The sequence below is a fragment of the Peromyscus eremicus genome, chromosome 1 (genome assembly GCF_949786415.1).
Source record: "Peromyscus eremicus chromosome 1, PerEre_H2_v1, whole genome shotgun sequence".
Classification (NCBI taxonomy): Eukaryota; Metazoa; Chordata; class Mammalia; order Rodentia; family Cricetidae; genus Peromyscus; species Peromyscus eremicus.
Window position 1 is genome coordinate 169,479,546 of NC_081416.1, and position 69,399 is coordinate 169,548,944.

At 47.5% G+C, this 69,399-nt stretch overlaps 3 protein-coding genes across 4 annotated transcripts; 1 reads left to right on the forward strand and 2 right to left on the reverse strand.

The window, feature by feature from the left end:
- Positions 1–4,440: 4,440 nt before the first annotated feature.
- Positions 4,441–20,254, forward strand: LOC131925218 (cytochrome P450 2B1). The gene is made up of 9 exons (XM_059280509.1): positions 4,441–4,611; positions 9,764–9,926; positions 10,075–10,224; positions 12,607–12,767; positions 13,467–13,643; positions 14,091–14,232; positions 16,010–16,197; positions 16,364–16,505; positions 19,733–20,254. The coding sequence occupies exons 1-9, from the start codon at positions 4,441–4,443 to the stop codon at positions 19,912–19,914; spliced, it is 1,476 nt and encodes a 491-aa protein (XP_059136492.1). The 3' UTR covers positions 19,915–20,254.
- Positions 20,255–27,899: 7,645 nt separating this feature from the next.
- Positions 27,900–36,970, reverse strand: LOC131925106 (zinc finger protein 235-like). Its single transcript, XM_059280372.1, has 4 exons — positions 36,746–36,970; positions 35,960–36,019; positions 33,556–33,682; positions 27,900–30,530 (listed from the first exon to the last, which is right to left on the reverse strand). Exons 2-4 carry the CDS (start codon positions 35,972–35,974, stop codon positions 28,561–28,563), a joined length of 2,112 nt encoding a protein of 703 aa, XP_059136355.1. The 5' UTR covers positions 35,975–36,019; positions 36,746–36,970; the 3' UTR covers positions 27,900–28,560.
- A 12,211-nt stretch (positions 36,971–49,181) lies between these two features.
- Znf112 (zinc finger protein 112) lies at positions 49,182–57,187 on the reverse strand. 2 transcript variants are annotated; one of them, XM_059280363.1, is made up of 4 exons: positions 57,143–57,187; positions 53,710–53,836; positions 52,520–52,597; positions 49,182–51,698 (listed from the first exon to the last, which is right to left on the reverse strand). In XM_059280363.1, the coding sequence occupies exons 1-4, from the start codon at positions 57,155–57,157 to the stop codon at positions 49,246–49,248; spliced, it is 2,673 nt and encodes an 890-aa protein (XP_059136346.1). In that variant the 5' UTR covers positions 57,158–57,187; the 3' UTR covers positions 49,182–49,245. The 2 variants fall into 2 exon arrangements, with proteins under 2 accessions (XP_059136346.1, XP_059136337.1); XM_059280354.1 differs by lacking the exon at positions 57,143–57,187 and having other exon boundaries at positions 53,710–54,140.
- Positions 57,188–69,399: the final 12,212 nt, after the last annotated feature.

Here is a 69,399-nt window from a genome sequence, read left to right on the forward strand (position 1 = left end):
AAAAATTAAAATATGTACACCACATCATTGACACCTATTCAATATTTCAATGAACAACTGTTCTGAGTTCCAAAAAGGCTGATTTGGTAATTACGCATTTGCTAGAAGTTATGGCCATCATAGGTATACCTGTACAAATTAAGACTGACAATACTCCAGCATATGTCTCTGGTAAAATGAAACAGTTTTTTGCTTATTATAATATAAAGCATATTATAGATGTACCACACAATCCTACAGGCCAAGCAGTCATAGAAAGATCAAATCCAGCTCTAAAGGATATACTAAATAAACAGAAGATATACTAAATAAACAAAGATCCCAGAAATAGATTACATAATGTTTTATTAACTTTGAATTTTCTCAATGCTAATGAGAAAAGAACAACAGCTGTGGAGAGACATTGGATAATAGAAAAAACTACAGAATTAAATCAGCCTATATACTTTAAAGATGTGTTGACCTCAGAATGGAAACCAGGAAATGTGTTGCACTGGGGATAAGGTTTTGCTTTTGTTTCCACAGAAGAAGAAAAGCTATAGATACCATCAAAATTAATAAAGATTAGATTTGAACAAGAGAGACCTCTTAATTAGAAGAGGTGATAGTTCTTCAACCAGCATAGCCAATCAATTTAAATTAACTTATAGGACTAACAAAAGCTTTTCATTTGATCAGATATAACTTGCCTAAAGAGAACCTCCCCAAAGTTAGGGTTGGGGAAGGGTTTTGTTTTTGTCTTTTAGGAGAATGAAGGCTAAGGAATCTGAAGAACACTGGACAAATGAGACATCTGAAGGAAAAGGACAAATCATCCAGAAGAAATGTCCCACAAAGATTTTCTGCAGTGAACCATGACCACACCTAACAGCAACTTTGAAGTCTCCAAAAAGATGAGGGGACCCCACAATGACAATTCCATCAGGACAATGATAACACCATTAAGCTGATAAACACCACCCAAAGATTGACTTTGGACGACAAACTGTTCAGGACAATATCTAGATGGCTAGCTGAGATGATACAGCCTCACAGACTACTCTAATCAGCACATGACCGTAATCCTAAATTTTTCTTTGTGTCCCCATAAGACTACCAGCACCCCAATCAGCAGGAAGTAGCCTAGAAAACTATGCCCACATTCCCAAAAAATGGATTACAGATATTTGTCTTTGTTGGTTAAAAATTTTATCATTGGTCATAGCCAATCTCTTTCTGTTTTTTTTGGGGGGGGGCATTTTTGGTTTTTTGAGACAAGGTTTCTCTGTGTAGCTTTGCACCTTCTCCTGGAACGCACTCCAGGCTGGCCCCGAACTCACAGAGATCCACCTGGCTCTGCCTCCTGAGTGCTGGGATTAAAGGCATGCACCACCACCACCCAGTGCCAATCTCTTTCTAAAAGAGGAAAGAAGGATATGGTATAGAAATGTATTATATAGAAATGATAAGATAAAAGATAGATTATTGAATCTACTCTAAAAATATGGATATGGGCCGGGCGGTGGTGGCGCACGCCTTTAATCCCAGCACTCGGGAGGCAGAGCCAGGCGGATCTCTGTGAGTTCGAGGCCAGCCTGGGCTACCAAGTGAGTCCCAGGAAAGGCGCAAAGCTACACAGAGAAACCCTGTCTCGAAAAACCAAAAAAAAAAATAAAAAATAAAAATATGGATATGATAAGATAAAAGGGTATTGAAAGAAAAAAACAGGAATACAAATATGAGATAAAAAGGTAGATTATTGAATCTACTTTTGAAAAGCAAGTACAACCAGGTGGCAGTGGCGCATACCTTTAATCCCAGCACTAGGGAGGCTGAGCCAGGCAGATCTCTGTGAGTTTGAGACCAGCCTGGTCTACAGAGTGAGATCCAGGACAGGCACCAAAACTACGCAGAGAAACCCTGTCTCAAAAAAACAAAAAAATTAAAAATAAAAAATAAAAAGCAAGTATTAGTTTTATATATTTACATTGGATTGAATTTTTGTATATTGTATATAAATTGTGTATATTGATACAAATTTGAGATTAATTTTTTTAGAATATATTGCACATACATTTCTACTCTTGTTCAAGGTATTGTACCTATACAGCTCATTTAACAATGTAATGCAAATTGCTAGTCCTTGAAAGTTATTATTACCAACTAATTAGAATATAAAGAAATGCAAGTTAGCAGTTACTCATTACAATCAAACTTGTAGTCAGGTTAGGTATGTTTTCAAGGTCAAACAGATATGTTTTAGATAGACAGGTGGTCTTCAAACACTTCAGAGATCTACAGAATATGGCATTTAAGATGTTTTAATAACATAGGTTCTTTTTTTTATGGCAATGAGTCATGTTTGTTCCTGGCAGCACCAATCTACTTCAGAGAAGATGATGAGCACTGAAGAAACTCCTTATGGAGTTTACTTTCTTTGTGGCAAAAGTTAGCCACTGGGCAAGAAAGTGCCCTTGCCTCTATTGCTGACAGTATGCTGTCCAAAGTAGACAAGCAGGACACAAAAGAAAGGACTGCCAGATTTTACCAAGACAAGGTAGGAAGGCCCTTCAGAAAATCCTGCTTCACAAAAAAGTCTGTCAGTTTTGCTAGGCTGAAGATGGATGCCCCAACATTGCAGAGGAACCTTGTGTGACTGTCCAGGCAGCCAGCTGTTTCTGTTATTTCTCACATTGTTTTTGGAAGTCACTTGTTTGCACTTCCTCTTTTACTAGGTAATATTATTTCCTTCTCAGGTCTCTGAAGGAGTCAAAGAATAGATAGTTATAGTTTTCCTTGTTAACAAATTCAGAAAAGAAACTCACTAAAGAGGTGTAAAGTGTATAAGTTTGAAAGACATCAAAAGATAGTTTTTGGTTGGTAATACAAGTTAGGATAGAAAGTGAATTAGGCACAGCATTTTGGACTCACTAAAATAGGATAAAGAGTAGAGTGTTTTCTCTGAATCTGTCAATTGTTAATGGATTGGACATTGTTAATGTATTTCTTGACTCTATATATTGTATATACTTATTGTACTTATCATATATAGTTTTTCTTATATTAGTTATAACCTTCTTTTATTACTTTAGACAAAAAAGGAGAAATGTGGTGATATATTGTGTACCCTAATAAAAATTTGCCTGAAGATCAGAGAACAGAACAAGCCACTAGATTAAACACAGAAACCAAGCGGTGGTGGCACATACCTTTATTCCTAGTACTAGGGAGGGATGGATCTCTGTGAGTTCAAAGCCACCCTGGACTACATGAGATTGACTCAGTCTAAGAGAGAAACAGAGCCAGGCAGTGGTGGCACACACCTTTAATTCCAGCACTTGAGATCTCACGCCTTTGCTTGGGAAGCACACATGCCTTTAATCTCAGCACTAAGAAGGAAGTGATATGGCTGGGCAGAGAAAGGTACATAAGACATGAGGAGACAGGAACTAAAGCTTTTTCAGGCTGAGGGGTCCTAGAGGTAAGAGGTGGCTGTGGCTTCTTCCTTTGTCTCTCTGATCTTTCAGCATTTACTCCAATATCTGGCTCTGGGTTTGTTTTTTGCTTTTTGTTTTTTTAATTAAAAGACCTATTAGAATTTGTGTAACACGTTTTCTCAACTGAAGTTCCTTCCTCTCAAATGATCCTAGCTTGTATCAAGTTGACATAAAATCTAGCCAGCCCAGTCACCCAGAGGCCCCAACTGCTCCTCTGCCAGGTTTCAGCCTCTCTCTCCTCCTAGCTCCCGAGCCTTCCCATTCCTGAATCTCTTGCCTCTCCTTTCTTCTCCTTCTTTTTCTCCCATCTGTGGCTGTCATGGGCCAGAGAGTGCAATAGGGACTCTGGAGAAATTACATCTACAGCCCCTCAAGAACTCGGGCTGGGGAATGCATAGACCCACAGAGATGCGCACAGTCCATGCAACACTGTTCTTGTCACTTAAATGTATCCACATTCATATACGAAGCTAAGAACATAGAGAAAGGCCTCCACAATTTAAGATTATACATGCAAACACACCCCAGACGTGCAAGAGTAGATTAGCAAGCACGTCTAGACGCAAACACAGAAACACACATCTGCACATTCATATTAGAATGACCTTTCACATATAAAAAGCATACAGCGCACACTCATAAGGTTAATGCCTGAATAAATAAGCAGACAAAACTGAGCTGGCATGTGTATACTCACTCCCAGAAATCGAGACGCATTACTCCCAATGCCCTTTTGTCCTGTTTATCTGTTTCGTGGTGTCCTTGACCAACATCTAGGGTGGGGGCAAGAGGAGAGGGAATGAGCAGGTCACCAGCAGCCCAAGCAGGAAGCATGGCTGCTCACACTCCTGGACCGATAGGAGGCGGGAACAGCTCAAGTTGCATAACTAGGTGGAGAGGCAGGCTCAGCATAAAAGGTCCTGCTGGAGTGCGCAGTGAGGTCGCCAGTGGCCAGACCAGGACCATGGAGCCCAGTGTCCTGCTCCTCCTCGCTCTCCTCGTGGGCTTTGTACTGCTCCTGGTCAGGGGCCACCCAAAAGCCCGTGGCCACCTCCCACCAGGACCACGTCCCCTGCCCCTCCTGGGAAACCTCCTGCAGATGGACAGAGGAGGCCTCCTCAACTCCTTCGTGAAGGTGAGACTTATATGGGGCCTTTGTGTGGGCTTGTCCTTGCTTTTGTCCGTGGAGATCACTCAGAGGGATGAGCAAGCGACTCCTTCCGGGCCATAGGTTCAGGTGGGAAGGTTGCTGTGTGGAAGGTGAGATGCTGATTGGTGATGATGGGCAGGCATGTCCTCACTATGGTGGAATTCTGCGGGGGCAATGTGCTTGGAGTGTGGCAGGTGTAGAGCCATTGAGGCGTAAGCGTGTAGAATTTCACTCCGTGGGGCTTGTCTGTTCCAGAAGAGAAAGAAAAACATCAGAGGCAGTTGGCAGGTTTGGCTCCTGCCAACAAAAGAGAGAGCAGAGATTAGCTTGAGGTGTTCAGGGACAAAGGGGAAGAGAGGCAGGGCAGGAGGAGGGGTGGAAGGGAGTGTTCATCAGTTTATCGCAGCAGCTAGCATTGTATTTACCAGTCTCTGCACAGATGCTTCACACTGGGAATTTCATGTTTAATTACCACTTGCTTGCTAATAATTCATCAGCATCCACGCTCGCTCCTACTTTCCATGAGAGAGCTGAAGCAGTGATTGTAAGTCCCACTCCTCTGTCCCTCCCCATGGCTGTAGAGTTCTCCCTCTTGACCTTGTGTTTGTTACCCCCTGGTTTTTAAAAGACCCCCCTCCACTCAATGGCAAATTTAGCTATTTTACTTTATATTTTGAGACAGGGTCTCCCCATGCTTTTAAGGTTGGCTTCCAACTCATGATTCTCTTGCCTTAGCCTCCTGAATGAAATGAGAATCGTGTATCACCACACCCTGACACAAGTGTTTTAAACAAGTACTTCCCACATGTTAGAAAACTCAAGTCAACATCCCATTTATTTTAGTTTTAAAAAATCCTTAGACACTTTCTCATCTGCAGATACCAGATCTCAGTCATTTATGACCCCCCCTTTCCCTCTCTCTCCTCCCTCTTTCTCCCACAGAACCCCTTCTTTTTGCCAACAAGACTCTCCCTGCTTTAAAATCCTCCTGTTCCTCCCACCAAGTTTAATTAGGGTCATTCAGAGTGGGCTTATGTGGGACTTGTTGCTTGGAGATCACTTTGCACAAAGAGAAAGGATGCCTTCTAGGCTCTAGGTTCAGGTGGGAAGGTTGGTGAGGAAAATTTGAGATGCTGACTCCTGCTCGGGCGTGGGTGGGGCCCATTTCCTGGACCATGAGCATCTCATGAGTGACTACACCACTACAGAAATCGGCACCTTCCCCCGGCAGCATTAACTGCCCACAGACCCACAGTGAGGGGTGGTAGCATTCTGTCACAGTGTGAAATGCTGCATCTTTCCCCTGCAGGGACAGTGATGTTAATGATATGAACACACAGGGTCTAGGAAATGTGCAGTCAGCAGGAAATTCCAGCATATACCAGCTCTGATGTGATGGTCTGCTTCCTTTTGAACAATAAAGACACACACACACACACACACACACACACACACACACAGACTCTCTCTCTCTCTCTCTCTCTCTCTCTCTCTCTCTCTCTCTCTCTCTCTCTCAAAGGAAAATTAAAAGCCAGGCAGTTTATCTAGCTTATAATCATGGACAGACAGTCCAAGATCAAGCATTTGCTTTCTCCAGCTTCTGGTGGGGACCCCTGTCATGTGTCACAACATGGTGGAGAGGAGAAGAGAGAACCGGTCACGTGATGAAGAGGCTAACCACATGGAGTGGCCTTGTTTTATAAGAACCCACTCTCTGAGAATCCAGCCCTCTCTGTGAGACCAGCATTAACCTATTCTGTGGATCTTCCCCAAAGACCCAACACCTCTCGCTAGGCTCCAGCTCCCGAGGGCTCTGCCACCTCTCAACACAACCGCACTGGGGACCAAGCTTTCAACACCCGAACCCACAGAGGACACTTACACCATGTTTAAGGCATAGCACACAGGACAGGCAGGAAGAAAAGGGCAGTTCAGAGCTACGGCTCTGGATTCCAAGTGGTAGTGATGTCCTGGGGAGAACTCCAGGAGCAACCAGCTTGGCTCTCTCAAGCGCGTTGTGGATGAGCTCAGAGCCTGACTCAAACTCAGCTGCTAAAGGCCGTGTCAGCTCAGGGAGTTCCAGCTCAATTCCAAACTGCTTGTTTTCCTTGGGTTTGCTGGCACGTAATCTGGAATGTTCTCTGGAAGCGTGTGGCTCAAGAAACAGGTCTACTCTCCCAGGCAGCTGTGTTATTGGAAGTGAGTGTGGGCTTTTATCACATGTATTATTCAGATTGATGTCTTAAGTATGATGAAATCCTGTTGGCCAGGAGTAGAGAAACAAATCCAAGCTCTGGAAACGGCCAGCGTTTGGACTAAAAATATTCAACTGCCTTTCTAAGTCTTTAATTTTTTTTTTTTTTTGAAGCTCAAGGACATTTTTATTAGCACTTGAGAGAGAAACACCAAGGCAGGCAAGCTGTGAATCATGGCGATTGTCAGAGGAGGAAGAGGAAGGAAGAGGAAGAGTGAAATCCATGCTGTTCATAGGCTGCCACATGGTGAAAGCGGGTTGGGGGGTAGTATAGCATCAGAAAAAGAGAGAGGAAGAACAGAGCACCCGGGAAAGCTCACCCAGCCTTTGGTAGGGATCCAGAAGAAAAAGAGATTAAAAAGAAAAGAAAAGTGTGGTTCTCCTTCTTCCTCGGGGATCTTTAGCTGCCGGTCGGGGGGTTGGGGTACAGAAGTGAGCGAGCACCAGCTTGAGAGGTCTCCGGGAGACAGTGTAAGTGTTATAGCTCCACATCATTCCAGAAAGAGAGGGGGATATAAAGGCTGGGGACAGAGGCTGGGGCATCACCTAATTTGTATTAAACAGCACGCTCCTATCATAAGGCTCCTAGCTCAATGACTAATCACCATATGGGCAGCAGGGGGAGAGCTTCTGCAGGGGACTGTGTAAAGGGTCACACTAGGGATAAGTCAGGCATCCAGGCCTAGAGACCTCCTCCAAATATAAGGGCAGGTAGAGAGCAGGAAGTCTTGTTGGGGAGGGAGTCGTTCATGTTGCTGAGCTTGGAGAGAGCTGCCAGGCTATGATAGACCACAACCTCTGACCAGCAAGGCCTCCCACAGAAGAGGAATGATTTTCTGGGTAAGGACTAGAAAAGCTGCTGATGGAAGTTCTGCAAGTGGCTGTACCAAGGTCAGGGAAGGAGAAGCACACTAGCCCAATAAGGGGATGATTATTCCTCCCTAGCACAGTAAGGGGATGATTATTCGGTGACTATCCCTTTCCCTTCCCATGTAACCCAGTGGGTGTGTCAGGACCATTCTCTCAAATGTTGTTGGAAGGCATTGAACAGGTCGAAGCTAGTTCACAAGAAACACCATTTTGATTGAGATTCCAGAGCTGTCCAGACTGAAGGGTATAGGCAAGGATCTATACCTGTATTTATAGCCATATCAATATATACCCACATTCATATCCTATCCATATCAGTATCTATATCCATATCTGTATCTGAAGTAGCAGGTTAAGCCCCCTCCCCTCACCAGTGCAAATTTACTCCAAACACTTGAGAAATAAGAATAAAGCTCTTTAATAATGCACATCTGGTTCTGGCCAACATCCCAGAGGAAGTAGCCTCAAAGAGACATTTTTAACAGCTTGTGTAGATTTGGGCACTATGTGTTGTCCTCTGTAAATATCTTGTAGGTTCCATCAGACTTTCAGCAGTTAACCATATTTCACAGAGATAGGATCTGCAAGCCTGGCTATTTCAGATAAGTGGAGATTTATAGCAAATATATCCTCACCATTACTTTTAAAGTAGACCAGTGTTGTTCCTTTTGAATCACATTGCTTGTGTCTCAGTCATTGTTCTGTTGTCTGAAGAGACCCCATGACCAAGGCAGCTCTAATAAGAAAGCATTTAGTTCCTTATCACCATGGCAGGAACATGACAGCAGGTATGGCAGGTGCTGGAGCAGTAGCTGAGAGCCACATCCTGATCTGTAGGCAGAGAGAGAAACTCTGGGCTTAGCATGGGCTTTGGAAACCTCAAAGCCCATCCCCCTAGTGACACACTTCCTCCAACAAGGCCGCACTTTCCAATCCCTTTAATCTTTTCTTTTTTTTAATTTATTTATTATGTACACAGTGTTCTGCCTACATGCCAGAAGAGGACACCAGATCTCATTACAGATGGTTGTGAGCCACCATGTGGGTGCTGGGAATTGAACTCAACCTCTGGAAGAGCAGCCAGTGCTCTTAACCTCTCAGCCATCTCTCCAGCCCCTTCTAATCTTTTCAACTTGGTGACCAAGCACTCAAATACATGGACTTATAGAGGGCCGTTCGTATTCAAACCAGCACACCCAGGGCCATCCTGCCCACCTGGCAGAATTACACTCTTCCTGATAAGAGAAACAGGACTTAATGATCATTGTTAGCCGGTGCTATCCCCTTTGAACTGCCCAGTAGAGCCATGTTCTTTGATATGGGAATGGAGCCTAATTTGCATCTATCTTAATAAACAAATATTAATAGAACTATATTCTCAGAAGCCTAAACTACTACTATGTTCAGGGTACAACTATTTTCCTACGGTTTCTAACAAGTCTGGCTGTCTTACTACTTATCACCGAGTCATATGAGAGGCAGCACTGCCTTAGCTAAACCCTACCTTGTGCAGCTTAGTATTTCCTAAGAAGTTTACCGCTGAATCCTCTGTAGTGTCAATTCATTACTCTCAGTTTTCCTACAACATATATATGTGTGTGTGTGTGTGTATATATATATATATATATATATATATATATATATATATATATATATATGTATCTTGTTAATTCTTTTCAGACAAGGTCTCATGTAGCCCCAGGCTGGACTCCACCTCAACAGCAGCAAGAGATGATCTTGAACTCCTGATCCACCTCATTTACTTCCCCAGTGCTGAGCTGATAAAGAGCCCCCCACCCACAGCCATACTATAATGCAGTACTGCTCCGATCATCCAGCATCCATGCAGACTTCCATGGTGGTGGATTGACCCTGAAATTGCTAGGTCCTCAGAAGGGGAAGGGTGGCCAGAAGAGGTCTTTCTCTGTCTCACTCTGTGTCTAAGTGTTTTCACAGGGTAGCAACAACGTCTGCACTGACTAACAACAACCCTGGTGCCCTTATGCTTGGCAGCTTCAAAAAAAATATGGAGATGTGTTCACAGTGCACCTGGGACCCAGGCCTGTGGTCATGCTGTATGGGACAGAGGCCATAAGGGAGGCTCTGGTGGACCAAGCTGAGGCTTTCTCTGGCCGGGGAACAATTGCTGTGATTAGACCAATCTTCAAGGACTACGGTAGGAGTCTCAAAGTTTAGGATGAGGTGGGCTGGAGAATGGGCCCAGAAAGAGGAGAATCTGATGGAATGAGGGCAAGGGGTGGGGAAGGACCAAGGTTTCTTTGAATTTCCTCTATAACTCCCCCATGCTCCCCCTACTTTCTTAGGTGTGGTCTTTGCCAATGGGGAACGCTGGAAGACCCTTCGGCGATTTTCTCTGGCTACCATGAGAGACTTTGGAATGGGAAAGCGGAGTGTGGAGGAGCGGATTCAGGAGGAGGCCCGATGTCTGGTTGAGGAGCTCCGGAAATCCCAGGGTGAGTCTCTGAGAATGGGCATAAAGGAAGATGGTGATACAGAAACCTGAGTGCACAGCCAAAGAAAGAGAAGAGACATCCATGGGCAGAGAAAGAAACACACATACAGACACACACACACACAGATATACACAAACACACACAGAGACCCACATACATAGACACATACACAGAGACACACGCACACAGAGACATACACAAACACACAGACACACATACAAAGACACACACACACACACACACACACTGGGGAGAGGATGGAGGATGAGGTAGGGGGAGAGAGAAATACAGAAAGACAGGGAAAAAGATGTGAAGTTCACAGTGTCCAAGAATGGCTCAGAGACATAGATTGAGAGAATTGCATGCAAGCTACTTATGTTCAAGGAAATCGATGCCTGGGTTAAGAATATGTGTCATCTGGGGTGATGGCACAAGCCTGTCATCCCAATACTCAGGGGGCTGAGACAGGAGGGTCATAAATTCAAAGCCAGTTTGCCTACATCATGATATCTTGTCTCAAAGAGAAACCGTGGTCGACACGGTGGGTGCAGCTCCAGCATGCTGGGCTTGCCTGGCACACACACAGTTCCCAGCCTGGTGCCTAACACCACAACATTGGCATGGTGCCGCCTGCTGGTCACCATGGTACACCTGAGGTGGAGGCAGGAGCATAGAGGTTGGAGATCATCCTTGACTTTATACTGTGTTCAAGGGCGTCTTTATCACGTTAACCAGTCTGAAAACACAGTCTATGTCCAAGGCAGGTGTTAGAAGCAGGGAACTGTGTTCTTTCCTTGAGGATGTCCTGATGAGTGGGGCGGTGAGCAAAGATGGGGTGTTTTACTTTGTGGCAGTCATAGGCACTTCTGGGTACTTATAGAAACTTCACATCAGGGGCATCCTGGTGACCCAGTCTGTTTTTACCATCTCATTCCTTTGTATCGGTGTTTGTCATCTCTTTTAAGATTTCTCAGGAGACTCTGAGAGGTCCCTGCAGAGACTGGAAGGGAACAGAAGGAAATCAAGAAACTAGGAAGGAGAAAGGTAGAGACTGGGAAGCTGAGGTTGAGCTTGAAGGACCAAACAGAAGAGAAAATCCTGGGGAGCAGGAGTGAGGGGAATAGAGCGGGAAGGAAAAAAGGTAGGGGCAGGGAAAAGAGAAAGACAGAAATGCTGAGAGACATTTAGACAGGAAATCAGAGAGACAGATAAAGGCTGACAAGCACCAGGGAACGATCTGCAGAAGAATCATGTAGATGTAATTCTGAACAGTTTTATTAAATAAGAAACACAGAGCCAAATCCAGAGTTAAAAGCCCAGAGATCAGAGAGCAGTAGCTGAGAGCTGAGACCAAGACCACCTTCTTACCACCCGCTGCCGCTGCCGTCCTTCCCCTGAGAAAGAGACCTACTTCCTGTGTGTCTGTCTTTTTATTGACTTTCTGTTCTGCCTTCTCATTGGTTGTAAACCCAACCACAAGACCTCCTTGTCACTGCCTGTCTATACAGACCTCCAGGTCTCTATGGTTGGTATTGAGATTAAAGGCGTGTGTCTTCAAGCTGGCTGTATCCTTGAACACACAGAGATCTGCCTGTCATGTGATCGGGATTAAGGGCGTGTGCTACCACTGCCAGACTTCTGCTATGGCTTGCTGTTAGCTCTGACCCCCCAGGCAACTTTATTTATTAACATACAAATAAAATCACATTTCAGCACAAATAAAATATCACCATAGAATCAGAGACAACAGACAGGCCAGACCCAGAGTGTGGGGTAACAACGGCCCAATATTGCTGGACTGACAACATCCCTCCCACCATGAGGGCCCATGAAGGAACCCAGAACTAAAGGCAGCAGGCACTGGGTGTTGATGGTTCTTGGAACACCACAGAGCCTAGAATCAGAAGGAATGGAGGAAGACTCAAAGATGAGACTTCTAAATCCACACAAGCAACCCCCACATCGTTCTCTGTACCATTCCTGCCAGTGAGAGTCAGCTATGGGCTCAGAGTCAGAATGTTTTCCTGGGAGGAGGTGCACAGTGGACACTATGTTACAGACGCTCTGCTTCTCAGCTCTCCCTGTCTGATCCTGGCCCCAGTCATGAGGAGCTGTGTTACCTTGGTGAAGTCAGTGCCCATCTCTGTGTATATTAATAGCATTGCATCTTATGTATAATTTTGAGAGGAAATTTAATAAAATGGTGTATGCAATACTGAGTGCAGGGCCTGGTGCATCTTATGTGCAAATGGGGTAGCAGCTGCTGGTATTCTTTGAGTAGTGAGTGGTGGGGACAGGTTTACAGAGATGGGGCCAAAGCCCAATGTTCCCCTGATACCATGTCTTGATGCTATGTCTCTGAAATGCATCCTCATTCTCCAGGAGCCCCCCTGGACCCCACCTTCCTCTTCCAGTGCATCACAGCTAACATCATCTGCTCCATTGTCTTTGGAGAGCGCTTTGACTACAAAGACCGCCAGTTCCTGCGCCTGCTGGACCTGTTCTATAGGTCCTTCTCTCTCATCAGCTCATTCTCCAGCCAGGTCAGTGGATGGGAAGAGAGGCGCATCCAGGGCAGAGGAAAGAAGAGGCTTCTCTGTGGGTGAAGAAGGGAGTGTCCTAGGGCTGGAAGAAAGGCAGAGACAACATGGAGAGACAAGGAGCTTGAAGCCTGAAGGGCGAGGATGGGGATCAGATGTTAAATAGGGTGGAGAAACCCTAATGCAGAAATACCGACTCATCCAGACATGAGAAAATGATGACATGGGGGCTGTGGCTGTAGCTAAGAGGGTAGAGAACTTGTCTATCATGTGTGAATCCTGGGGTTCATCCCTAGCACCAAATAAGCCAGGTATGGCTGTACATATGTGCAGTCCCAGTACATTGGAGATCAGAGTTCAAGGCCGTCTTTGGACAAATATTGAGTTTGAGAAGAGTCTGAAAGACATGAGACCCTGATTGATAAAAACAAAAACAAAATGATGGCTTAGAAAAGAGTGAGAGAGAATACAATACAAGTGCCTGAGAAAGGACTCAGAGAAACAGGCTGAGAGCATGCTGTGTGTGTATGTGCATGAGAGGGAAATTGAAGGAAAGAGAAGATCAGCAAAGGAGTAGGGGATGGGAGGGCAGAGGATGGAAGGAGAGAGGGCAGATCCTTGTGAAATATGGGGACCTAGGAACACAGCCTGCTCATTGAGTCCTGATAGCTCCAGGTGACCTCCTGCCCTTCTTTCCTGCAGGTGTTTGAGCTCTTCTCTGGCTTCCTGAAGTATTTTCCCGGTACCCACAGACAAATCTCCAAAAACCTGCAGGAAATCCTTGACTTCATTGGCCAGAGTGTGGAGAAGCACAGGGCAACCTTGGACCCCAGCAATCCAAGGGACTTCATCGATACCTACCTTCTACGCATGGAGAAGGTAAGTCCTGCATGAATGAGAGAAGTGATGGGTGAGAGTGAAGGCTGAGGATGTGAGCAGAGGAAAAGGGGGACCAGAGGATGGGGAGGAGAGATAGGAAATGGAGTGGAGGAAATGCAGAAGAATCTAGAAATATAGAAGACTAGAGAAAGGGAGGAGAAAATGAAACAGAGAGAAAGAAGGCTGTGGAAGAAACACAGGGCAAGGGACAAAAAGCAGAAAAGAGCTCAGAGTAAGAGAGAGCCTGGGAGACAAAACGTGATAAATACCAGAGAGCAAAGTCGAGAGATAAGAAGATAGAACAAAGAGCCAGTGACATTGTCAGGACTGAGAACTGTTATGTGATCCATATAGTGTGAGACAGGACAGTTCCCAGGATGTGTGAGCATTTCCCTGTGAGGACCCAGTCACCCCTGACCCTCCCTTCTCTCTCCCATCTGGAACCAGGAGAAGTCCAACCAACACACGGAGTTCCATCATGAGAACCTCATGCTCTCTGTTCTGTCTCTCTTCTTTGCTGGCACCGAGACCAGCAGCACCACGCTCCGCTATGGCTTCCTGTTCATGCTCAAATACCCCCATGTTGCAGGTGGGACAGAGGCGGCTAATTGGGGGATCTCCTAGGTTGCTTTTGTCTGTGGAGGTTGGTGTGGATGAGAGAGACATGGGCCTCTTACAACTGGAGCTCTGAAGGCTTTGGTCTTCTAAACTAGGGCAGTGCTGTGGGTGTTGAGCAAATGAACACTTAGCTAGCCCATTTTCCCTAGATTTCTCCTATCACTTTAAGGTTGATCCATCCATCCACCCATCTATCCTTCCACCCATCCATCCACCCATCCATCCATCCATCCACCCACCCATCCATCCATTCACCCACCCACCCATCCATCCATCCATCCATCCATCCACCCACCCACCCACTCATCCATTCATCCATCCATCCATCCATCCAACCTTCTTTCCTTCCATCTTTTTATCTTTACATCCATCTATTCATTCATCTTTCTATCCATGCACCTCTTCATCCATCTACTCATTCTGTTTGCCCACCCACCAACTCATCTGTTATCCATCTATCCCTTCATTCATTTTCCCATTCATTTAAGCATCTACCTATCTAAACACCTATTTACTCAACCATCCTTCTATCTACCCACCTATAAACACTTATTCACACACACACACACACACACACACACACACACACACACACAGTACCCACCCACTCAACCATATATCAATTTACTGTCTATTTTTTAGTGTGTACTCACTGATTTTTTTACTCACCCAACCAGCCATTTCATTCATTTATTTCAATTTATCAACTTAGTTTCCCTTTGTTCAGTAGAAATGAATAAATTATTTGTCATTGATTATGCATAAACTCATCTATCCTTTTATCAAAAGTTTCATTCCTTAATCCTTTCATTAACTGACCTTTGAACTCATCTTTCTTTTTTTTTTTTTAAAGATTTATTTATTTATTATGTATACAGTGTTCTGTCTGCACATATCCCTGAAAGCCAGAAGAGGGCACCAGATCTCATTACAGATGGTTGTGAGCCACCATGTGGTTGCTGGGAATTGAACTCAGGACCTTTGGAAGAGCAAGCAGTGCTCTTAACCTCTGAGCCATCTCTCCAGCCCTGAACTCATCTTTCATCTGTCTATCCATTCTTCCCTTTATCCTCTAATTGAGTCATCTGTTGACTTATAAGTTGAATACATAATCCAATGTTCAGTCTGTTCATTCCATTAACTCACAAATCTGTTCATTTATTAATTGATTTATCCATTAATTTTATTATGTATCCATTTTTATATGCATCCATTGATAGATTCATCTGCTAATCTATCTCCTTCTCTGTTATATTCCCGAGGATACAGCCTCGAGTTCTTAATACAAAATTCCATGTAAAATTATGGTATGTGTGTGAGTGCAAGCATGTGTTTGTTAGTGCACGTGTATCTGTGTGTATTATGTGTGTGTGTGTGTGTGTGTGTGTGTGTGTGTAGAAACAGACAATTCATTCCCTTGCGAAGGTGAGAATTTTTGCTACTTTTCCCCCTCACACTCTTACACCAAGATGATTGCTCTGAAGTCTTCCTACACAATAGCCCTTTGCTGTGTTTTTCTCTTTTTGTAAATCCCTGCTGAAATGAGGTTGAGGAGAGCTGTGATATAGTTTTAAGCATGGGCACAGAGAGAATCGCTTAAGAACAGGGCAGTTGTTTGTACCCACAAGTGCACTGCGTTTCTCAGAGGCTCCATGATGCACTCTTTCCTGGGGTGTTGGCTCATAGAATGAAATATCATTGCTACAAACCATCAAAGCAGATCTACACTGTTCCTCTTTTCTGTGCAGAGAAAGTCCAAAAGGAGATTGATCAGGTGATCGGCTCACACCGACTCCCAAACCTTGATGACCGCACCAAAATGCCTTACACTGAGGCTGTCATCTACGAGATTCAGAGATTTTCAGATCTCATCCCCATTGGTGTGCCACACAGGGTTACCAAAGACACTTTGTTCCGAGGGTACCTGCTCCCCAAGGTGAGACCAGCTGTGATTCCACATCTCTACTCCATAATCATCCTCCACTCTCCTCCTCACCAACCTCAGCCTGTTTGTGGTTTCCTACATTCTGTGTTTCTCAGGGACTGTCTGAAGATGGGAGTCAGGGTATGCTAATATCTTTGTGTCTCATAATGTCTCCTAGAACACCGAAGTGTACCCCATCCTGAGTTCAGCTCTCCATGACCGACGGTACTTCAAACAACCAGACACCTTCAATCCTGACCACTTCCTGGATGCCAATGGGGCTCTGAAGAAAAATGAAGCTTTCATGCCTTTCTCTATAGGTGAGACCCACTTGTGCTTCCTTTCCCAGACACTAGAGGGCAGCCTCATCCTCCAGACACAGACAGGACTAGGTCCATGTTTACTGAGATTGTTCCAGTTGCTTTGCATGAACCATGTCTTTGAACCATGTCTTTTACCCTGGCTACAGTCCTACGAGGGGAATCTTGGACTAAAGGAGCCCTGAACAGAGGACAGTGAGCACGGCTGTGAACTGTGTAGGGTCTTTTTTTTTTTTTTTTTTTTTTTTTTTTTTGGTTTTTCGAGACAGGGTTTCTCTGTGTAGCTTTGCGCCTTTCCTGGGACTCACTTGGTAGCCCAGGCTGGCCTCGAACTCACAGAGATCCGCCTGGCTCTGCCTCCCGAGTGCTGGGATTAAAGGCGTGCGCCACCACCGCCCGGCCTGTGTAGGGTCTTGATGGCCGGGGAGGCATTGAGTTTAGCTGTGAGCACTGGGGAGGTGGGGCATGTCTTGACATGCTTGTCTCTGCTTGAAGTAAATACTCTTGCTTGGCAAATTGTAAGAGAAATCAAAATTACTACCATTTATTTCAGAAAAAAAATCCATGATGGATGATATCCTGAACCAGAGAAAGTTCAGGGTTACAGCACCCATCAGTGCCAGCTCTCGGAGTCTACAGACAATGGGGAGCTGGGCATGGACACACAGCTTGATTGGTGCCAGCTCTGCTTTTGCCTTACTTGGCCATGCTGGAATAGTTGGCAGCCTGGGGTGGGTCAACTGCTATGAGAGACTGAGACTTGTTCTTCATTGGAAGATATAATCTCAAGTTGTCATTAGTTCAGTTGCCTATTGTGTTTGGTTAGTTTGTTACATACAGAAGCTGCCTCCAGCCAAGTTTAATTCACTTTTTTTGACTCTACAGGATGTAAACATGGAAACTTTGAGTTCAGGTTTTTATCTTTTGGAGAAAGGGGCATTCTAGAAACAATTCCTTAGCTTTTAGTTGTGTCTCCCACCATGTCCTCATGCTAGGGATCGGACCTAGTGCTGAGTGTGTGTTAAGCAAGTTCTCTATGAAATAGCCCATACCTCCAACCTCTCCTTGGTGCATTCTAGAAGATGCTTTCCTCTGGAGCCTCTCTGTTCTCATCCCCTCGCTGAATAATTTTAGGCAAGTTCTCTCCTGCTGAGCCATTTGTCAACTAAGAAATGTCAAGTCTTGAGTGTTCAAGTGACTTCAGTGACCCTGGTCTCAGCCCAGCTCCTGAATTGTCCATATAACAGTCCCAAGTCTAGAAAGGCAGGGATGTGGAGAAAAGGGACAGAGACAAATACATAATAGAATGATAAGGACATTGTAACAGATCCCAATAAAGAGAGGCACACAGAGGACACAAGGAAGCTGCAATAGGAGGAGATATGTGGAAGGATTCAGAGTGTGGACATGAGACAGTGAAGAAGCATGAGGAACCAGAGGTGAAGGGGTAAGACAGGAAGAGAGGAGGGGAGAGAGAAGGAAGGGTGAGGAACCAGAGATGAGGGGATAAGACAGGAAGAGAGGAAGGGGGAGAGAGAAGGAAGGGCAGGAGACACAACTTAATAGACAAAGGAACACGAGGGAAGACACAGAAGGAACACATGACAAGGTGTCCTTAGACAGAAAGGGGAGGGGTTAAGATGGTATCTAGGGAATTTAGAAAGACACAGTAGGTGGAATAGATAAAAGACAAATAGAAGAGAGAGAGAGACAGAGAGACAGAGAGACAGAGAGAGACAGAGAGAGAGACAGAGAGAGAGACAGAGAGAAAGACAGAGAGAGACAGAGAGAGAGAGAGAGAGAGAGAGAGAGAGAGAGAGAGAGAGAGAGAGAGAGAGAGAGGAGAGAGAGAGAGAGAGGTGAACAGTGTTCAAATCACCAACTCCAGGCATGGGAACATTGCGTTGAGAGTGAGATCAGCCATGAAAAGCTGCTCTGGAAAAATCTGGGTCATAAAATCAGTTCTAGGATAACTGTCTCAGAGAGATACTCCATGAATTTCTAAGCTCATGTTACTTAAGTTCAGGAAATGGAACACTCAAGGGGATAGAGTGCTTTCCCTAGACACCCCTACACAGGCACGATTTCCCAACAACTGGAGGGCACAAGGGTTGCTGGGAAATCCCTCTTTTATCTGGAGGCCTGTGGTGGTCAGTTGCAGATTAAGAATCTCTGAGGTCCAGGGCAGGAGGTGGAGCCTCTGCCTGGTCTTTCAGGCTCCCATTGCTCTGTGGTGCTCCATGACCATGTGACAAATCAACAAGGCTCCTTATGTCTCTGAGAATCCTGTGGGTGCCATAGGCCCTTTTCATGTGCCCGTGACCATTCTCAGTGGGGTGAACAATTGTCTTCAGGAACTTGTTGAAGTTCCATTGATCACAAGCTGAAGAAGCAAAAGAGACAGAGAGAAAGAGAGAAAGGTGGAGGAGAGAATGAGTGACAGAGGGGACAGAGAAAGGGGAGAGGAGACAGAGAGGCCATGCTCTGTAGTCCATCAACTTCCTGTCTCAGTCTCCCAAGTACTGCACTTGCACACATGTGCCTCCATGTCTGGATCATACAAGACCCTTAACACCATCCAGTTGTTAATCTAAGAGTCCTTGTAAACAGTACCTTCACCCTCAGGGCAGTCCTATGCAATGAGTACCAATCCCTCACATGAGAAAGAAGGGAACACTAAAGATGTTGCATTAAACATGTGTACACATACACACTTGGTTCCTATTCTAGTACCTTCTTACAGTTCTGGAACAAAGGACTCTGGTAATCCCACAAATGCTAGAAATCTGTTGGAAGTGACCACGAGACATCCACCAACAAATTGGCATACATGTTACGATTTATTTATTCATTGTGTATGTGGTTGTATGCATATACATGTGTGCTATGGTGTGTGTGTGTGTGTGTGTGTGTGTGTGTGTGTGTGTGTGTGTTTATATCAAAGGACACACTGTGGGCGTTGGTTCTCTCCTTCCAGCATGTGGGTCCAGGGCATGAACTCATGTCCTCTGGGTTGATGGCAGGCTCCTTTCCATGCTAAGAAGTCTCACTGGCCCTTGCACCAATTCTTTAAGGTTTGGGAACCTCTTAATATTTTGAAATTGCAGGTTGAAGGTCAAACTCACTCTCTCTTTGCAATGGGCTGAGTTGTCTGGGCTTAGGGATGGGAGAGTCCAGAGGTTTTATACTGCCCTGGGGCTCACATGGCTCATCCTCTGTGCCCACAGGAAAGCGCATTTGTCTTGGCGAAGGCGTTGCCCGCAACGAATTGTTCCTTTTCTTCACCACCATCCTCCAGAACTTCTCTGTGTCCAGTTCCATGGCTCCTGAGGACATTGACCTCAGTCCCAAGGAGATTGGCTTCGGCAAAGTGCCCCCAGCATACCAGATCTGCTTCTTAGCCCGCTGACTGGGCTGAGGTGGCCAGGTCTCCCCGCTCCTGTTGAGTATGGCCCCATCTTTCTGCCTCTGAGAGACCTGCTGGAAACCAGGCCCTCAGTCACTGCTCACTTCATAAGACCTCACTGCAGCTTCTGCAAAGCTGGAGGTGTGTTCTTCTGCCCTGTGAATGACACTGGAGAAATCAATCAAATGGCTTTCTTGATGTGTGAACAGAGAGATTTCTGGAAGACACATCTCATGCTGAATCATTTTCCTATTGCTCCCAATAGCCACAGTCCCCATGTGTCAGCTCCTGATGATCCATGATCTATGCTGATTGACTCTGTTCATGGTCTGAATTCTGTGTCTGTAAATTGCCTAATATGCATGGTTCACATAAAGAGAATCACATAGTGTGTGATCTTTTGCGTCTGGTGTCTTTTACTTCACACAGTCTAGGTCCCTATGCTGCTTTGCAGGCCACAGTCACAAACCTTCATGGGCTTCTCTCATGATCTTTCTCAGCCAAAAGCATAATTACCTTCTTTCCTGTGTTCTGCCAGCAGAAGGTGTGGTCCTGATTTAGCGTGGGTCTTCCTGATTCTAAGAATCTGATAAGAAATGCCAGATGCAGTCAAGTCAACACTCAAGAGTAGCCATCACAAGGTCCAGTCCCCTGACCTCCTGGCTACTTTTACATGCGACCTTTTGGTTGTCTGGTAACTAAGGTTCTTCTCAGAAAGGCTTCTGGGTGCACACTCCATCACATCCAGGCCAGGTTTGTGAAGGGACAACCTGTTGCCTTGTTCCCTGCCACGTTGTTAGAACCTGGAACAGCAGGTGGCTGATGCCAGGTGTTAAATATGGTGGAAAAATAATCAATAGGTAAATAAACAACTCAACACTGTGACAAAATGAGTCACACATTATACTTGCCCAATATGCAGCCAGACCTAGTCTCTCTAATCTCTGTCACTCCCTTCAGATGACCAGAGTAAATCCTCGTCCCCAAACTCTCTGGACTGACCCAGTTCTTTGAGTCATCTGCCCTTGATGTCTTGTCACCTTCTGACAGAAGTGTCTGGGAGCCACCCTTTGAGCAGTGTCCCCTGAAACTCAGCCTCTGCACACCGCACTGCTGGGACAAGCAGGTGCTTGTGGGAAGTGTCATTTATTTAACATCATCACCTAGGAAGGTGTCTCTAGGCAGCCTTTGGCCAATCAGCAGGCAGCTCTCAACACACTCCTGAGATACTAAATTTCCTCCTTAGTTACCACCTTAGCTCCCTGCAGCCTAGGGTGAATTACCAGGAGGTTTGCCAAGGTAGATTCCTGGCTCACTCTCTTCCACCAACCACAGAAAAAGGACAACAAACAGAACAGTCTGTCTTCAAGAAAAATGGGAGGGGCTGGGGATTTAGCTCAGTGGTAGAGCGCTTGCCTAGCAAGCACAAGGCCCTGGGTTCGGTTCTCAGCTCCGGAAAAAAAAAAAGAGAGAGAGAGGGAGGGAGGGAGGGAGAGAGAGAGAGAGAGAGAGAGAGAGAGAGAGAGAGAGAGAGAGAGAGAGAGAGAAATGGAGCTGTGCTGCATGCCAAGGTAGGACCATGGCACTCTGTCTTCTCCTGAATCTTGCTAGTCTGGATCTCGGGTGGCTCCAGCTCAAGGACTGTCTCTCTCGTGGACAATGGCTTCTGCCTTTGCTGGAGGCCATTTTGCAAACAGACCCATGAGCTTACTGAAATACTTCCAAGGGGTGAGATGTGGAGGAGGTCAGGGTGAGGAGGCAGGAGGTGGGAGGAAGGAAGTGATGCTCACAGGCAGCTAAGAGTTGCAAGTCCATGGTTCAACAGACATCTCCAGATCAGGCTGGCTGGGAATTCTCTTCTTCCAGCTGTGCTGTGGCACTAGAGAAGCTTCTAGAACTTATATGAGGAGGAACAGCGGGAAGGGAGGGAGATAGGCTGTGGTAGACAGTGTGGTCTCTATCCTGGAGAGTAACATTTGCTTGTGTGAAGACCGTGAATCTCATAAAGCCCGAAGCTGGGAAGGTTCTCAGAAAAGCTGGGACCGGGGCCCTCAGGGAAGGAGAGATGAGAGATGGTCACGTGAAACCACAGAGCTCAAGTTTGGGTTCTTCCCTGATGAGACCCAGACAACACTGGGGAGTGTGATCCATGAGAGGAAGAAACCATCACTATAGTCAGCTTGTGAGGTCTGGGCCCTGCCTTGTAGCCAGGAGGGGAATATGGAGATACTGTCACAGCCTACATGGGCCTTAGTGTCTTCTACTCCTTTGTGGACATGAGGCAATATGGGAGGCCCTAGTGGATCAGGCTGAGGGGTTCTCTGGCCAAGGGCTCATGGCTATCATTGACCCATCTTCCAGGAAGTTGTGAGTGGGGGATGGTCCTGAGGGTAGTGGGAGGGAAGATCCCACTCACCCTACTCTTAGGGATGATGATGATGATGATGATGATGATGATGATGATGATGATTATATTTTTTTGGCCAAAGAAAGACTTAGAGCTTCCTCAAGGGGTTCTGTTTGACCACCATGATGGACTTTGTACCAGAAAATGGGAGCATGGAGGCTGGAATCAAGGTAGAGGTTTGGGGTCTGCTGGTGGAGCTTTGGAAAACCTGAGCTGAGTCCCAGGTGTGTGTGTGTAGGAGGTCAACATGTTGGAGACACAGAGATGGAGAGTGTGATTGCTAAAGATCCAGAAGAGTGATGTAGAGACAGGTTCTTGGGGGTGGGGATGGAGGATGACAAGTTAAAGATCCAAGGATACATTTTGAAATAGAAGTTTCACAGAAAAAAATAGAACTAAGATATGTGATCCTAGAAATAGTTAACGGAGACACTAAGTGTCTGGGTGGGAAGGACAGATGGATGTGAGACAAACCAGGATATGGTAGTTTGAGTGAGAATAACTCCCATTGGCTCATATTATTGAGTATTTGGTCCCCAGTTGGTGGAAATGTATTATGAGGATTACAAGGTGTGGCCTTGATGGAGGAGGTGTGTCACTGGGGATGGGCTTTGAGGTTTCCAAAGCTCAAGCCTTTCCCAGTTAGTGCTCTGTCTGCCTCCTGACATGGATGAGATGTAAGCTCTCAGGTACTGCTTCAGCACCGTGACATCCACTTGCTTTCATGTTCCTGACATGATGGTCATGGACTCAACCCTGAAACTGTCAGCCCCAGTAAATTCTTTTTCCCCCCTCTAAGCTGAGCTGGTCATGGTGTCTTAGCAGAGCAATAGAAGAGTAATCAAGACAAAGGGCATAAAAGGAGAACAGACTCTCAGAGAGTCAGAGATGAGACCAGAGAGACACAGATGCACAAGGAGTCGCACCATGACTACAGAATAACAGACACAGCAAGGTTTCAGAAGTACAGGCAAACCTGGAGATGGCACCAGCCATGGGAGAGTCAGCCAGAGGGACAACGTAGGGGACACCTAGACCTCTGTGATGTACCTCTTGTTGCCAGGGGCCCATATGAACAGAGCCCTCTCTTTCCTCTGCCATGGCCACCATCTTCTGCTCCATGATTTTGGGGGAGTGCTTTAATTTCTAGGATCCCAAATTGGTACATTCACTTAATTCACTGAATGAAAGATTCACTATCATCAGATCTTTCTATAATTAGCTAAGGTCAGAGATTCACAATGGGCCAGGAATCAGTGTGGATGGATTCTGGGAAGTGACCAGGTGTCTTCTGTCTAGAACACAGAAGCAATAAAGCCCCCAGTGGTCAGATTTTCAGAGGAGTGGAGATTTTTTTCTGTCTCTCCATGCTTCTGGGTAATGACCAGCCTCCATAGAGACTGAACAAAAGGAGATGTTCTGAGGCATGCTGAGATCACAGAATGTGTGCCCAGCATGCACAGAGCCTAGGTCTGAGCCTTGGAATCACATAAAAAGATTGTGCTGGGACAAGCCTGTTATCCTAGTCTTTCTAAGGTTGAGGCAGGGGCTCGGGAGTTCAAGGTTATCCTTAGTTCCTTACAAAGAGGCTAGCCTGGAGTACATGAAACTCTATCTGAAAAACCACATATACAAAATTCACCTCTTTCTCAAGGAAATACATTGTGAACTTGTTTACAAAAGTCTGAGATATCATTTCTGGTTCTGGTTTGTTCATTCCCACATCCCTAGGTTCCCATGAATGCACCTTACCTTCCAACTTTCTTGGCAGTCCTGAGAGTGTCAGAATGCCTCATAACATTCTGGAAGCCTGCTACTGGTGGCACAGGAGGGCATTTCTCCCTTAAGACCCTGGGTGGGCACGACTGTTTTTACAGCACCCAGGCTGGCATTGCATACGGGGACATTTCAAAATCCACAGCGGGACCATGGGTGGCTGCCTGTTGGTGACTGCCGATGGGTGTGTCCCCCAGGAGACCTCTGGGCAGTCAGCCATTCTCTGAGCTCCTGGGCTGCCCCTAGATCCAGTCCTGCCTTAGCCTCCCAGGTGCTGGGATTACAGGTGGGATCCCTCACCATCTGATGTGCGTGTGTGCTGGGGCAGGGGCGCGCTTATGGGGTCAGAGAACAGCTTTGCGGCATGGACTCTTGGGCCTGAACTCAGGCCCCCTCACCAGCTCCCTCAATCTTTTATTAATTCTTCTTCTTCTTCTTCTTCTTCTTCTTCTTCTTCTTCTTCTTCTTCTCCTCCTCCTCCTCCTCCTCCTCCTCCTCCTCTTCCTCCTCCTCCTCCTCTTCCTTCTTCCTCTTTTTTTCTTTTTGGTTTTTGGAGACAGGGTTTCTCTGTGTGGCCCTGGCTGTCCTGGAACTTGCTCTGTAGACCAAGCTGTCCTCGAACTCACAGAGATCCATCTGCCTCTGCCTCTCAAGTGCTGGGATTAAAGGTGTGCACCCCCACATCTGTGGTTTGGATTGTGTCGTTTCTATCATCCTGTCTGCTAGTTCATTCATTTCTCTTTCATCAACAATATATTGTTGAGCCTAATCATTTAGTATTTAATGTTTTTGGATACTGTCATGTTTAGCTCTGCATTATAAAATACTAACCTCCCATTCATTGCAAATCTGCCTAACACCCGCAGAAGTCAAGAAAAAAAAATTGTTTTTCTTTAAAAATTCACTTTTCATGCAGTGCCTTCAGAGGCCAGATGAGGGCATAAGATCCTGGAACTGGATTTACCATGCAGTTGTGAGCCACCATGTAAGTGCTGGGAACACAACCTGTGTCCTCTGCAAGAGCAGCCAGAGTTCTTAACACTAAGCCATCTCTCCAGTCCCAAGAATTTTCTTTTTGGGATGTTGGCATTGAACCCAGGACCTTTAAAATGTTAGACATGTGCTCTGCTCCTGAGCCACGCCCCAGCCCCTCACTGGGGATTCTAGGCTGGGGCTTTACCACTGAGCCACACCCCAGCCCCTCACTGGGGGATTCTAGACAGGGGCTCTACCACTGAGCCACACCCCAGCCCCTCACTGGGGGATTCTAGGCAGGGGCTCTACCACTGAGCCATACCCCCAGCCCCTCACTGAGGGATTCTAAGCAGGGGCTCTACCACTGAGCCACACCTCCAACCCCTCACCAGGGGATTCTAGGCAGGGGCTCTACCTACCGCTGAGCCCTGTCTCCTGCTCAAGAATACATTTCTAAACTCAAGAGCTCCGTCTATAAAATAGAACCAAACCCAATGGAGTGGCCATGGTGGATCACGCTTTTGATCCCAGCATTCAGAGGCAAGTGGGTCTGTGACTTGAAGTCAGCCTCGTCTACATAGCAAGTTCCAGGACAGAAGGCTGCAGTGAGACCTGGTCCCACAAACACAACAAAAAGAGCCCCTGTGAGATCAGGGATGGAAAGACCTTCTCCAGAAACCACTTCTGCAGTAAGATGAGTTCTCACACCTCTGCCATGAGGCAGACATCCGAAACCAGAATGAGCTTTGAAAATACATAGGCAAACAAATAAGTAAATAATAAAACAAAAGTGTGTAGACGACAGAAGAGCCCTGGGAAGAACTCGGGGGGCCCCTGGGTGAGCCACCGAGTACACTGAGCTTCTCCCCACTTGTGCCTGCAGATGCTCACAAATACGGACAAGGATCCAGAAGAATCCAGAAAGTAAAGCTGTTGTCCTCTGAGTCCTTAGCCCCAGGAATCTGAGGCAGGGGAAAATACCTTGTGCAGGCCATGGATTTGAACCTAACACCTTCCCCAGGGCCCTACAGGCTCGGAGCAGGAGCCATGGTCCTCGCTAGTAAAGTCTGCTGTAAACTAGTTACCCAGCAACCGTTGGCTCCTTAATGAGGGTGTAGCAAATCAAGTCACATTCTCCCTTTGTTTTCTGAGACAGTCTTTACTCTGGCCTGTGGTTCTACATCCTCCTGCCTCACCCTCCCTAATGCTGGGGTTTCAGGTATGGGCCCCCACACCTGGCCCTTTTTTCTTTTTCCTTCATTTTTATTTTTTTGATAGGGCTTTATGTAGCCCAGGCTGGCCTCAAACACCACTTCTTAGCTGAGGATGACCTTCAACTTCTGATCCTCCTGCCTCTCCTTCCCAAGTTACAATAGGAGTTAGGGGGGAAAAAATGCAGGCTCCTGCCATCTGCTTGCCACGGTTGAGTGTGTATGTGTACTAATCAGTTTGTCAACTTGGCACAAACTGTGGTCATGTGGTGAGAGGAAACATTAAGAAAACGCCTCCATCAGATCAACCTGTAGGCAAGTCTGTGGGATACTTTCTTGATTAAAGAAGGTGTGAGAGGCCCTGTTCACTTTGGCTGTGCCTTCCCTGGGCAGGTGGTCCTGGGCTGTATAAGAAAGTGGGCTGGGCCAGGTGGAGGTGGTGCACGGCCTTTAATCCCAGCACTTGGGAGGCAGAGACTGTCAGGTCTCTGAGTTCAAGGCCAGCCTGGTCTACAGAGTGAGTTCCAGGACAGCCAGAGCTACACAGTGAGACCCTGCCTCAAAACAACAACAAAAAGAAAAAGAAAAAAGAAAAGAAAAAGAAAGAAAGAAAAGAAAGTAGGCTGATTGAGCCATGAGGAGGAGACCAGTAAGCAATGTTCCTCCATGGCCTCTGCTTTGGTTCCTGCCTCCAGGTTCCTGCCTTGACTTCCCTCAGGGATGGACTGTATAAGCCCTTCCTCCCCAAAGCACTTTGCTGAGATGACATTTATCACAGCCATTGGAAGCAAATTCAGTCAGCACTGAGATTTAAGAGGCAGGACATGGAGCAGTGACTGTCAGGAGGGCCCTGCCTCATGACAGAGCTCAGGCTGTCACCGAGGGATCCTGCATTCTCCATGGATCTTCAAGGCTTGTTTTAGATTTACTTATGTGAATGAATGCTTGTATGTATATGCACCGTGTGTGTGTGTGTGTGTGTGTGTGTGTGTGTGTGTGTGTTGCTCTCAGAGGTCACAAGAGGACATCAGATCCCCTGGAACTGTTGTTACAGATGTCATGAACCACTATGTGGGTGCCACAAACTCCAGCCCTCCCTAGATCATTCCTGTGCACCTCCTGCTGACAGATGACCCAGTCAGACCCTGCTTGATCCTTGACTTTCACAGCTCCTGGAGCTGTAAGAAATAACTCTCCTTTATACCTGATACAGCCTTGGAAAATAGAGCACTGTGGGAGCAGTGCAAAAGAGTCTAAAACACGGGGCAGAAGCTGCTCACACAGGGCAGAAGCTGCTCACACGGGACAGAAGCTGCTCACACGGGGCAGAAGCTGCTCACATGGGGCAGCAGCTGGCTCCTACGAGAAGCTCAGAGAGAGCAAGCAGGGAAGACAATCTGACCTGAGACTAGAGGGAAAGGGGAGAAGCAACTAATTAACCATTCAAGTTTACTAAGAACTTTTGTCAACAGTAAATACTTTGTAACAAACATCTGCAGTGTTCCTTACAGTAAAAACCCTGTCCCAATGAACTCAGGGCCCAAAATTCCAATGGAATACGTTTCAGTTCATGTTTCTAGTCTGATAAATACAGGACTTTTTTTTTTTTTAAAGCACCGTTTTAGTCTTATAAAGTACAAATACTAAAAATCACACAGTACAAAGTTGCTATGCTGTACAAAGCACCATGGCTAGATGGGGCAGCCCACACACTACAGATGTGAGTGGGAAGCCTCTGCCTTCCAGAAGCTACTTTAAGGCTTTCTATGGGATTACTGATGAATATGAATCAATATGAATGCAGGGTTGGAGACTGGCTAGCGTTTTCAAATATGAGTCTTGCTTAGAGGGCCCTTCTCCACTTGCTTCAGGAATTGTGGGGCCCTGGGCCACACACAGCTCTGCATAGCAGAAATCAGAGGAGCACTTCCTATGAGGAAGTGACAGGTCAGTCAACACCTGCCAATCTCCCACTTAGGTTAAAGCCTTTCCTGTGGCCTCTCTGCGGAGACCTGGATGGATGCTGAGATTTTCCTGCTGTGTCATATCCCGAGGGTGGCAGTTCTCATACCTGGTGACTGTACATTTATAGAACAATTTTCCTCTCATCTGTAATTTCCGACATTTGTCAAGAATCCACCTCCCAAACAGAAGCGCACCATCCCTTTGAAGTCCCCAAAGGCTCCTGGTTCTGAGGAACTTCTAACAATCAGGAGCACGGATTTCCAGGGAGAGCAGATGCCTGACAGGGCCCCCCGACCTGTCAGCAATACAAAGCTCCTACAGATTGCCCGCACTATGGACCCGCTGGTGGTAGACCAGATGTGATCTCTGACTGAAGCCCTTACAGCAGATGCTGCAGATGTAGGGCCTCTCCCCGGTGTGGACCCTCTGGTGCGTGTGGAAGTGTGAGGCCTGACTGAAACCTTTCCCACACTGCTGGCACGTGTAGGGTTTCTCACCCGTGTGGACCCTCTGGTGAGCGCTAAGCCCTGCGCTCCAACTGAATTCCTTTCCACATTCCTCACACTTGAATGGCTTCTCCCCGGTGTGGATGATCTGGTGGACTTGGAGATTGGACCTCTGGCTGAAGGCTTTCCCACAGGTGTCACACTTGTAGGGCTTCTCGCCCGTGTGCACTCTCTGGTGGGCCTGGAGGTGTGAGGCCTGACTGAACCGCTTCGGGCACGCGTTGCATTTGAACGGCTTCTCCCCAGTGTGGACGCTCTGATGGGCCTGCAGATTCGAGGCCTGACTGAAGCCTTTGCCACATACCTCACATTTATAGGGTTTCTCTCCCGTGTGGACTCTCTGGTGATTGTGAAGGTTCAAGCTCCAGTTGAAGCGCTTCCCACACACATCGCACTTGTATGGCTTTTCCCCGGTGTGAACTCTCTGGTGGGCTTGAAAATAAGAGCTCTGACTGAAACCCTTTCCACACACACTGCAGCGAAACGGCTTCTCTCCCGTGTGCACCCGCTGGTGGCTCTGGAAGCTCGAGGCTGAGCTGAACCCCTTCCCGCACTCTTGGCATTTATACGGCTTCTCTCCCGTGTGCACCCGCTGGTGGCTGTGAAGGTTGAAGCTCAGGCTGAAGCGCTTCCCGCACGCGTCACACTTGTAGGGCTTTTCCTCAGTGTGGACCCGCTGGTGGGTGTGGAGGTTCGAGCTACAGCTGAAGCGTTTGCCACAGTCTCCACATTTATACGGCTTCTCTCCGGTGTGGATTCTCTCGTGGGCCTGGAGGTGCGACCTCTGCGTGAAGCCCCTCCCGCAGGCCTCGCATTTGTAAGGCTTCTCTCCGGTGTGGACTCGGCAGTGGATGTTGAGGTCTGTGCTGCGGCTGAAGCCTTTCCCACAGCGGTCGCACCGGTAGGGCTTCTCGCCCGTGTGGATGGGCAGATGCGCGTACAGATGTGAGCTCTGGTTAAAACTCTTCCCGCACTCGGGGCAGGTGTAGGGCTTCTCCCCCGTGTGCACTCTCTGGTGAGTCTGCAGATTGGAGCTCTGACTGAAACCCTTGCCACACTCGCGACACCAGTAGCGCCTTCCTCCCGGGTGCACACTTGGTTGAATGGGGACGCTGGAGCTATGCCCGGTGTCCCCGTGTGTACTGTCTACAGGGGACTGGTTGCCTAGGGGGACCTGTTGATGGAGTCCCAGACTGGGGCTGTCGCTGAAGGCTTCTTCACCCTTGCCGCACCGACAGGCTTTCCCTTCTGTGTAAACCCGATGTGGGGTGCGGGGTGACACAGCAAAGCTGACTTTGCCCCAGTCACCGCTGCTGGGGGCTCTGTCGCCTTTGTGCAGCGCATGGTTATCGTGGTGGGAAATGCAACTCAGAATGTCAACACCCGGGGCAGACAGCCGCGGCTTGGTTCTCACCGGAGGCTGCTGACAGTGTCTCCCATGGTTCCGCCTCTCGCTAAGATGTGTTTTACTCCAAGAACTCTGGACACCCCCAGAGGGACATTCTTGGTTGTCAGTAATGCTGGAATGGTCTCCTGTGAGACTCTCAAGGCGGCCGTCATCCCTGGGGGCCCAGGGTGGCTCTTCCGCTCCTCTGTGGCAGGAGTGACACTTCTCCAGGAAGTGAGAACCCTTTCCGTGAGTGTTCACCAGGGCACCTGGAGTTCTGGCCAGTGTGTCGACATCACGGCTCATCAATTGCCAGCATGGAAGGCGCCCCAGTGAGAGGCACCTTAATCCCATTGCATGAAGAACCTCCATCTTGTTTGGACCCTGGCCTCCTGAAAGGATAGAGAATAGAAAGTGACATCAGCAAGGATGGGGACATCGAAGGGCTGACTCCTCGTTTCTCTCTGGAAACCCTGAAGAGACCATTGTTGAAGATAAACTTGCAGGAGCTCTGGGAACCAGGGTCTACAATGAAGAGAACATGCACTCAAGAGTTTGACGTGGTGGGAAATTCGGGGTGAGCCCAGGAGTGAAGGCTCAAGGTCACCGACAGCCCCTGTCTCACCGACAGCCCCTGTCTCGAACCTGCTTCACACAGCCTGTGTGCAGCCGTACAGACTGATAATGGGATGGGGGGCACTTTTCAGCATCAGGGTGTTTACACTTGAGGGATGGTGTGGGCTGAAGTTCCCATGTGTCGACTCCTCCCTGAGACTGCAGGGAGCAGAGAGGACCAGACCTGCCCGGTCCGAACCCGTCTGTGGGCGACGTGAAGACCGATCTGGTTCACCTGACTGAGAGCCAGGGTGAGAGTGTAAATGGGGAGGCACCAGGAACTTCGAGGGCACACGTGTGTAGGACGGTACTGGAATGACTTCATCACAGGCACTCACTTGGAAACTACTAGAAGGCAGCTAAAGTGTTCAGAGAGCAAGGCTCCAAACACGCCTGCTGAGTAGGGAAGGCCTTCTCTGGGGAAGGAGTGGAAAAGATCGGAGGGACAGGAGCGAGTGGGTTTCCTGCAGACGCCTGCTCTACAATCTGAGACGTCCAGGGTCGCAGAGGGTTGCGGGCAGGGGCTCAGAAACCAAAGTAGATCTCAGACGCCAACCAAACGCAGCAGCTGTCCCACCATAGGAACAAAGGTTACCACACGGCCCGACAGGTCCCCCAGGAAACCAGACAGTGACATGTGAGCAAGCTATCAGGACGGGAAATAAGAAAAGTGAAGCAAACAAATACTGAAGCTGCAAAAGGAAGCAGCAGCCCCGGAGACGCTGGGATGCAGCTCCATGGCAGCGGCTTGTATGAAGCACTGGGAACAAAGTCGGCGGGGGGAGGAGGAGGAGGAGGAGGGAGAGGAACGGGGTTGGGGGTCAGGAGAGGGACGTTCCTGTGAGGAACACGGAAGGTCTTCTCGGGATGGACGACACCAAAGGCTTCCTGGAGCCGCTGCTAGGTGTCCACTTGGGGTTTTGGGGTACATCACCATAACTCAAACTAAGTCCATGGTAACAAGTCTGGCGATGCCCAGACACCAGCAGAGACAAGTGCAGAATGTGGAGAGTGAGCAGGACACACGGTTTAAGCTGCTCGGAGTAGGGCCTTGGGGACTTCTGAGCAGACCAATGCAGAGTCTCTGAGAGAGAGAGGGCACTTCCCAGGGAAGAACATTCTGGCCAGAAAGAATTGAGCAATGGCAGCAGAGAAAGAAGCAGGGAAAAAAAAATGGAGATTGGCGGAGCACTAGGAAGATGGCGTCCTAGCCAGGCACAGTCAACCAAGCCTGTCATCCTAGTGCCTGAGAAGCTGAGGCAGGAGGATCACTAATTTCTGGGCAAGCCTGAGCCAAAAAAAACTCAAAACAACTTGATTTTACTGAGTGAAATGTGAAGCCTAGGATCTAAGGCAAGGAATGGCACAATGGGACTCTTCGGTTGGGGTTGGGGGTGGAGGGCCGAGGGGAAGCACCCCACACAAGAGGAGAAGCAGCTCTGGGGCTCTGTTAGCTGCACTTACTTCTCTGGGTCAAAGATACAAGAAAGGGGTTGTGGAATCTCCCTCCACAGCTAAGGAAAGCTGCTGAGGCCAGGCATGTGTCAGGGGGGTCCCTGCATGGAGGCCCAGAGAGGCCTTTGTGTGAAGTCTGAACTTGCTGGAGACCCCAAGATGTTGGAGATGCCGGAGTCATGGGACAGTGGGACCAGCCAAGGCGGAAAAGTGTGTTACAGTCAACAAAGCTGAAAGGAGTTGGTGATCTGAAGAGCATTTGACATCAGACATGGAGATGCAGAGTTTGGAGTTTGCCCAGCCAATTTTCGGTATTGCTTTGGGTCAGTATTTCCTCACTACGCTCCCTTCCCTACGTTTCGGAATGGTAATGTATATCCTGTGCCATTGTATGTTGGAAGTATGTGATCTGCTTTTTGATTTTGATTTTACAGGGGGTTACAGTGAAGAGATCGCTACCAATCTAGAAGAGACTTTGAACTATGGACTTTTAAACACTGTTGAGACTATGCTAGACTATGGATGGGGACTTTGGAAGTTGGACTACAAACTTGTTTTGCATTCCGATATGGCTACAAACCCATGGGGCCTGGGGAGTAGAATGTGGTGGTTTGAATGAAAAACGGCCCCAACAGGCTTATAGGAGGGGCACTATATGGAGGTGTGGTCTTGCTGGAGGAACTGGGGGTGGGGTTGGGGGTTTTAAATGCCCAAGCCAAGCCCGGTGTCTCTCTCTTTCCGCTGCCTTTGAATCTGGATATAGAACTCTCAGCTATCACGTCTGCCTGCATGCCGCCATGCTTCCCACCATGATGATAATGGACTAAACTTCTGAAACTGTAAGCCAGCCCCAATTCAATGCTTTCCTTTATAAAAGTTGCCGTGGTCATGGTGTCTCTCCACACTAACAGAACATTGACTAAGGCACACACACACACACACACACACACACACACACACCAACCTGCATGCACACTCACATACACATAAAGAAATGTTTTAGAAAAAAATCTTAAAGAACAGCATCTATGTGTAAAATGCAGTTTTAAGAAATAAAGTGGAGGGGCTGGAGAGATGATTCAGCACACTGACTGCTCTTCCAGAGGGCCCAGGTTGGGTGTGCAGCACCCACATGATGGCTCCACACCATCTGTTACCCCATTTCCAGGGGATGTGATGCCCTTTTCTGGCCTCTGTGGGCACTATGCAGAAAAAAAAGATAAAACACCCAGATATACATAAAATAAAAAATAAATAAATCTAAAAGGAAAGCAGTGAGTGTAACTGAAGAAGACACCAGAGGTAAACTTGAGGACACTGCCAAGGGGCACAGGCCGCCATCCTCACCCACTGACAGAAGGTTCCGGAAGTTCTCCAGCATCACGTCTCGGTACAGCTTCCTCTGGGCAGCGTCCAGCAGCCCCAGCTCCTCCTCGCTGAAGACCACGGCCACGTCCCTGAACGTCACCATCTCCTGTGACAGCAAACATGTGCCACCCAGTTTCATACCCAATGCCACTGGGACCTGAGCAACTGTTTACAAAGTGCCTATTCACCCCTTTCTATGGCTACAGGGAGCGGGGGCAAGAGAGGAAAACACTGGTGTAGGGACCATTGGTGCCTTTTATGGTTTCACTAGGACCCTTGCTGTTAAAGGGGAAGCCACGGATTTTAGAGTTAGAGAGCGCAAACCCACGTCAGGGGTAATGTGCTGAGTTTGTGCTGGAAACAGCTCAGGTATCCCTTCATCCCCAAATCCAAAATGCTCCGAAACCCATTTCATGAGTGATGACATCATTTAAAAATGTTTTGTGTTGGAGGAACATGATGGATTTCAGATTCAGAATTCTTTATTCGTAAAGTCTAGGCAAGTATTTCCAAATGCCTAACTTCTCCAGTGTGTGAAACACCTCTGTGTCCCGAGGTGTCTGGCAGACGGCACTCAGGTCTGGATCACTCATTATGTCCTTAGCTCTGCCAATCTCACGGGCCTGCGGGGACCTTCTGGGACAGACAGCAGCTCCTTCTGTGTTCTCAGGAACACGCCTCTGCCAACAGCAGCGATGTTCAGGGTCACGGGTGTGGGCACGGGCCTTAAGGCTCCAAGGCTCTGTGCATCCCTGGCCTGATGAGCTTGGAAACTAACTTCTCAGTGCCTCAGTTTCCCCATCTGTGTAACTACCTACATCACAGTGTCCCTGAAGGGATTAAGTGAGACCACAGAAAGGACCCAGGACCACGCATGATACACATTAAGCAGCCAACATCTGTCCAACACCACTACCATCATCATCTGTATTATGCCATTCATGGCCACGTAGTTCTCCATAAAGGCTGCATTATATATATATAAATTTTAAAATGCACCATCCATACACATACAATAAATGTAAAAAAAAAGAATTTAATTAAGTAAGTGAAAGTCTCAGAAAACTGTTATTTTTAATCACTTACCAAAGCACCCAAGATTTTTTAAAGTGTCCAGTTTAGGCCGGAACACAGAGAATGAAGGCTACTTGCCGTCTGCAAACTAACTGGGAAAATTGCCACTGTTATTAGCAAAACAAACTTGGAACTGACTGTAGGCAGCTGGAGGACTTGGCCGACCACCACGTAAAATATACCCTTTTGCATTATAATTCACGTTTAGGTTAACTGAAACATGCCCGGCGGTACATAATAAATGCTCCGAGTTTCCGAGCTGCTGGTTTGTCTCCATCGGAGCACATGGCTCGCTTGATCCCAGCTTGTCTGTGCATGTGTCTGTGTGTCTGTCCTTTCCTCATTCCTCCATCACCCCAGTCGGGCCCACCTCTGTGGCCATGCAGATGGCAACGGCCGGGCACTCCCTGACTGTTCAGGATATGAATGCTCAGGACGGCTCTTCTGTGTGCACGTGTGTACACAAGCATGCGTGAGTGTGCACATGCACGCACATAGGGGCCAGGGGACAACCCCTGGTGTCCTTCCTCAGGTGCTAGCCATCTTTTTTTGGTTTTGAGTCAGGGTCTCTCGGGGACCTGGAACTTGCCAAGTAGGCTAGGATGGCTGCCGATGAACACCAGGAACCTGCCTGTCTCCACAGTCACAGACACAGGAGACTCTGTGGAAAAAGAGGGCCCAACTCCCAAAAGCTGTCCTCTGACATCTACATGAATGCCTTGGCATGCTCACAGCCAACCCCGCCCCACTACACACACACTAATAATAGTACAAAATTTAAAAACGAAATAAAGTCATAAACCACACCAAGATGGAGAACTCATTTGCAAAATAAAATTGGCAAACCATGAGAAATGATGTTACTTTTAGAATGTAAGTGAACTTAATTTTTTTTATGTATGTGTATGTTGTACGTCTGTGTGTGTAATGTGTGTGCAGGTGCCCTGGGAGGCCAGAAGAGGGCATTGGATCCCCTGGAGTTGGAGTTACAGGCAATCGTGAGCTATCAGAAGTGTGTGCTGGGAACCAAACCGATCCTCTGGAAGAGCAGCCAGTGCTCTTAACTGCTGAGTCCTCTCTCCAGTCCACTTTCTCTGTGTCAAAATGTATTCTTTTACAATTTCATTTGTGCAATGTTCTTTGAGCACATGCACCCGTTACCCTCTCTTACCCCTCTTACCCCTTTCTTCTCAGCCACACCCCCTGCCACTTACAGGTAGTTCAGCATGGCTTGGCTGCAGAGCGCTTGCGCAGTATGTAGGGGTCCTGTTTTTGATCCCTAGCACTGGGGGAAGCCGATCGGACTTACCTGTAACTTGGTCATTGTCCTCTCCTTCTACCTGGGACAGCGCAGGTCTCTGGGAAGCAACTGGGGGAGGAAGGGTTGTGTGAGGGCATTGCCAGGAGAGTCAGTCCACACAACTTCCCCAGCTTCTCCCTCAGCCCCAAGCGCGGGCATTGCAAGTCTGTGCGCTTCGCTACCTGGCTTTTCTACCTACTTCAAACTAACCTGCAGAGTAAGCCTCCAGGACACCCAGCCATCCGTGCTCCACCTCGCTCAGCGCGAAGGGTTAGCAAAGCCCACACTCACTATAATTTCCTGCAGTTTCAGAGCCGCGGCGGGCACTCTTCACAAAGCTGCTCATAACTCTGATGAACGCTGTGTCATGAGTGACCCTCACGCTCAGAAGCGTCTGTTCATTGTGATCAGTTATCTTAACATAATTGTTCCCATCCGTAGGAGTTAAACTGCGCCCCCCACTCTAGCTCTAAAAGGTTCCATGACTAGTAAACGTTGCTCATCTGCAAGAGCCTCCACAAAGTCTCTTTTCCCACGTGCATGAAGATAATGACCAATAAAACCCTCTCAAAAGAAAAGGGAGTTTGGGCCGGGGAGATGGCTCAGGGGGTAGAGGCGAGCCGCCGAGCCTGACGGCCCGAGTTCAATTCTCTGGACCCCGCACGGAGGAAGGAGAGACCCTCTCACAAGTTGTCTTCCGACCTCGTCCATACACAAGCTGTGGCACGCCCCCCTCTCTAAGTAAATAAATAAATAAATGCAAAAATATTACATTTAAGAACCAGAGCTGCATACCACTTAAGGCTTCAGGACGCCGGCCATCTGTCATCACCTCCTCTGCCAGGCTTCGGTGGGAAGCTAGTCTCTCTCTCCCAGGGGCTCCGCAGGCAACTGAGATGCGTCCGGGAATCCCAGGCAGCGCCGCCCCGGGCAGAGTCCAGCGACAGAGGGCCCGGCCACCGCCGCCGCTCCTCCCCAGGGATCAGAGTCGGGCCTTGAGGGGAGACTCCGGGAGCACCAGCCAGACGATGGGCCACGGGACGCTCCAGGATCTCCCCTCACCAGGCAGCCTCGCCTTGCAGGAGCGGAAGCGACCTCGACCGCCGCTGGTACCGGAACTACAATTCCCAGAATGCCTCAGCGGAAGCGTGTAGCCCCGCTGCCTCGCAGAGACTACATTCCCCAGAACGCTAAAGCGCCAATAAGTTTCATGCTGTTTTAACCAAGTGAACTCAGGGGAAATCGCTTTGGAGCTCGCTCTCCCTGATTGCTTTTCGTTTTGTTCATGTCTTTCTTTCTTTTTTCTTTTCTTTTTTTTTTTTTGGGGGGGGGGGGGTTTCGAGACAGGGTTTCTCTGTGTAGCTTTGCACCTTTCCTGGAACTCGCTTAGTATAGACCAGGCTGGTCTCAAACTCAACAGAGATCCGCCTGCCTCTGCCTCCCGAGTGCTGGGAGTAAAGGCGTGCACTACCGCCAGCGTCGTTTTGTTCATTTCTGAAATGTCATTAAAGACAACTGTGGATACTTTTTAAAAACATTGGAGTCCCATATTATATTGCATTACAAAAGTCAAAACTTAAACTGCGTGGCTATGGGAGCTTGGCTCAGCAGCAGAGTCAGAGCCTCTGCCTAGAATTCCCCAGTGAGGGGCAGGGGGTGTGGCTCAGTGGTAGAGCCCCTGCCTAGAATCCCCCAGTGAGGGGCTGGGGTGTGGCTCAGTGGTAGAGCCCCTGCCTAGAATCCCTCAGTGAGGGGTTGGGGGTGTGGCTCAGTGGTAGAGCCCCTGCCTAGAATCCCCCAGTGAGGGGTTGGGGGTGTGGCTCAGTGGTAGAGCCCCTGCCTAGAATCCCCCAGTGAGGGACTGGGGGTGTGGCTCAGTGGTAGAGCCCCTGCCTAGAATGCCCCATGAGGGGCTGGGGTGTGGCTCAGTGGTAGAGCCCCTGCCTAGAATCCCCCAGTGAGGGGCTGGAGGAGTGACCCAGTAGTAGAACACAGGCTGTTTTGAGTCAATATTCTATTGCTGTGAAGAGACACCATGACCAAGGCAACTCTTAAAATAGAGAGCATTTCTTTGGGGACTTGTTTACAATTTCAGAGGCTTAGTTCATTATTATCGTGTTGGGGAGCATGGCAGCATGCTGGAGCAGCAAATGCAGGCTACATCCTGATCCATAGTCACAGAGGTAGAAAGAAAGACCGGGCCTGACATGTGCCTTTGAAACCTCAGAGTCCAACCCCAGTAACACTCCTCCTCCGACAAGGCCACACCTCCCAATCCTTCTAATCCTTTCAAAGATTTCCACTCCCTGGTGTAGCAGGCTTTCCTTTTGGGCACCAACCAGCTCCCAAATCATGACATGGAGACTTATTATTAATTATGAATGCTCAGCCTTATCTTATCCTTGTCCCATTAACTCTTAATTTAATTTAACCTAGTTCTCTTTACGTTTTGCCTCAGGGCTTCCTACCTTTCTTTCATTCTGTATGTCCTACCCCCTGCCTGGTTGGCTGGCCCTGGGCATCTCCCTCTTTTTCTCCCTCATTCTCTCCTCTCTCCTGTCTTGAGCCTAGATTCCTACTACTACTTATTCTCTCTGCCTGTCAGCCCCACCCATCCCTCTACTGCCTAGATATTGGTCGTTCAGCTTTTTTTTTTTTTTTTTTTTTTTTTTTTAGACAGGGTTTCTCTGTGTAGCTTTGCGCCTTTCCTGGAACTCACTTGGTAGCCCAGGCTGGCCTCGAACTCACAGAGATCCGCCTGCCTCTTCCTCCCAAGTGCTGGGATTAAAGGCGTGCACCACCACCACCCGGCCAGTCGTTCAGCTTTTTATTAGACCAATCAGGCGCCTTAGGCAGGCAAAGCAACACACCTCCACACAGTTAAACAAACGCAGCATAAACAAATGTAACACATCTTTACATAGTTTAAATAATATTCCACAACACCCTGCAGACTAAGCACGTGAATATATGGGCCTATGAGGGCCATTCTTATTCAAACAGGGACATTTCACTCCCTGGCCCCATAAGCTTGTAGGCATATCTTAAAGCAAAAATGCATTCCGTTCAACTTCAAAACTCCCCATAGTCTATCATTTTCTCAACACTGTTTAAAAGTCCAAAGTCTCTTCTGAGACTCATGGCAATCTCTTAACTATAATTCCCTATAAAAATCAAAATAAAAAAGCAGGTCACATATTTCCTATGAACAATGGCATAGAATATACATTATCCACTCCAAAAGGGAGGAAAAGGAGCATAGTGAGGAAATACTGGGCCAAAGAAAGACCAAAAACCAGCTGGGCAAACTCCAAATTCTATATCTCCATGTCTGATGTCAAAGTACTCTTTGGATCTCCAACTCCTTTTAGCTCTGTTGACTGCAGCACACTTTTTCTCTTGAACTGGTTCCACTCCCTGTTAGCGGCTCTCCTTGCCAGGTATCCCATGTCTCTGGCATTTCCAGCATCTTGAGGTCTCCAACATAATCCAGGCTTCAACTTCATAGCTTCACGCAATGGACATTTAGGCCTCTATGCAGGGAAAATCCTGGCACATGCCTGGCCTCAGAGGCTTTCCTTAGCTGCAGAGGGAGATTCCACAATCCCTCTCTTGTATCCTTGACTCTAAAGCCAGAACCACATGGCTAAAGTTACCAAGTTCTGCAGCTTGCTAGAGTTGGAACTTAGCCCCCTCTTTCAATTATATCTTCATCATCTTTCTGTAGTTGTGAAAAGGAATTAAAGAAAAACTTAAGCAGCTCACTGTTTAAGCTTTTCTTTAATTCCTTTTCTCAAGTTGGAAGACTAGCTGGGTGGGGTCTTGCCTTGAGGTCAGCATTGTCTTTATTCCATCTAGCATCAGGCTTTCCTTTAAACTTTCTGTCCCCTTGAATACTGGACTTACTCCATTACACTTCCTGGTGCTCCTTTTCTCTCAGACTGTACATTTTATGTTTCTCTTTGTCCAGCTTTCTTCTTTCCATTACAGCACTCCATGAGAGTGACCAGTAATAACTACATGACAGAGTCTATACCAGGCTATCTTGAAATGTCCTCTGCTTACACCATTAGTCCAAAACTCTTCAATTTAGCTTCAGGTAGATTTTTAGGACAAGGGCAAAAATCAGCCACACTTTTTCCAAAAAAAAAAAAATACAAAACAACAACAACAAAATAAAAACAAGTGTTTGGTTTCTAGGCTACTTACTAATGTTCTTCCCCTCTGAAACTTCTTGACCTGGGTCCCCATAGTTCAAACCGACCTCACCACCACTGTCTTCGAGGCTCCTACTAGAATAGTTCATTAAACTATGATTAAAGCATCCAATTGCTTTTCTTTTTTTTTTAAAGATTTATTTATTATGTATACAATATTCTGCATGCATGTATGCCTGCAGGCCAGAAGAGGGCGCCAGATCTCATTACAGATGTTTGTGAGCCACCATGTGGTTGTTGGAAATTAAACTCAAGACCTCTGGAAGAACAGCCAGTGCTCTCAACCTCTGAGAGTCCCAAAGTCTTCCATATTCCTCCAATACTGTGGTAGTTTGAATGTAATCGGCCCCAATAAGCATATAGGGAGTGGCACTATTAGGAGGTGTGGCCTTGTTGGAGGAGGTGTGTCACTGTGAAGGTGAGCTTTGAGGTCTCCTATGCTTGATCTATTCCCAGTAGCTGTGTCATGTCAATCTCTTAACTGTAAGCAGCTGGTTGGTGGCCCAAAGGAAAGCCTGCTATACCAGGGGGTGGGACTCTTTGAAAGGATTAGAAGGACTGGGTCTGGGTGTGTGGATCAGTGGTAGCACCTCTGTTTAGAATGCCCCAGTGAGGGGCTAAAGATGCTGTTAAATGGAAGTGCTCACACCTGACATGTGTGACTCCTGTTTATGCCACAATTACTCTCCCTCTTCCAAACACACACACATTATTTGGGAGCAAAGGGTAAGGTAAAACTAGGAAACCTGAGTGCTTGAGTGCACCAGATATTGTGTTTAAGGGACACTGGATTCGACTTTTGTGCAATGCTGTTTCCCCAAATATTTATCACCAATACAACCTATGGATACAACAAAAACATAGTTCATTGCTTCTCACGGTAAAAGGAGAATTACACCTTGACAGTTTACACTGTTCCCAAGCCAAGTGTCATAATGGAGCAAACTGAAGACTCCACTCCAGCTATCCTGGAGTCTCAGGGTGGCAGAAACAAGAAACCCTGCCTGTGGCCAGCAAGATGGCTCGGCAGGTGAAGGCTCTTGCCAACCAAGCCTGAGGACCTGAGCTCAATCACCGGAACCCACATGTGTGTGGAAGGAGAGAACTGAGTCCCTCAAGTGTTCCTCGGACCTCCACGAGTGCTATAGCACGTGCACGCACACGCACAGACACACACACACACACACACACACACACACACACACAAAAAAAAAAAAAAAACTACATACCACAAGAAGACACCTTCGAAGTCTCACAAAAACTCCACTTCAGCAACCCGATGCTGCAGCAACGACGTTAACAAGCCTCTTGCCCGGAGGACAGTTGAGCTCAGGGCCGCTCTCTCATTCCCACTCCCTCCCTAAAACAACAAAAATGTGTCCACTCACCAGTGATGGCTGCATGGAACCTGACTCTCAGAACTGCTCTAACTTGCAGCTCAGGGTTTGTTGTTGTTGTTGTTTTGTTTTGTTTTTCATATTTATTTATTTATTTATTTATTTATTTATTTATTTATTTATTTATTTTTCTATTATCAGCTTGATACAGTATAAATTCTTATCCTAATAGTGAAATGTTTCATTGAGGCTTGCCCAGTAATTGAGTAAAACCAAAACTTATTATAAGTCACAGTCATCCTAGGGTCCCCCCTGCTATGTAGCCTCCCTGGATCTGTGGGTTGCAGTCTGATTGTTCTTTGCTTTATATCTAGAATCCACTTATGAGTGAGTACACACCATGTTTGTCCTTCTGGGTCTGGGTTACCTCACTCAGGATGATGTTTTCTAGTTCCATCCATTTGCCTGCAAATTTCATGCAGTCATTGTTTTTCTCTGCTGAGTAGTCCTCCATTGTGTATATGTGCCACATTTTCTTAATCCATTCTTCAGTTGACGGGTATCTAGGTTGTTTCCAGGTTCTGGCTATTACAAATAGTGCTGCTATGAACATAGTTGAGCATGTATCTCTGTGGTATGATTGAGCATTCCTTGGGTATATATGCCCAAGAGCGGCAGCTCAGGTTATTGAGTTACATCTGGAAGGGTGTATCATAAAGACAGGGTATAGACTGTATCAAACCCACTGCTATACACCCATTCAATTCTTTTTAAAACCAGATTCATTTTATTTATTTATTTGTGTGTGTGTGTGTGTGTGTGTGTGTGTGTGTGTGTGTGTGTGCAGGTACCCTTGAAGGCCAGAAGAGGGTGTCAGGTCCCCTGGAGCTGGAGTTACGGACGTCAACTTGACACTAGCAGGAAAGAGGATTCTCAACTGAGAAGACGCCACCATGAGACTGATCTGTATAGGAGGGTCCCACTCACTGTTAGTGGTGCTGCCACCCCTGGGCAGGTGGCCCTAGGCTGTATAAAAAAAAAAAAAAAAGTCTAGCAGTCAGGCCTTGTGGCCTTTGATCCCAGCAAAGGCAGGGGCAGATCTCTGTGAATTCTGGGCCAGCCTGGTCTACAAGAGTGAGTTCCAGGACAGCTAGAGCGACATAGTGAGAATCTGTCTCAAACAAATAAACAAGCACCACCTAGCAATCCGTGGCTAGCAAGCCTGTAAGCGGTGTTCCCTATCTGCTCCTGCTTGAGTTCCTCCCCTGGGCTTCCCTCAGTGACCAGCCGTGACTGGCAGGAATAATCCAAATAAACCCTTCCTTCCCCAAGGTGGTTTTGCTCAGTGTTTTATCAGAGAAACAGAAACCAAACAAGGGCAGGGTGTTCTCTGCTACTTTTGGGAATGTGTTCAGTAAATCTGATAATTTAAAAGACCTTTGACCCCAGCCATTCTACTTCTCAAATTTTCCTCAGTAGACAGGAGCCGGCGACTCTTACCTGTTTCGGTGGAGAAGTCTAAGAAAGGCTGGCAGCAACCAGCCCACTGTAAACAGGTATTGACAATAAACTTGAGGTGTATGAATGGGTATGTATAGAATAAGGCTTTCTGGAGTCACACAGAGTCAGTGAGACAACCTCTTCATCCCTGACTGAATGTGTAATCCAATTATAAATATATAAATCCAGATCCGGCGTGCCGTGAGCTGGCCCGCACATGCATTAGGGCAGGGGCAGTGGTAACTCTTCATCTGAACCAAATGCTTCCCAGTGCAGACTTACAAAGGGCCTCGTCAGTGGTGGCATCTGAAAAGGGAGTGCTGTGACTGAGATTTGGGGATAGAGTGACATCTGTTACTCCCTCAAATACATTCGAGGGTGGGGTGAGGACCCCAGGAGTCTATTTATGACTTGGTGGAGACAGTTTATACCTGGAGCCCACTGTAATGATAGGTTACTTTGTGTTGCTTTAGGGCTTTAGGAGTTAATAAGAAAATGAAAACTCACTTAAAATTCAAATCAGTATACATGGGCTAGATGGCTCCATGGTTGCCTGCACCCACATTGAACAGGTCACAACCTCATGTAACTCTAGCTCCAGGGGATCTAGTGCCCTCCGGCCTCCATTCTAAAGCAACTGCACACACACACACACACACACACACACACACACACACACACACACACAGAGAGAGAGAGAGAGAGAGAGAGAGAGAGAGAGAGAGAGAGAGAGAATAAATCTTAACAAATAAATATTAAAATTAATTGGACATTGTATGCAAAGCTCTTTCAGGGCTGGAGAGATGGCTCAGAAGTTAAGAGCAATGGCTACTCATCCAGTGAACCAGGGTTCAGTTCCCAGCATCTACATGGTAGCTCACACCTGTCAAGAACTCCACTCCTAGAGAATCCAATGCCCTCTTCCGGAGTCCATGGGCACCTCATGCACACAGAGTGCTCAGACATACTGTTGAGGGCCGGATTGATCCAGGGCTTTCTCAGAGGCCCCAGTAAAAGGACTGTGGGAGCCCACAACTGACTCAGTTTCCCAGTTTGGTACTGAAGTCTATTCTGAGTCAATAGAGTTCAGGCTTGTTTGCTCCAAGGCTGTGAGGAAGTCCTGATTAGCTCATGGAGTCTCCTTGAAGGGCCGTGAGACAGTCCTGATTAGCCCACTAGAAGGAACACACTATCTAGCTAGATGCAGGCTGCTGATGCCAGCCAGAGGTACACTGAGATAGAAAATGAAACTGCCTTGACACAAGGCAGGATAGACAGTGGTTGAATGTCCGCGCTGTGCATTGTTCTACCTCTGTCCTTCAAGACTGTACATAACCTGGCTGTGAAATAAACTCGGGGCTATCCGGCATTGACCTGCAGACCTCTCGACTCTTTTCTTTTTTTTTAAGATATAATTTATTTTAATATATTTTTTTTATTTATTTATTATTTATGTATACACTCGCCAGAAGAGGGCGCCAGATCTCATTACAGATGGTTGTGAGCCACCATGTGGGTGCTGGGAGTTGAACTCAGGTCCTCAGGAAGAGCAGCCAGTGCTCTTAACCTCTGAGCCATCTCTCCAGCCCTCGACTCTTTTCTGTCTCCTTCATTGTCTCTTCAATCCGCACGCCTCTACCCAGCTACCCAGCTGACTGTCAGCAGGCCCGACAAAGGACCAAAGGACCCTACTTCTGTGTCCTTGCTCAGGAGCGGAAATCGGTAGGGTGGGTCTGGAGCTGAGGCCTGGGCCTCAAAGGAGTCAAGGTTTCAGTTCCTGGGAACTTGCCCCCCCCCCCCAAGACTGCAGTCATCAGTCCGCAGACCGCTGCACGCTTGGTCTGTAGTGCTCTTGAGAGACTGTGTCCCCTTGTGCAGCACTGCTCGACAAGCCTCCCGCTGACCCTGCCCCATCTCCGCCCCGGAAACAGCATGTAAGGTGTACTTCCTTCTCCTCTTTTTGTTGTTTGTTTGTTGTTGTTGTTTGAGACAGGGTTTCTCTGTGTAGCCCTGGCTGTCCTGGAACTCACTCTGTAGACCAGGCTGGCCTCGAACTCACAGAGATGATGGTGAGGTTTTTTGGTTTTTTTTTTTTTTTGGTTTTTCGAGACAGGGTTTCTCTGTGTAGCTTTGCGCCTTTCCTGGAACTCGCTTTGGAGACCAGGCTGGCCTCGAACTCACAGAGATCCGCCTGGCTCTGCCTCCCGAGTGCTGGGATTAAAGGCGTGTGCCACCACCGCCCGGCATATTTTTTTTTTAAAGATAGGATCTCCTTCAAGTTCAGGCTGGACTAGAACGCATCGTGTACCTCGAGAGTTCCGTACCTTGTGTAGATCCTGTACCTGGGGTTCCCGACTGTCCTGGCCCCCATTTCCTCAAAGCCAATGCCGCCACACCCTGAGTTCTGCTTGTGTCCTGCGTGAGTATTGAATCTAGGGGGGGTCTTTTACTGTCTTTGTAAGTTCTCAGCCTTTATCCATCAGACACGTTTTCTTTTTCCTGTTCTCTCTCTTCCTGTTCTTGCTGTGCTTTCTACCACGAGTTTCCAACCATCCAAATATTAGACACCATTTATCCTACTCTCGGATGCTTATTTTCTTCATGTTGTTTGGGTTTCACTTTAAAAAAAAAGACAGGATGTCATGTAGCCCAGGCTAGCCTCAGGCTAGCTTGCTCTGTAGTTGATAAAAAGTCTGAACCCCTAATCCTTTTGGCTCCACCTTTCAAGTACTGGGATTACAGGCATGCACCTCCATGCCTGGCTTGGTTTGGGTTATTTCTATGGAACTATAGTCAAGTTCCCCGCTACTTTTTCAGCTGTGTTGAGCATAACTTTTGTAGTTGTTTGGACAGAGTCTCACTCTGAAGCCCAGGCTGGTCTCAAATTCATGATCTTCCTGCCTAAACCCCTGAATTGTGTGCACACCATGTCGGACTCAGAAGCATTTTTAATAAGCTTTCTGTTCTAGAGTCTCCCTGTTACCTGATGTGGAATATTATTTAAGATGTGTTACATTTGTTTATGCTGTGGAATATCTGTTAATGATGCAAAGATGTGTTGCATTCTTTTATGTTGCATTTGTTTAACTCTGTGAAGCTGTGTTACTTTGCCTGTCTAAAACACCTGATTGGTCTAATAAAAAGCTGAGCAGCCAATAGCAAGGCAGGAGAAAGGATAGGCGGGCTGCCAGGCAGATAGAACGAATAGAAGGAGGAGGAGGAGGAGGAGGAGGAGGAGGAGGAGGAGGAGGAGTGAGAAAAGGAGGAGGAGGACACCAGGGGACAGCCACCCAGCTATACAGCAAGCCATGGAGTAAGAAGGAAAGAAAGACATGTAAAATAGAGAAAGGTAAAAGCCGAGAGGCAAAAAGTAGATGGGATAATTTAAGTTAAGAAAAGCTGACTAAAAACAAGCCAAGCTAAAGCCCAGGCAGTTATAAGTAAGAATAAGTCTCCATGTTTTTATTTGGGAGCTTGGCAGTGGGCCCCCAAAGAGTGTTAAAAAAAATAAAAATAAAAAAAAAAAACTACAGTTGTTTCTATCAGCTTCCATGGAAACCTCCTATCTGTTCATGGGTGATAACATCTGCCTTTTCCTAGAGCCATGGGCATAACGATTAAGCCAAGGTTATCCTCACACAGCGAGTTTGAGGCAAGTCTGGGCTACACGAGTCCCTGATAACCCCAGAACTCGGGCTTCTCTGTCACTGTGATGCTTGGCCTGCTGTCTCCTAGCGAAGGACTGTCTTCCTTGCTCAAGGAGATGCTCCGTAGCGTGGGCACGGCAACAGGGATGCAAGGAGTGGTGGCCTTGCCTGGAGTTGGGTGCTCCTGCTTTGCCACAGTATCACAGCGGCACACTGAATGGATCTGGCCAGGAGATTGGCTAGAATTGGGTTACTCTCCTGCAGTCATTATCTCAGGGGTATCACCGGACCAGCTTATTTAGTGTTTTTTGTTGGAGTGGGAGTGCTGGTGGACTGTTTTTCAAGCGTTCCCGCTGTTTGCTGCTTTCAGCCATCCCTGTGTATACACACATATCCCTGTGTACCACCAAGGATGCTCTGCCCATAGTCTCCCTTTCCCCAGGATAACCTGCCATTGCCAGGGGCAGTCTAGCTGTCTGAAAATCCAAGGGTGTCCCTTGCTGCCTCTTTAGTCTGTTTTGACTGAGGATTAGAGAGGTCTGTTCGGCCACACACTGCTGAGACAGAGTTCTTACCTTACCATTCTGCCATCTCGTGAGCAACCTGGAGACGAGTTTCCATGAAGAAGCCAGATGGCAGTGGTGCACGCCTTTAATTCCAACACTCACACTCAGGAGGCAGAGACAGGTGATCTCTGAGTTCAAGGCCAGCCTGGTCTACAGAGTAAGTTCGAGGACAGCCAAGGCTGTTACACAGAGAAACCTTGTCTTAAGAAACAAAACAAAAAATAAAATAAAAGGTATTCAGGAAGGGATCCATGTGAAAGAACCTAGAAAGCAACAGAAAAGCCAGGGCCTGAGCCAGGTCCAAGGCCATCTTGTCGTGGAGTTATCTTTTTGTACCCTGTGAAGAAGTTCACTCTGATTGGTTTACTAAAAAGCTGAACAGCCAATAGCTAGGCAGGATTTCCGGGCACAGAGGACGTGAGGAAGAAGGGCAGAGATGCCAGGAGACATGGAGGAAGCAGGAAAGCAGGATGGGTGGTATGTAGAGGAGGTCAGCAAGCCTCGGGGCAGCACATGGGTTAATAGAAACAGGCTGATTGAAGTTATAAGAGCTAGCTAAAGGTAAGCCTAAGCTATCAGCGAGCTCTCATAGTTAACAGCACGTCTCCGTGGTGTGGTCTGGGAGCCGGCTGGCGGCTGGCAGGACAGACCCGCCACACCACCTCTCACTGTTGCATTTGTACACTGACAAGTGCTGTTGTTAGTCCAAACAGCTCTCAACTTCCTGCTACTGGAATTCAGGGTTCCTGGCTGATAGAGGCACCACGAGCTTGCGACCCTTCCCTTGGAGTGGTGGCTGGCGGTGGCTGACAAAGGAATGCACGAGGGAGCGGAGAGATGACTCAGCAGTTACGAGCACTTGCGGCTCTTCTAGAGGACCAGAGTTCAGTTCCTAGCACAACTGCCCGCAACTCCGGTTCCAGGGGATCCATGGGCGCTGCATTCATGTGCATAAACACATAACACACGTGTGTGCACAAGTACATGCCACACAGCCAGCCCGAACAGAGAACCATAAAAAGGGAGACCAACTGTTTAAAGAACTCTGCACCTATCTGCTCGGCACCGGGTGAGGGGTGCTAACCAAACGACTCTTTTATCAGACCAGTCTATTGCTTGAGGTCCTACTTTCCAAATGACATGCATGTATTTGCGCTGCCAGTAAGACCCCTCCTAATCCACCTTAAAATAAAATGTTGTATCTTTGCGTGTAGCTTGAGTTGTCCTGCCTGGCCCACAGTCAGGACAAATCTCTCTCACCCGCCAGTCTCACAGCCGCTCAGACCCGACCAAGTAAACACAGAGACTTATATTGCTTACAAACTGTATGGCCGTGGCAGGCTTCTTGCTAACTGTTCTTACAGCTTAAATTAATCCATTTCCATTCATCTATACCTTGCCACATGGCTCGTGGCTTACCAGCATCTTCACATGCTGTTTCTCATCGTGGTGGCTGGCAGTGTCTCTCTGACTCAGCCTTCTACTTCCCAGCTTTATTCTCCTCCTTGTCCCGCCTACACTTCCTGCCTAGCCAATGGCCAATCAGTGTTTTATTTATTGACCAATTAGCAACACATTTGCCATACAGAACATCGCACAGCATTTGCGTATTTTTACTCATAGAGCAAATATCATTGAGTGACTACTTTGAGTTCGGAAAGACCATGGTTTCATTTATTTATTTTTCTGTATGTGAGTGTTTTGCCTGCACGTATGTCTGGGCATCATGGAGGTGTCAGATAGCCACCATGTGGTCTTCTTCAGAAGCAGCCAGTACTTGTCACCACTGAGCCACCCCTCCAGTCATGGCCTTGCAGCCTTGGCAGTGGACAGAGTCTCTATCATCAAGCTCACGTGCTGGTGGACATGGACATCATACTTCTGTTAATTCCTGCTGACATGCATGTTGGGAAGTTCTTGATCCTCTGCAACAGCTTGTTGAGGTTTGGCAAACTCTCGTAAAGCTCTACGCCATGTTGTTTCCAGCCACCACTGGCATTCATGTTGGGTACAAACACCACACTTTCGTTAACAAAACAGAACGGCATTTGACAGGCCTTGGCTTCTGCAAAGGTTCTCAGGAGGGTGACTGCTTCTGCACTCTTCCCTCCTACAGAACTTCTCGCTGCTGTGGACTCTTTGATGGATCAGAAGGCCTGAGCTCCAACGGAAACCCTTCCCACAAGCGTCACACGTGTAGGGTTTCTCTCCCGTGTGGACTCGCCGGTGAGCTTGCAGATTTGATCTCTGGCTGAAGGCTTTCCCACACACCTCACACTTGTACGGCTTCTCCCCAGTGTGGACTCTGTGATGGGCCTGGAGACTGGAACACCCACCGAAGCCCTTACCACACTGCTCACATCTGTACGGGCTCCCCTCTGTGTGGATCCTCCGGTGCGCCTGGAGGCGGGAGCGCTCACTAAATCCCTTCGTGCACGTCTCACACTTGTACGGTTTTCCCCCCACGTGGGCCCTGCGGTGGGCCTCAAGGCGGGAACTCTGGCTGAAGGCCTTCCCACACACCTCACATTTATGTGGTTTCACCCTCGTGTGGACTCTCTGGTGACCTTGGAGATATGCTCTCTGGCTGAAGGCCTTCCCACACACCTCACATCTATATGGTCTCTCCCCAGAGTGAACGCTCCGGTGGCTCTGAAGGTACGATCTCTGACTGAAACCCTTCCCACACTGGTCACACTGGTAAGGCTTCTCTCCCGTGTGGACTCTCTCATGGGCCAGGAGAGTTGAGGCCTTGCTGAAGCCTTTGCCACATTCTCCACATTTATAGGGTTTTTCTCCCGTGTGAACCCGCTGATGAATTTGAAGATTAAAGCTCCAGCTGAAGCCTTTCCCACACTCCGCACACTTGTATGGTTTCTCTCCGGTGTGAACTCTCTGGTGGCCTTGAAGGTGTGAACTCCGACTGAAGCCCTTCCCACACTCCGCACACTTGTACGGTTTCTCTCCGGTGTGAACTCTCTGGTGGGCTTGGAGGTAAGAATTCCGGCTGAAGTCCTTCCCACACTCTTCACACTTGTATGGTTTCTCTCCGGTGTGAACTCTCTGGTGGGCTTGGAGGTAGGAATTCCGGCTGAAGTCCTTCCCACACTCTTCACACTTGTATGGTTTCTCTCCGGTGTGAACTCTCTGGTGAACGTTAAGGACCGATCTGTGACTGAAGGCTTTCCCACAGGTGTTGCATTTGTGAGGCTTCCGTTTCTGATGGTCTCTGGGGCTGGGACTCCAGTTATGGCCATTTCCACCCTCTTTATAAAAAGGCTTCTCTCCGATGTGAAGCTGCTGATGGCCTTGAGTACACAAATTCTGACTGAAGCTGGTGCTGCCTGTATGCTTATGTGCTTGTTCCCTGGGGTCCACTGTTGGAAAGTCCTGGAAAGGTGGGGGTGGACTGAAGTGCTTACCACACTCAGAGTTACAGAGAGTCTCTTCCACATGAACTCTGTGCTGAGTGTTGAAATTTGAGCAATGTGTCAAATCTTTTCTAGAGTCCACACCTGGATATAGCTTCTCTTCAGCATGGATGTTCTGGTTAACTTGAAGATATAAACTCTGATTAGAAACATTCCCATTCTTCTCATATTTGTTGGGTTCTTCCCTAATGTGGGCCCTAAAATTACTGTTACAGTGTAAACAGCAATCCAAAGCTTTCTCGGGGACGCTGCCCTTCTGGGTGCTAAGAGGGGAGCCGTGACGGACGTTCTCGCTGCATTGGCACAGCCTCGGCTCTGAACACGCTCCTGGAGGGGACCCCAGGGGAGCCCTCTCAACAGCACCTGCACCTCCTGCCTCCACACTTGGATGAACGTGAAGAGCTGACCTGTCGGGACAGCCCTTTCCACGTGGACTGCGTGGACAGGGCTTCCCTCTCGAATGGAGCCGCTGATGTGTGTGAGAGCTGTGGTCACTGCCGTCGCCATGGCCCCAGGCTCTTCCATACTCCGCACACGGGCAGGGCTCGGGCCTCGGTTTAATCAAGTCCTGCTTAAGTGACAACGCCTTCATGGTCTCTTCTCTGTAGCCATGGAAACTACAGCTTGTCCCCTTCCTGTGTACCCCCTCATTGTCACTGTGGTGTGAGAGCCACCCAACGCTGTCATATCTACAGAAATGACTTCCCACGGATGGTTGCTGACCTTCCCACTGGCAAGTACATGGCCCACTGAGACATGAGTCCCTCCAAGACTGCTGAGAAGGAAACTCTTGATTTGTCATACAAGAGTCGCCACCTACAGGGGGCAACACGTAGTTCCCATCTTCAGAAATCTGAACCGGCAGCTCTGCGCACACCGAGCAGGGAAGATCTCCATGGTTCTGAGACTCAGTGTTCCTCCCTGGACATCTTCTCACCAAGTCCCGAGCCCCGGGTAACACGCAGGTCTGACAGGAGGAGAGCTCTCTGGGACAAAGGGAGTTTAATTCCACATCTTCGGCGCTGTCCACAGCATGTCCACCCTTGCTTCCTGTGAGGATGAGAAGAATCCAGACAAACGCACAAGTGAACCCCTTATTGAGAGACGCTGGTATTTAATACCTGGCTCACAGCAGGAGACTGACATGTCACACTGTTTCTGTGGCTGCTTACAAAACACCTGATACATACACACAGGAGCCACAAAACCGAGGCTCTCTGGGCACCTTAAGATCTGGGTTTTCCACCGGGCAGTGGTAGTGCACACCTTTAATCCCAGCACTTGGGAGGCAGAGACAGGTGAATCTGTGAGTTCAAGGCCAACCTGGTCTACAGAGTGAGATCCAGGACAGCCAAGGCTACACAGAGAAACCCTGCCTCAAAGAACAAAAGAAAAAAAAAAAAGATTTAGGTTTTCCTAACAAAATCTGGATATCAACTGTGGCCCCATCCAAAGGTCTAGGGAACTCTAAGCATGTCACTGTGGCTTCATCATGGGCTGTTGGGTGACCCAGTGGAGAACACATAAGGGATATTCCCAGAGTGGAAAATTTCTTTTGTCTTCTGTGAGTGTGAGTGTGTGTGTGTGTGTGTGTGTGTGTGTGTGTATGTGTGTGTGTGTGTTCTCTGTGTGTGTGTGGTTTCTCTCTCCTTCTGTGTATGTATGTGTGTGTGGTCTCTCCATCTTCTGTATGTGATCTGTGTGTGTGTGTGTGTGTGTGTGTGTGTGTGTGTGTGTGTTTCCTCTCTCTGTGTGGTTCCTCTCTCTTTCTGTGTGTGTGTGTATGTATGTATGCCCAGCAGCAGCATCCCCACCTGGCCCAGCAGCATCCCCACCTGGCCCAGCAGCAGCATCCCTACCTGGGTACCCACCTCCTTGGGTCTCCTCCATGTAAAGCTTCTCTTCCTTCTCCAGCTGGGCTATCAGATCTGGTTTGAAAGGCTGATGTGCTATGTGAAAAAGACAGAAAAGCAAAAGTTTGATGATGTCTACTTTGTCAAAATTAGATAAAAAGAGTGGGTATGGAAGTAGATGTCTGCCATCCCTGCATCTGGGAGGTGGAGACAGGCAGATCAGAGGTTCAAGGTCACCCTAAGCTATATAGTAAGTTTGAGAACAGTCTAACCTGGGCTATATGAGATGCTGACTCAAAGAAAAGAAACGGAAGGAAGGAAGGAAGGAAGGAAGGAAGGAAGGAAGGAAGGAAGGAAGGAAGGAAGGAAGGGTAAAAAAGAACTTTAGAGCTGGAGAGATGGCTCGGTGGTAAAAACACTGGCTGCTCTTCCAGAGGACTGGGGTTTGGTGGCTCACCACCACCTCTAACTCCAGTTCTAGGAACTCTGAAGCCCTCTCTGGCCTCTGGGGGCACCTGCCCTCAACATGGCATACACACGCACACATGGGCGCACGCACACAAGATAAATATGTTTTTAAAAATAACTCCCAAAGAATCAGATCAATAGTTACAGCCATGCACCCTGTAAAGCCAAACAAGCTGGAACCGCACAGCAGACGGGTTTTATGGAAACCAATGCTGAAGGGCCCGACGTGCCCGCTCTCCTACTTCGCTTCCTGATGCTGTGATAAGCACCATGACCAAAAGCTACTTGGGGAGGAGAGGGTTTATTTCAGCTTACAGCTTGTAGTCCATCACAACGGAAAGCCAGGGCAGGACTCAAGGCAGGAACCTGGAGGCAGGAGCTGGAGCAGAGGCCATGGAGGGGTGCTGCTTGCTCCCTACAGAACCCAGAGTGACCTGGCAGGGCTGGCACCACCCACCGTAGGCTGGGCATAATCACAGCAATAATAATCAAGAAAATGCCACACAGACTTGCCCACAGGCCAACCTGATGGAAGCATTTTCTCAAGTGAGGCTTCCTCTTCCCAGACGACTCTAGCTTATGTCAAGTTGACAAAATCAAACAGGACTCCCATATACAGCTCAACAGACAGACGATGGAGCCATGCAAAACCTCCTGTGCTCCTAGACAGCCAAGCCCTGAGACTAATTCCAGGCATCCCTGAGCTCCCAGCAGCTGGAAACCCAGCTGGAAATCCTCACCCACTGAGAGCAGCATCCTGAAGTTCTCCAGCATCACGTCACGATACAGCTGCTTCTGGGCGGCGTCCAGCAGCCCCAGCTCCTCCTCGCTGAAGACCACGGCCACGTCCCTGAACGTCACCGTCTCCTGTGACAGCAAACATAGGCTATGCCCACAGAAGAGGTGGTGCTGAGAAGACATGGAGAAGCTGTGTAGGACTGGAGCCTCTTAGGTGGAGGCTCCTCCTCTGCTGCTTTCTACTCCGCTGGACCCTCCCATCACGAGGGCAGAAAGGAAATCCTCATATTTGTGTGTGTGTGTGTGTCTGTGTCTGTCTGTCTGTCTGTCTGTGAGTGTGAGTGTGCACGTGCATATGTCCGTACCTGTGCACACGCATGTGGAGACCAGAAGCTCACCAGTGTCATTCTCTCTGTCTCTGCATCTTTTTGTTTTTTTTGTTTGTTTGTTTGTTTTTCGAGACAGGGTTTCTCTGTGTAGCTTTGCGCCTTTCCTGGAACTCACTCTGTAGTCCAGGCTGGCCTCGAACTCACAGAGATCCGCCTGCCTCTGCCTCCCAAGTCCTGGGATTAAAGGCGTGTGCCACCACCGCCTGGCTGTCTCTGCATCTTAAGAAAAGTTATGACTCTATTATTTTGTGCGCACGTGTGGGCGTGTGTCACGGCAAGCACGTGGCCCGGCATGTATGTGGAGGGCTTCAGCCTCGCAGAAGCACAGGGCAGGGTACAGTCTCTTGATGTTTCTGCCGTACTGTGTACTCCAGGCTAGCTAGGCTGCCAGCTTCCAGGCGGTTCTCCCGTTCCCTCCATAGTGGGATTGCAGAGGTGCGCCACCACATCTGGCTTTTTACACAGACTCCAAGGATTGAACTCGGGTCATCGGGTTGTGTGGCAAGTGTTTTTATCTGCCGAGCCATCTCCCCAACTCCTTCCTCCTTGCTTCATAAGACAATATATTCTCACTGAATCTGGAGCTCACCAATTAAGTCAATTTAGTAATAGTTATTCTCTTTCCATATATTAACTATTTCTTTTTAAAAGGTTTTTTTTTATTTATCTGTGTGTGTTGGGGAGCTCATGCATACCACAGTGCATGTGTGGAGGTCAGAGGACAACTCAGGGGATCAGTTCTCTCCTATTATGTGGGTCCCTAGATCACACTCCGGTCCTCAGCCTTGGCAGCAAGCTCCCTTACCACTGAGCCCCTCACTGGCCCTTGATCACTTTTCCTATTTGTTCTTCTATAGTGTCACCGGGCAGACATGATTGCTCTCACTTCCTTTTACATTGTAAACGTCTTGCATATTGCTTTGTTATTTGGCTGCTATAGAGAAATCTTAAATGTTTATACTGCAGACCTGTTCAAGCCTGTACCTGCTCCACGGGAGGTTCCAGGCATCTTGCCCTTGGCTATGGATAGAGAACTCTGCTTTCCTCTGCCCTGCCCTCCTCTGCCCTACTCTGCTCTGCCCCGCCCTCCTCTACCCTCCTCTACCCTGCTCTGCCCTGCCCTCCTCTGCCCTGCCCTCCTCTGCCCTGCTCTGCTCTCCTCTGCCCTGTCCTCCTCTTTCCTCCTCTGCCCTGTCCTCCTCTTTCCTCCTCTGCCCTGTCCTCCTCTTTCCTCCTCTGCCCTGTCCTCCTCTTTCCTCCTCTGCCCTGCCCTGCTCTCCTCTGCCCTGCCTTCCTCTTCCCTCCTCTGCCCTGCCTTCCTCTGCCCTGCTCTACCCTGCCCTCCTCTGCCCTGCCCTGCCCTCCTCTTCCCTCCTCTGCCCTGCCCTCCTCTGCCCTGCCCTGCTCTGCTCTGTACTCTGCTTTTTTCCTCCCTGATTTTCCACTAAACAAGGCTGACTATCTTGATCCAGAAGGCAAAGGCCTTGGAACACTGGTCGTCCTGTGTGAACATGGATCCCTCATCCTCACGGAGGAGTGTGAAGGACCCCTGCCCCACTCGGTCCTTCAGGCCTGTGAATAAGGTGATGGATGGGGAGTGACTGTGCCCCGCAGTGCTGAGGATCTTTACATTCGATTAACTCAAGGCATAAACGGTGAAAACTCCCCCCAACCCCGTGTCAACGACTGGAATGAAAGAAACCTGCGGGCTCAGAGGTTCAGAGGCTGGCCGCTCGTGCAGGGGACCCAGGTTTGGTTCCCGGCAGCCACATGGAGGTTCAGAGGCTGGCCGCTCATGCAGAGGACCCAGGTTTGGTTCCCGGCAGCCACATGGCAGCTCACACCCATCTGTGACTCATTCCAGGGATCTGACACCCTCTCTAGCTTCCAGGGACACCAGGCACACACATGTTGCACAGACATACATGCAGGCAAGATGCTCATATACAGAAAATAAAAATATACAAATCTTAAAATAAAGTAAAATAAAATAAGAAGAACAAAGTAAAAAAACAATAAAGTATCACCTAAGGGATATCGATGCACTGGTGTGTATGCACATGGGTGTGTACATGTATGTATATATAATATGTATATATGTATATATATGGAGAGAGAGACTTGTACAGTTTTGAGTTTCTAGAAGGTTACACAAGTGACAGGCTTGTGACAGACTGCTGTTCCTGTTGCATTTTCATTGCTGTGTGGTGCGAGGGATGAAGTCGGGTTTTTGCCAACTGCCAGGTGAGTGATGTGTCCGGGGCTACACGGCCAGCCTCAAAGCTGTTTTCTGAGTCCAAGTTCTCCATAGGGAAATGGATGCAGCAACATCAAGCTGTGGGATGCCTCAGGAACTTGCAGCTTGTGGGTGGGGATAACTTCATGCAAATGGTGAGATCATCACTGGGGAACATCAGTGTGTTCACTGACAGCATCAGAAGATTTTATATTTACAATATATGTCCAATTCCATGCTATAGCCCAGCAAATGTAGCTTTAAATGGCCATGGCGGGGGCATTGTAAGCAAGATGATGATGTGTGTAATTTTTGAATTTCTATTCTCTTTTACACCATTCGTTTACAGAATTAAAATGATGTGTCCGTCCAAGAAGGGAACAGTGTACCCGCTCTGAGACACCAAGGTGGTTCGAACAGGTTATGGCCCCCACAGACTCACGTGTTTGAATGCTTGGCCTGTAGCGAGTGGCACTATTAGGGGTGTGGCCCTGTTGAAGTAGGTGTGGCCTTGTTGGAGGAAGTGTGTCACTGTGGAGGCGCCTTTGAGGTCTCCTACGCTCAAGCTACATCCAGTGTGGCACACAGGCTCCTGTTGCCTTGGATCAAGATGTAGAACTCTCACCTCCTTCTCCGGAATCATGTCTGCCTGCATGCTGCCAGCATGGTGATAACGGACTGAACCTCTGAACTGTAGGCCACCTCCAATTAAGTGTGTTCCTTTGTAAGAGTTGCCAGGTGATGGCGTCTCCTCACAGCCACAGAAGCCCTGAGACATGGAGTAAACAGCACAGATGAAAATCAACTCACCTGCAATCTGGTCATTTTCTCTTCCTTTTTTCTAGGAAATGGTGGGGACCTGGGAAGGCAGGACAGGATGACAGACACCATGAGAGAGGGAAAATACAACTCTGTCCAGGTGAGATCAAACAACCCCTCACCTCCAGACACAGCCACATGCATGTGCTGCACAGTGGGGCCCGCGGGCCACATTCCAGGCACCCCCAAGAACGCCCACCCTAGGCTATAGGCAGGAAGAGCCTCCCCAACTGTCCTTACTTCATACTGGACATCTCCCAGAGTGTTCACTCCCATCCTGGGAAATGTGGCGAAGGAGAGGGGGAAAGGTATTGGCTCCAAGTAGCATCAAGGGGCGAAATGCCTGTGTTCAGAGACTGGTGCTGGGCTTTGATGGCTCAGCAGGTGAGGGAGCTTGCTGCCAAGCCTGACGACCTGAGTCTAGTCCCCAGGACCCACACGGGAGGAGAACTGGCTCCCACGGGTTGTCCTCTGGCATGTGCTTGTGTATACACTCACATTGAATAAATATTAGTAATTTTTTTAAAGGTGCGTGGTGCTAGGGTATGCTCACTGAGTAACTACAGCTAAGTTCATTAATCTTTTAAATTTCAATTCAGTCATCTGCAAAAGCGCTGCCAGAGTGCTGGCACTCAGTGTTAAGGGCTGCTGGGATTCTGTGCTCCAGGAGTGAATAGCTACTATAAGGAATCAGACCTCTCTATGTCCCCATGACTGCCCAGAAGTGAATTCTAATCTGCATCACAGAACTGCCCCTTTGCTCTAACCCCAGTGAGAGGTTAGAGTATGGCTCAGTGGTAGAGCCCCTGCCTGGAATCCCCCAGTGAGGGGGTGGGGTTGTGGCTCAGTGGTAGAGCCCCTGCCTAGAATCCCCCAGTGAGGGGCTGGGGCATGGCTCAGTGTTATATAGCAGTGTCTTCCAAGACAAAATGTCCCATCCTGTAGGGACCCTCCTTAGATGGAGAATGTTCTATGAGGTTAAAAAAAAAAAATCCATTATGCAGAGAAGCTCAATAAAATTCAGGAAACAAACAACTCAAAAGCTTCAGGAAGTCCCTGAACCTGACCAGATTCAGTAGACCTCTCCCTTCCCAGACATTTATAAGCAGTAAGGAATACTTAGTGAGATCTCAGCAAGCTGAGCTGCCTAGAAGAGGCTCACATCAGCTGAAGTCCCAGCAGATCTGATAGAAAGAGATTCAGACCAACTGAGGGACCTGAGAAGACCCTCTCCAGCCTGTCAAGCTTCCTGCAGACCACGCAGTGTGCTCCAGGTTCCCAGCGTTGTGAGCTGTCCCCCATGCTGGGGTGGGCTTTGGTGATGCAGCTGTCTTTGAGTCATTTCTGCTCCCATAAGTGACCCCAATAAAACTCAGTGGTTCACCAAGTTGGACTTTTTGGGTTGTCACTGGTTCTCTATCTGGGATGAGGAGACATTTGTCATGTCTCCCCAGGAATAGTGTCACATAATTTTCAATGGTAGAGGCACTACGAAGAACCCGCCAGTGGGGGCTGGAGATGCAGCTCAGTATTGAATTCTACCCCCAACACTGAAAGATAAACAATTAAGTGGCTGGGGATGGCTCAGTGGATAAGGGGCTTGTTGCACAACCTGAACTCAATCCTTAGCATTCATGTGAAATGCAACTCCATGGCTGTATGCTTGTAGGATATGGAGACAGGGGGACCACTGGGGCTGGCTGGCCACCAGCCTACCTCCAAGTTCAGTGAGAGACTCTGTCTCAGGAGAACTAAGCAGTGATAGAGCAGAACACCTGATGTCCTCCTCCTCTTCCTTGTACTTGCACGGGCGTTGGGCAAAACACACAGGCATGCACTACACATACACACACACATAAATAGTATAATTTGAAAAGAGAGACAAGGGCACATACCAACGTGTTAGAGATTTGGGGCTGTGCATAATAAACATCAAACATGAGTTAGCTATTGATAAGACCATTCTTGTTGCCACTGAAGTTAACAGTCCACACACTATCCTCCATCCACTTCTAAACAGTGTCTTTATTTAGGTTAGTAATCACGAATCCATACACATCACCCTTTAGACATTCTAAAAAGTCTTTAACATCTTTGGGATGGCATGGACATTCTTTAACATCTCACTAAAACTGCCTGGGGACAGGGAGAGAGGGATGCTGAAACTTTCTTTCATATCCATTTTCAAAGAAGTTGAACATATTCTCATTGAGTCAAAGGTCCCTGTGGTGGCATGCCTGCTGTGCTCCTGACTTGGCTCCAGAGAGCAGCACCTAGCCCTAATCCTTCCTTTGTTATGCCACACCTTTTGTTTCTCTTATCGCCCTATGTGAATCTTGTCTGAGAGTCCCCCAAGGATCAAAGGCCTATGCAAAACTTGGTTCAGGAAACCCAGAAAAACCGAGGTACCTGAGAAATCAAGTAATTTGCACCTGGCATTTTATCTCGGGGAGCTCCTTTTGGGTTGCTTTGAAGGTACAGAAATTAACTGGCTAAACAGTAAATAGAGAGAAATAAAAATGCCCTAGGCGAAGGGATAGCTCCAGTCCTTTGAGGCTGAACCCCCCTGCAGCCATGAAAGGCTAGATTCATTTTTAAGATGCCTCTGAGTCTTCTTTCCATGGATCCGAGTGAACTCACACAGTCGTGTCGTGACAAACAGCGGCAGTCCCTGTTGAAGGGCACACCCAGGACAAACGGCCACCACTAATTCCTTTATGCCCATCCCTGCACAAGGCAGGAGTCATGATGGGACCTCTACATGGTTCCTATTCCCTAAAATGTGTGGACTGGATAGGAGACAGATCTGAGACCAGCATCAGAGACACCAGCAAACTCAGCCCAGCACAAATGATCAACCCGAAGAGAATGTATGTGAGTTTCTTGGTGGAAGGTTCTAGAAATGTGAATGAGGTCCAGGGGTAAATAGTATTTTTCTGGCCTGTATATTCTTATTGGTTTTCGGTATACTTGTTGCATTGTTCACTGAGAAAAGTGCTGCAGTCTCTTGGGTCTGTTGTCCTTCATTCATGCGATGTTTCGTGATTATGCACTTGGGGTTGTCATATCTGTCATGTCTAGCTGGCAAACTGACCATGGTGCACTGCCCCCTCCACAGCTGGCAGCCGTCTGGAAGTCTCCTGTGTCTGCTGTTAATGAAACCGCTCTGTGCTCCGCCTGAGTGTTGGTTCCTTCTTCGTTTGTTACTATGACACCTGACAGAAGGGACTTGGGAGCAGAGAAGCTGTATCTGAGCTCTGTGTCATGGAGCATTGTTGAAAAGACATGGTGGGGCACGCATGTGGAGATGCCTCATGTTAGAGTGAACAGGTTGCAGTGTTCTCCCGTGGAACGACATTTGTACACTGTAAATATGTATTGCTCTCGTTCTTAATGAAAAGCTGATTGGCCAATAGGTAGGCAGGACTTTTGGGGAAGCGAGAATGCTGGGAAGAAGGGTGGAGTTGGAGGAGTCGCCAGCTGTGGAATAGTCCTTCTGTACACTGTGAATATGTATTGCCCTCATTGGTTAATAAAAAGCTGACAGGCCAGTAGCCGGGCAGGAGGTTAGCAGGGGAAGCCATGAGAATGAAGGGGAGAAGGAGGGCACAAGGAAAGGAGTAGTCGGCAGATGCAGAGGGAGCAGAAGATGAACATGCCATGCTAATAAAGGTACCGCCACATGGCAGAGCATAAATAAAGAATATGGCTTAACTTAAAACATAAGAGCTAGTTAGTAATAAACCTGAGCTATTGGCCAAGCATTTATAATTTATAGTAAGCCTCCAAGTGATTATTTGGGAGCAGGCAGTTGGGACAGGAAAACTTTCAACTACAGTTTGCCAGATACAGAGAGGAAACAGGAGGTACAAAATGAAAGAGAGGTAATGCCATGTGGCAGAATGCAGATTAATATAAATGGGTTAATTTAAGTTGTAAGAGCTAGTTAGTAATAAGCCTGAGCTATTGGCTGAGCATTTACAATTAATATTAAGTTTCTGTGTGATTATTTGGGAGCAACTGCCAAGACACAGAGAAACTCCACTACAGTGTTCAGGCCCATCCACATTGACCAATTTCCACCCAATAAATCCCCATAGCCCAAAGGTTCCACAAACTCCCAAAACAGTGCCAACAGCCGGCAACCAAGTGTTATAACACATGAGCCAGTGGGGGACACTACTGATTCAAACCATAAATGTGTTTTTCCTTTAATCTTTTCAAAATTTTTCCTGTCTTTTTTGAGACAGGGTTTCTCTGTGTAACCCTGGCTGCCCTGGAACTCACTCTGTAGACCAGGCTGGCCTCGAACTCAGAGATCCACCTGCTGTTGTGGAATATTAATTTAATTGGGCAAGGATGTGTTACATTTGTTTATGCTGAATTTGTTTAATTATGTAAAGCTGTGTTGCATTTGTTTCACCTTGCCTGCCTAAGGTACCTGATTGGTCTAACGAAGAGCTGAATGGCCAATAGCTAGGCAGGAGAGGGACAGGCAGAGCTGGTAGGCAGAGAGAATAAATAGGAGGAGGAATCTAGGCTTGGAAGGAACAAGAGAAGGAGAAGAGAATGAGGGAGAAAAGGAGGGACACACAGGGCAAGAAGCCAGGCAGAGGCCAGCCAGCCAGCAGACACAGAGAAGCAGTGAAAGTAAGATATACAGAGGTAAGAAAGGTAAAAAGCCCCAAGGCAAAAGGTAGATAAAGAGAAACAGCTTAATTTAAGTTAAAAGAGCTAGCTAGGCTGAGCATTCATAACTAATAATAGGTCTCTGTCCATGTCATGACTTGGGAGCTGATTGGTGGCCCAAAAAGAAAAAGCCTAATACAGCCTGCCTAATCTTTTAAACTTTTAACTTTTTTGAGTTTTTGTTTGTTTGTTTGGTTGGTTGGTTGGTTTTTTGTTTGTTTGTTTTATTTTGGCTTTAGTTTTTTTTTGTTGTAGGTTTTTGTTGTTGTTGTTGTTGTTGTTGTTGTTTTTGGGGGGGTTGGTTTTGGTGTTTTTGGAGACAGGATTTCTCTGTGTAGCCCTGGCTGTCCTAGAACTCACTCTGTAGACAAGGCTGGCCTTGAACTCTGTGATCCTCCTGCCTCTGTCTCCAAAGTGTTGGGATTAAAAGCCTGTGCTTTTAATCACCAGCACCTGGCTAAATTTTTAACTTAACTCTGTCCTTGTATCTAAAATGAAGTTCTTTCAGACAGCATATACTAGACTCTTGCTTTATGTACACATACACACACACGGTTTGGAATTCACAGAGATCTGCTAGCATGTTCTAAGTCCTGGGATAAAAGGCGTGTGCCACCATGACTAGCCCCCCAATCTGTAATTTCTTTAAACGATGTATTTGATTTATTATTGTGATGTTTGGCTTTCATTATCAACTTGACACAACCTAAAATCACATGGAAACATAATCTCAATAAATGATCATCTACCTTAGCATTTGGGCATCTTTTTTTTTTCTTAATTTTGTTTATGTATTTTTTTTTTTTTTTTAGGTATGAGCGGTCTGTCTGCACATATGCCTGCGTGCCAGAAGAGGGCACCAGATCTCATTACAGATGGCTGTGAGCCACTATGTGGGTGCTGGGAATTGAACTCAGGACCTGTGGAAGAGCAGCCAATGCTCTTAACCTCTAAGCCATCTCCCCAGCCCATGTGGGCATAAATTAACTGACTGGTGTGGTAAGACCCAGCCCACTGTAGGAGGCACTATTCCCTAGGCAAGGGGTTCTGAACTGGAGAAGAGCAGAGAAACTAAGCTGAGCTCAAGCAAGCAAGCCAGTAAGCACGTGTGCATACATTTCTTCTGCTCTTAACTCTGGATGTGAAGCCAGCTGCTTCACGTTCCTGCTCTGACTTCTCCACATTGACGGACGGTAACCTGGAACTGTAAGCTGAAATAAACTCTTCCCTTTCCATGCTGCTTTTCATCGGAGTATTTTATCATAGCAACAGATGTAAAAGCAGAGTAAGTGGCATCCTGTGGCTACTGATGTGGCTGGACTTCAGCCCACCATTGCATTCTTCTTGCGATTTGTCCTCGCTTGTTTTATCCCTCTGACTCCATGTCTGTTTTCATTTGTGGCTGCTTATTATTGATTTTTTTTTACCATTTCGTTCATTTTACCTCTTTGCTTCTGGCTCTAGCGCCAGAATTTCTGTTTGCCTTTAGTGGTTGGCCTTGGATTGCAACAAACACATCTAACTGTTCACAGTCTGTATTTCAGTTTGTTAAAATTAAGTTTTACTTGCTTATTATGTGGCCACGTGCACACCATAGCATGTGTATGGAGGTCAGAGGGCAACTTACAAGGGTTGGTTCTCTCCTTCCACCATGAGGGTCCCGGGTATTGAACTCAGATTGGCAGGGTTAGCAGCAGGTGCCTTCTCCCACAGGTGCCCTTTTCCCGCCACCTCACTGGTCCCACAGCATGTTTAATACTACCATTTTAAAACTACTTGTGGGGCTGGAGAGATGGCTCAGAGGTTAAGAGCACCAACTGCTTTTCCAAAGGTCCTGAGTTCAATTCCCAGCACCCACATGGTGGCTGACAACCATCTGTAATGAGATCTGGCACCCTCTTCTGTATACATAATAAATAAATAAATCTTTAAAAAAAAAAACTACTTGTGAAATGCAGAACCTTTTTGGGGGGTTGTATGTGCTCCACTACAGACACTAAGAATCTCTAGCTAAGAAAGATACATTTTATGCCTTTTCTCTCTCACAGCACTAGGGGTTGCACCTAGGACCCTGCACACGTAATTTTTTTAATTATTATTATTTTTTAATATAAGTGTTGAGGACTTCAATGTTGCACTTTTATATTTTTACTTTTATTTACTACTGCGTGTATGCCTGCTTGTCTATTTGCCCACAGCATGCAGTGTCCCCAGAGGTCAGTGAGTCCCCGGAAACTGAAGTTACAGTTGTGAACCACCGGTGGGTTATGGGACCTGAGCCTGGGGTTCTGTGTAAGAACAGTAAGCCCTGTTAGTCACTGAGCCATCTCTCCAGCTCCAGTTCCACTTAGTATTTATTTATTTGTGGGTGGGTGGGTATATGCATGTTAGAGCAATTCTCTTCTTTTATCATGAGAGTCCTGGGGATCAAACTCAGATATCAGGCGTGGTGGCACCTGCCTTTACCTGCTGAGCCATCTCACCGTGCCTAGTTGACAAGATTGTAGAAATGACTGTACATCAGATTAAGAAAAATATGTAGATTATATGGAAATAAAATTATCTATGTACATAGGATGTAATGAAAATAATTTAATTTTTTTTTTTTTCTGTATAATGGTTGTCCTGGAACTAGCTCTGTAGACTAGGCTGGCCTCGAACTCACAGAGATCCACCTGCTTCTGCCTCCTGAGTGCTGGGATTAAAGGCGTGCGCCACTATCGCCCAGCTATATTTTTCTTTTTTATGGTAGATTAAGTGAATTTTTATCTAAGTTTTAAAAAACAGACTTCATTTTTTCCTTAAATAGATGTAATAAAAATAAATAAATGAGATTGATGGTTCCACACCCAATAAAGCTCTGTGAAGCTGAATTTGTTAATTTGTATAAAACCGTTACAATATTTAACATTAAATGCTTATAAAACATCCTTATTGCTTATGCCCAAGTATTTCCTCACCCCTTCTAGAATTTACTCAAAAAATGCTTGGGCAGCTTCATAACCAGATCTGTCAATAAGTACAAAACCATCGCCCCTGAGAAGAGAGGGTAGTGAGAAGGAAGGATGCTAAATTCTACCCGTGTGTATTCGTCACTTTTCTGTTGCTATGATAAAACACCATGACTAAGGCAACTTGTAGAAGAAGACGTTTATTTTGGCTTTGGTTCCAGAGGGCTCCATAATGGTAGGGGCAGCAACAGGAGCAGGGAGCTGAGAGCCCCCAGCTTGAACCCACAGCACAAAGCAGAGAGAGCAAACTGCAGCAAGATAAGACCTTAAGGCCTCAGAGCCTGACCCTCCCCACCCACAACCGCCCCCGTGACCTACGTCCTCCAGCAAGGCTGCAAACAGCACACACCACCCCCAACTGTGGACCAAATATCCAAGAGGCCAGAGGCCATGGGGTCATTTCTCATTCAAGCTACTACTGCACCACGTTCTAAGCTGCCTCTTCCCGCTGCGGCCTTTTTCAAACATAGGATCAGGAAGGCAAGATGCGGGGAGAAACCGGACCTCATCAACCCCGGCCCCCCATAAGTCATAGTGGACACTTTAGGCAACAGCTGGGAGCGATCGTCTCAACAAAAAACCAAACTGAGTCATTAAGGATTTGGGTAAAGGGGTCAGGCTGGGCCAGCGACCCTATAGCGGGGGCTCTGAGACCATCTGTGGGTCGCTGGAGCTTCCAGGGACCGGGGTGCTTCTCCGAAATTTGGAAAGCACTAATAGCAAAATGGCCCATCCCCTGCCGCGCCAGCGGTTCTGAGCCTTGCAGGAAACTCAAAATCACTCTTGGATGGGTACCAAAGTGTTGAGGAAGAAACGGAGGCAGAGATGGAGACTGTGAACGCCACAGCTGGGGGATGGCATCGCTGACAAGGCTAGGGAGAGGGCTGGGGGCGCCCCCGCCCAGGAGACCCTCCATCCAGGTGACTGACAGCCCTGGCCTGGCCTGAGTCGGTGTGCGCACCCGCGGCACCCTCGGGCAGCCTCGTTCAAAGCAAACTCTGCGTCCTGCCCTTCTGGGGCCGCTTTCCTTCCCCAGGATCCACGCCTGGCGGCCATCGCCCAGGGCAACCTGAAAAGTATGGGGCAGACGCGGGAGGGGACAGCGGAGGGAGGGCTCACCTTTCTGAGAGGAACACAGGCCGGGGCCTCGCACACCTGAGGCGGAAGTGACTCTTCCCGCACAGGCCGCCTGGACTACACTTCCCAGAATTCCCGAGGGGAGCAGGGACAACACACAGACTCGTGCGGAGGAAGTTATCCTTGAACACCGGGGATTCCCGGACTACATTTCCCAAAATTCCCGACCGGAGTAGGGCGGTCCTCTAAGCCTCCAACGGCGGAAGTTATCCTAGTATCCCGAGGTTGGGAGTGTTGTGGACTACATTTCCCAGAATTCTCAGAGTGCCTCCTCGCTTCTCTGGAGCAGAAGTCCCGCCGTCAGGAAAGTAGACTAAATATCACAATGTCGAGGTCCGGAACAACGTCTTTAGCGCTCCGGAAGACAAAAACTTTCTAACCACGAAGCTTTCCCACCTTTCTCTGTGGGAGACTGTGTGTTAAACAATGCCTTTCTAGAGAGCGTCAGGGACTGTGTGGGACTTCTGGTCCGCAGGGAAGTCCTTCCAGCCACTGGGCTTCCTTCCCTTCGAGATCATTTGCATGGTCACCCGAGTTTGGGGATTCTTAGTCTGAAACAATTCTACCGACTGCTTCTCACCTTCAGCTCTCCAACCTTCACCCTCTTTTTGTAATCTTGGAAAAGGAAAACTTCCCAAAACGTGACACTCAAGTAAACTCTGGCCAAGCAAACTCAACAGAGCTACCACCCACCCCGTCTAAGAGGTTCTCCTATTAAAAAGAGCATGGAGGAACTTGGAATAGAGAGAGGAGAAGAAAACCAAGTTATACAAAAGAAACGAATCAATAATTTTAAATACACGCACACACGCGCGCGTGTGTGTGTGTATTCACCATGCGAGTGTAGTGTGTGTGTGTTTGTATGTGTGTGTATTCACCATGTAAGTGTAGAGTGCCCAAGGAAGCCAAAAGAGGGTGTCAGTTCCCCCGAAACGACTTATGCCATCTGACATGGGTGCTGGGAACCAAACTCAGGTCCTCTGCAAAAGTAGTATGTGCTTTTAATAGCCAAGCGATCTCTTCAGTACCCTAGGTTTGGACTTTTTTAAAGATTCATGCGTATTAATGTGCGTGTATGTGGAGGCCAGAGGGCAACATGCACAATCGGTTTTCTACTTCCCCCACGTGGGTCGGGGCTTAACCTCAGATGGTCAGGACCAGGAGCAAGCATCCTTAGCTACTGAGCCATCTTACCAGCCCAAAATAAAGATATTGAGCAAACAGTTTCTGTTTAGAAATCTATTTTACAGTAAAACTCTTGGAACCCATAAACCATTCCCCAGTAACTGTGGCAAGACACATGGGTCATTCACATATTCAGCATTGAACCACTCATATATTAAACAAGGCCAAGTAGCCAAAAACAGAAGTACATGGGTGTTGTGGAATATTATTTTAACTAGGCAAATATGTGTTAGATTTGTTTATGTTGCATTTGTTTAATTATGGAAAGATGTGTTGCATTTGTTTCACCTTGCCTGCCTAAGGCACCTGTTTGCTCTAATAAAAAGCTGAACATCCAATAGCTAGGCAGGGAAAGGATGGGCAGGGCTGCCAGGCAGAAAGAACAAACAGGAGGAGAAATCTAGGCTTGGGAGAAGAAAAAGAATGAGAGAAGGAGGAGGAGAGAACAAGGCAGACACCAGCCAGCAGACACAAGAAGCAGTGAGAGTAAGATGTACAGAAAGTAAAAATCCCCGAGGCAAAAAGTAGATAAACAGGTTAATTTAAGTTAAAAGAGCTTGCCAGCAAAGAGCTAAGCAAAGGCCAAGCATTCAAAACTAGCAAGTCTCCATGTCATGATTTGGGAGCTGGTTGGTGGCCTAAAAGAAAAAGCCTGGTAAATAGGAGCATACACCCACAGTCATTCAATCCTTCAAATATCTTTACACTTTCATCAACTCCACTGCCAAACACAAATATATTCAGCATTTACTGAAGAATTTTCTACGATCAACCAAACCTTGAAATTTTCAGGGCTCTAACTTGTAGCCATTTTGGATCAGCATCGTTCCTTCAAGATTGCAAGTGCCCACTGAAATCCATACACTTAAGCTGGGTGTGGCACACACCTTTGATCCCAGCACTTGGAAGGCAGAGGCAGGCAGGCCTCTGTGAGTTCAAATCCAAACTGGTCTACATGGTGAGTTCCAGGCCATTCACAGTTACAGGGAGACTCTGAATCAAAAAATTAAAATAACCAAAAACCAAACAAACCAATCTGTACTAACTGTACAAACTGTACAATTGTACAACTAATCTGTACAAACTGTAGCCCAGGCTGGCCTCGAACTCACAGAGATCTGACTACCTCTGCTTCTGGAGTGCTGGGATCAAAGGGGTGCACCACCACCTCTCAGCACAACTGAATCTTAAAGGGAGTTGGTTCTCTATCCATCATGTGCACTCGGGATCAAACTCAGGTCGTTGGACTTTGTGGTAAGTGCCTTTACCAAAATGAGCCATCTTACTGTGTCTGTTCTGATCTTTATCCCTAAATGATGAATTTTAACCCTGTAAATTTCTGTGTCTGAAGCATTGATCTCAGAAAAGTATTGTGGTTTTTTTTTTTTTTTTCTGAGAAAGAGTTTTTCTGTGTAGCCCTGGCTGTCCTGGAACTCACTCTGTAGACCAAGCTGTCCTCAAACTCAGAGATCCGCCTGCCTCTGCCTTCTAAGTGCTGGGATTAAAGGTGTGCGCCACCACTGCCCAGCTCAGAAAAGTAGCTCCTAAAAAGAGGTGGAGAATTGAGCTGAAGGCCCAGAGTAGAGTTCCTTTGGAACGAATAATTTTGAAACTTTGAAATCATCAGTGTTCTGATCTGTAGCCTGTCTGGCTTTCTATTAATTTATACGAGCATGGTTCCTGCAAGACCTAGCATGCCTAGTGAAAAACACGCACTGTTATTTAGATGTGTGAATTCCCTGAAATTGGGGAAAAAAAAAAAAAAGTTCTGGCTGCTAAAGGTTACTGTGAGTACAATTTCCTCCCCAAGGGATGACTCCCCAGTGGTTCTCAACCTGTGGGGCTCGACCCCTTTGGGGTCACCTAAGATCATCGGGAAACAGATGTTTGCATTACGATTCATAACAGTAGCAAATTTACAGTTATGAAGTAGCAATGAAAATAATTTTATAGTTGGAGGTAACCACAACATGAGGAACTGTATTAAAGGGTTGAAGCGTTAGGAAGGCTGAGAACCACTGGTCTAGAGAGTCCTCTGACAGAATGATCTAAGCAGGTTTTTTTCTGTCCCACCCTGTCCTACAGCCACTTGTAAACAATCACTCAGAGGCTTGATATTAATTACAAACTCTTTGGTCTATTGCTCAGGCTTATTACTAACTAGCTCTTACAACTTAACCCATTTCTATTAACCTATGTTTTGCCACGTGTCTTGTGGCTTTACCC

Bases quoted from the DNA above. Each gene is read 5' to 3' on its own strand.
- LOC131925218 (XM_059280509.1), top strand. From the start codon at position 4,441: ATGGAGCCCAGTGTCCTGCTCCTCCTCGCTCTCCTCGTGGGCTTTGTA. The intron at 12,768-13,466 runs GTCAGTGGATGG...TCTTTCCTGCAG, and splicing joins TCAGCTCATTCTCCAGCCAG to GTGTTTGAGCTCTTCTCTGG. The intron at 16,198-16,363 runs GTGAGACCAGCT...AATGTCTCCTAG, and splicing joins GAGGGTACCTGCTCCCCAAG to AACACCGAAGTGTACCCCAT.
- LOC131925106 (XM_059280372.1), bottom strand. The intron at 30,531-33,555 runs GTGAGGATGGCG...CTATCCTTTCAG, and splicing joins CCGGAACCTTCTGTCAGTGG to GAGGCCAGGGTCCAAACAAG.
- Znf112 (XM_059280354.1), bottom strand. From the start codon at position 53,890: ATGTCTTCTCAGCACCACCTCTTCTGTGGGCATAGCCTATGTTTGCTG. The intron at 52,598-53,709 runs GTGAGGATTTCC...TTTTTCACATAG, and splicing joins CAGGATGCTGCTCTCAGTGG to CACATCAGCCTTTCAAACCA. The intron at 51,699-52,519 runs GTGGGTACCCAG...TCATCCTCACAG, and splicing joins CATGGAGGAGACCCAAGGAG to GAAGCAAGGGTGGACATGCT.